The sequence below is a fragment of the Coenobita brevimanus genome, chromosome 75, assembly GCF_032717465.1.
Source record: "Coenobita brevimanus isolate Jiangsu-jjx chromosome 75, ASM3271746v2, whole genome shotgun sequence".
In the NCBI taxonomy this organism is placed as follows: Eukaryota; Metazoa; Arthropoda; class Malacostraca; order Decapoda; family Coenobitidae; genus Coenobita; species Coenobita brevimanus.
In genome coordinates this window covers 30129861-30201949 of record NC_137028.1, presented here as the reverse complement: position 1 = coordinate 30201949, position 72089 = coordinate 30129861, and positions in this window count along the sequence as shown.

The window sequence follows — 72089 nt, the reverse complement described above, 5'->3', positions numbered from 1 at the left end:
ATATGTTTATGATTCGTCTTTTTATCTTCTGTTTTCTCTACCCTCTTGTTCGTTTTTATTGTTATTTATCGCCTCCCTGTCAATCCCTAACGTCTGTCCCTACTTCTCGCTTTGCATATTCAGTCGAGCATGGGGGAGTCTACCATCCTTTCACTCGATGTAGTGCTACCTTCAGATGACTCTAAATTGAATGACAAGCGAAATGATACTATGCAACACAGAAAACTATTGAATGTGCTGGGTGGCATCCATATACCAAATGACGCCTGGTGGTCTGGCAGGTTACGGCGCTCCAACTGGATGACAACAGTAAGGGTTACATTAAAGGATAAGTTGGGTCTTGTTGCTCATATATTGCCAGTCGGTGAAAAGCAAGGTTGTCCATCCTCACCTTAAAATGTGGTTCCTAATGGGATAAGAAAGGATTACATGAGACAGAGACAGTCCGCCCTAAGTCTGCGTTTACTCCCTTACTTTGCATTTCTCTGCTTGTCTGTGTCTCTTTTTCTTTCTTTCTTTCTGTCTGTCTGTATCAATCAATCAGTCAGATAATCAGTCAGTCAAACTATCTATCTGTCCACACACACACACACACACACACACACACACTAAATTGCATGCGGCCCCAGGAGTTAGATAAAAATTGCTCAGCTGAGAGAGAGAGAGAGAGAGAGAGAGAGAGAGAGAGAGAGAGAGAGAGAGAGGCCTTTGATCAAAATCTCAATCTGTGGAGTCTGGGTTTAGGCCGATAAACCATTTACCAGAAAGAGGTAAAAGTAAAAAAAATAAAAGATGATAATAATGATGATGATGATCATCATAGTAATAATAATAATAATAATAATAATAACAATAACAGTAATAATAATAATAATAATAATAATAATAATAATAACAATAATAATAAAAATAATAATAATAATTAGTGGCCTCCCCATGGGGGGAATCACACCAGCCACGAACCGATACATATATAGCTTGGCTTGGAATTCACCAATTTCGAACTCGTAGGATATTTTCATCCCTGTTACAACACCTGCAAAATTTTGTGATAATATCTTGGGCGGTTGCGAAGTTATCGTGCTAACAGACACACAGGCCTTGACCTACTTTCACCAATTTCGAACTCGTAAAAGATTTTCGTCAAGACTACACACCTGTAAAATTTTGTGATGACATCTTGAGCGGTTGCGAACTTACCATGCTAACAGGTACACACCCACAGGCAGACAGACAAATTTAAAACAAAATCAGCTTCGCTATCGCGGCTGGCAATTATGTTCTCCAGTTGAAGGAAATAAGACTGTGAACGAAGCACAGAACCAATACTGTAGTCAACACAAAACAGCGCCCTAAAGAGAGAGAGCTGCAACAACTCTTCCAAGGAATCCGTCATGTTGTTTTCCTCAGGTAAGTCAGGAAAGAGCTTCAGGGCTCATTCATATTATTTCATATTCTGAAATGTTAGCACAAAATATTAAACGATGATCACTAACAATTACTGTGTTTAAAAAAGGTGAAGAGCATTCAAATAATGCATCCCAGGCTCGAACACACTTGTCGCAATCGTTTTTTCAGAAGGCACTGATACAAGGGATTTAACCGCTTCACTCCGATAACGTAGCTTTATTATTCCTGTTGCCTCCACAGGGTTTTGTTTATCTTAGGAGAGACTTTTACAACTGGAAGGGTAAGACACAACCTTCCTCTATGCCTTCAGTTCAAAACATCTTTCCTAAGCTGAATAAAATCGTCTGGAGGCATCAAGAATAGACCAGAACTAGAGCCCCCCCTAAGGGGGAATCACACCACCCGAGACCCGATATACAGTATATCTGGCGCGGCTGGGAATATGACCTTGACCTTGACCTACTTTCACCAATTTCGAACTCGTAGGAAATTTTCATCCTTACTACACACCTGTAAAATTTCCTGATATGTTTAGCGGTTGCGAAGTCAGACACACATACCTTGACCTACTTTCACCAATTTCGAACTCGTACAAGATTTTCATCAATACTACACATCTGTAAAGTTTTGTGATTATATCTTCAGCAGTTGCGAAGTTATCATGCTAACGGACACACAGAGAGACAAACAAACTGAAAACAATACTCCAAGGAGATTTTCATCCCTACTACACGCCTGTAAAATTTTGTGATGATATCTTGAGCAGATGCAAAGTTATCGTGGTAACAGACAGACAGACCTTGACCTACCATCACCAATTTCGAACTCGTGATCGTTTTTTTTTTTTTTCCCTACTACATACTTGTAAAATTTTGTGATGATAACTTGAGCGGCTGCAAAGTTATCGTGCTCAAACACACACACACACACACACACACACACAAACTGAAAACAATACCAGCATCGCTAACGCGGCTGGTAATAATATCTGTCTATTGCTAGATGCTTTAATCCCATAAGGGCTGGCCACAAACATTTCGCCTCCATGTCGCCCTGTCCCCTGCCAATTCGCTGCCCTCCCTCCATCTCACACACCCCTCTCTCACATACCTCTCAAGTCCATCCCTCCATCTCATTCTCGACCCCCTCCTCCTCCTCCCCCTCCCTCTCCTCCACCTCACTCACATACACTCTCCTCGTTAGTCTCTCGCTTTCCATCATCTCCACATGGCTAAGCCACCTCAGTGTATTTCTCCTAACGCTTTCTATCACATCCACATTCACACCACAACGCTCTTTCACTTCCTCATTTGTCAGTTTGCCTCTCCATGTAACTCCACATGCTCCTTTCAAAGAACTCATTTCCACTGTTCTCAATCTGGACTTGTGTCCTTCCAACACGGCCCAATCTTCGTTTCCATACGTTAGAGGTGGTAGTAGTACTAGTAACTATTGTGTCAGCTGAATGTGAACCCAATGAACTGTAGGCTTAAATTCCTCTTCCGCAATCCATCATGCTTATTTCGGAGGTTAAAGAAGTATCTAAGTGATTTGTATAAGCAGGAAGTTGAGCCCCCTGGTTATATCAGTACCACCTCGTGAAGGCGTCCCTCTCCTGCACCAACACACTCCATAAATCCCAACATGACAATGATTTTCCTCTTCTCCACTCCTCGTCCTCTTCCTCTCACCTTCCTCCTTTTATTCCTCTCTTCTCTTCCTTTTCCTCGCTCCCTTCTTCCTTCCCTCTTCTCGTCACCCTCCTTTCTCCTCCTCGTTCTTTCTTTACCTTTTCTCCCTTCCTTCCTCCTCCTCCTCCTTTCCTTACCTCTTCTCCATTTCTTTCCCTTCGTTTATCGTCCCTATTATCTTAGTACCTTCTACTTTTTCATTGTATTCTTCATTCTTCGTCTCTCTCTCTCTCTCTCTCTCTCTCTCTCTCTCTCTCTCTCTCTCTCTCTCTCTCTCCATTTTCTAAGTCACTCAATTTCCGGGAGAAGAAAAATGATGGATATAATTAGAGAGAGAGAGAGAGAGAGAGAGAGAGAGTTTGGCTGGCATACATATCGAGTGTTCGTTATAATTTACAACTGAACTCACCACCGCTACCACTACCACAATGCAGCACCACACTACACACTACCACACACCGCCTTATCATACAACGACACTATCACTCTCCGACACCTCCATACATCACCACAATGCCGCTTATAATTTCCACACGATCACAATAATAATAATAATAATAATAATAATAATAATAATAATAATAATAATGATAATAATCCATCCATCCATCATCCAATCCTACGTTGCCCCATGAGGAGCGTAGGAGCCCGGGGCTAGGCAGTTGGTCCTGACATTTAAGATGAGAGTGACCAACCTCACTCATCCCTAAGTGGCATTACGTGAGCAAAAAACCCCAACCATCCCTTGGATATAAACCTTCACCGGCTCAATCCGATTGGAGCACAATAATTACCCACTAAACCACCAGGCGCAAAAATATGGTTATATGGTTACCACCCAGCACAGTAAATAGTTTCCTGGTGTATAGGAAATCATTTGGCTTGTCACTCAGTGTAGAGTCATCCATAGGCAGAAGGAAGAGGAAAGAATGAAGGAATGAAAGGCAGGAGAGGAAGTGTAAAGTCACCCGTAGGCTCTGTTGAGCACCACCTCCTCTAAACCTCACCTTCTTTTTCTAACGGAGACTCAGCTGTCTGAGGCAACTGACAGCAAACCCTTTTCTGTATCCTCCTACTTTCTCTATACTCATTTCAAAGCCAAAGGTGGCTGTTGTGTATACATACGCAACGGCTTATCTTGCTCTCGTGTTCCTGAACTTGATTCTTCTGAATTCTCCACTCTCTGGCTTCGGCTTTCCTGTCATTCTCTGACTAAATATATCTGTGCTGTTTACTTATCCCCTAATTCTACTGACTATCAAAAATTCTTCGACTATCTTACTTCTACGATGGAACACATTCTGTCCATTTCTCCTTTCTCTGAAATCTCCATTCTTGGAGATTTCAATGTTCACCACCACCTTTGGCTCTCCTCTCCTTTCACGGATCCACCTGGTGAACAAGCCTACATCTTTTCTATCCTTAATGACCTAGAGCAGCTTGTACAGCACCCTACCCGTATCCCTGACCGCCTTGGAGAGAGCTCCAACATACTTGACCTCTTCCTCACAACTAATCCTTCTGCTTACTCTGTTAATCTTTTCTCTCCGTTGGGCTCCTCCGATCACAACCTTATTACCTTAACCTGTCCTATTGCTCCAGTACGGCCTGCGGACCCTCCAGGGAAACGTCGTCTCTGGCATTTTGGAGCTGCGGACTGGGAGGCCCTCAGGCAGTACTTCTTTGATTTTCCCTGGAATGATTATTGCTTCCATGGCCGTGAGCCATCTGAGTGTGCCTTGCGCATTACGGAGGTTATTCTCTCGGGCATGGAAGCATACATTCCTTTCTCACATCCTTTGACTAACGCAAGAAAGCCTTGGTTTAATCACGCTTGTTCTAATGCTGTCCGCAACAAGGAGAAGGCCTACAAAAGGTACCGGAGCCAACCCACCCCTGAATCACATAATCTTTACGTTTCTGCCCGGAATCGTGCTAAGTCTGTTCTTCGCTCTACTAAAAATAATTTCATCCATACTAAATGCTCTCAACTCTCCAACTCGAATTCTTCCCGCTCCTTCTGGCACCTTGCCAAAAATCTTTCTAACAACTTTACCTCATCATCCTTCCCTCCTCTTTTCTACTCTGATGGTTCTGTAGCTATTTCTTCTACTGATAAAGCAGATCTCTTCGCACAGACTTTCTCCTCCAATTCCACCTTAGACGATTCCGGTGCTGTTCCTCCATCACTTCCCCCTCTGACTTCCTCATGGCTGACATTAAAATTTCTTCAGTTGATGTATTTTCTGCCATTACTGGCCTCAGTACTAACAAGGCATATGGGCCTGATGGAGTCCCTCCTGTTGTTCTCAAAACTGTGCTTCTGTGCTTACACCCTGCCTAGGCAAACTATTTCGCCTTTGTCTGTCAACTTGTACCTTTCCTTCTTGCTGGAAGTTTGCTCTCATTCAGCCAGTCCCAAAGAAGGGTGACCACTCCCAACCCTCCAACTATCGTCCAATTGCTTTAACGTCCTGTATTTCAAAAGTTTTCGAGTCAATTCTTAATAAAAAAATTTTAAGGCATCTTTCCTATCAGAACCTTCTTTCCGATCGTCAGTATGGGTTCCGTCAGGGACGCTCCACTGGCGATCTTCTCACCTACCTTGCAGACTCCTGGTCATCCTCCTTTCGGGACTTTGGCGAAAGCTTTGCCATTGCACTTGACATCTCAAAGGCTTTCGATCGAGTCTGGCATAAATCTTTAATTTCCAAACTGCCCTCCTACGGTTTCTATCCTTCTATCTGTGCCTTCATCGCTAGCTTCCTTTCTGGTCGTTCTATAGCTGCTGTCGTAGACGGCCATCGTTCTTCTCCTAGATCTATCAACAGTGGTGTTCCTCAGGGCTCTGTCCTATCACCAACTCTCTTCCTTTTATTCATCAATGATCTTCTAAGCTGTACATCTAACCCTATCCACTCATACGCTGATGACTCCACCCTTCATCTTTCCATTCGGTTCCCGCAACGCCCATCTCAGCAGTTGCTTCAAGAAACAAGGGATGAGGCTATGGCACACCTAATGTCTGACTTGGCTCATATCTCTGACTGGGGTAAAAATAATATGGTTGTCTTTAATGCATCTAAGACTCAGTTCTTACACCTATCAACCCGACAAAATCTTCCACAGGTATACCCACTAATGTTTAATAATATTCAGATTAATCCTGCATCATCCTTGAACATGCTTGGGGTTTCATTTACTCGGGACTTGTCTTGGAAAGATCATATTACATCTCTCGTAAAATCTGCTTCCAAGAGATTGGGTGTGCTAAGCCGACTCCGCTCTTTCTTTACCCCTGCACAATTGTTGACTCTATACAGGGGTTTTATCCGCCCCTGTGTGGAGTACAACTCTCATGTGTGGGGAGGCTCCCCACATACAGCTCTTCTCAATAGGGTGGAGTCAAAGGCTTTTCGTCTCATTAACTCTCCTCCTCTTACTGACTCCCTTCAACCTCTGTCTCTTCGCCGCACTGTTGCATCTTTATCTCTTTTCTATCGCTACTTTAATGGTCACTGCTCCTCTGAACTGTCTGCTTGCATTCCTCCACCTCTACGACGGGCGCGTAGCACCCGTCTCGCAGCAAACTCTCATCCCTTTTCTGTCCAACTCTCTAATGCAAGAGTTAACCGTTACTCCCAGTCTTTCATTTATGCAACAGGTCAGCTCTGGAACTGTCTCCCTCTGTCTGTATTTCCTGCTGACTATGATCTCCAGTCTTTCAAACGTAGTGTGTCCAGGCATCTCAAAATGATCGGATCTTGAATTTGGCTCTCTATTGTATTTTGTTTTTCTCTTGGAGGGAACTGTTACTGCGGGCTCATGGCCTTTGGTTCCTTCTTCCTCGCATAAAAAAAAAAAAAAAAAAAAAAAAAAGACACCCGAGAGCAGCACTACATTGAGTGAGTGGATGGTGAGGATAATAATAATAATAATAACAATAATAATGATAATAATAATGATAATAATGATAATAACAATAATAATAATAATAATAATAATAAATAAATAAATAAATAAGAATAAAATAAGGATGAAAATAAAATAATAACAATAATAAGAAATAATAATAATACTATAATAACAAATAATTGTAAATAATACACGTTTATTAATAATCTTTCATACTGATTAAAACCCTAAGGTTAAAAATTATACAAAGTTATACTTACATGACTAAAACAAGCAATAAATAAAAATTTACAATATCATGAAGATCATGGCATTGGTGGAACTGTATTAGTAAAGCAAACACACTGGAGTGTTCAATATGGTGACGTAGTTTGCAAACAGTAAGGGACTAAGAGGTTTGCCTAAATGTGCGATTAATGGGGTTTGCATTTGGGGAATGATACTTTTCTTTTATATCTGTCAGTTCAACAAATAATTTCATTTAATATGTTTTGTGATCTCAATTTGTAATTGCCTAAGTTGGCATTAACTGGTGATAACATTGCTCTGTGACCCTCATCTTTATAAAACTCTTCACAATTAATCTGAAGTACGTTATCTCTCCCTCTAAGTCAGTGAGTCTTAAAATTTTTGGCCCCAGTACCCCCAGGTTCAGCCCCATGTCAACCTGATACCTAAGTCAACCTGATACCCCCTCTCTAATATTATTACAGTTTCGCTTTCAATTTCCTGTAACAGCCACTCCTTATGGGATTATGGCATCTGGCAATAGACAGACAGAAAAAGAGAAAAGTGAATGGCAATGAACAAACAGGTGAATTGTATGGGCTCTTTTTAAACAAAACATTCACACACAAATTATTATTAGTATATGAATGTATTACCATACTCAAAGTGTTCAATTTTATTTCAGGATGCCTTTCTGGATACCCCAAGACCCCATTTTGATACCCCCTAGGGGTATTAGGGCACCACTTTAAGAACATCTGCTCTAAGTGATTCTAAATTCGATGTTTTGTAATGCATCCTCATAATGAGTGTAGTTCTGGTTTAGAATTCTTCAACAGAAACTTTTCTGTATCCTCACTCTAATATTACTTTCATTCTTGGGTTATGGCCTTGCATTAACCAATACATGCATATTCAAAAATATGTCGAATGAATAAACAAGAGTACAGACTAATATACTGTATGGTAGCTCTGAAAGTCTTTAATATGATAACCGCAAACAAACGTTTCCTGGCAAGTAAGACATTATACTGTGTATCTGTTTTCTGCTCGAAGTCGTTAATCTTGTTAATTGTGATTCCTAATAACTTCATATCATTAACCACAGATACAAAATCATCAACAATTTTGAAATCATCTGCTGGAGTTTTTTTTTTCCCCTCTGAAGATATATATATATACATTAATACTGATTTAGTCTCGTCTATTAACATATTGTTGGTTAATGCCAAGTTAACACGTCTATTAACTAAGGCTTGGCAAATGGGTGGGTTCATATTATTTTTATATTTCACAATTAAAACATATACAGATATACACTAAAAGACTTGAGCTTTTCCTGCACTATTAGCACGACTGTTAAATATAACTGGTCCCAGAACGGTAGCCTAGGTTACTTCGCAGATGGTGCCACACTCCAGAGAGTCAACGCCACAGCAACGCACTGCTTGAGTACTCTGCTCCAGGAATGACACCAACCACGGTACCAATTCAGTTTTCATACCATTCTAATGCATACGATGGACTGCCACAGTATGCTCAACTCGTTTGAGTACCTTAAGAAAATTAATACCAAACAATTTTTCCACGACTGTCAGTATACTAAGTCACTACCATGCTATGGCAACACCAAAGTACCAATTAATATTCTTTGTATGACAATACCACACTACCACACAAGCACATACTGTACCACTCTATCACACCACCAATTCGCTCAGACTTTCTCCTCCAATTCCACCTTAGACGATTCCGGTGCTGTTCCTCCATCACTTTCACCCTCAGACTTCCTCATGGCTGACATTAAAATTTCTTCAGCTGATGTATTTTCTGCCATCACTGGCCTCAGTACTAATAAGGCATATGGGCCTGATGGAGTCCTTCCTGTTGTCCTCAAGAACTGTGCTTCAGTGCTTACACCCTGCCTAGGTAAATTCCTCCGCCTTTGTGTGTCAACTTGTACCTTTCCTTCTTGCTGGAAGTTTGCTCTCATTCAGCCAGTCCCAAAGAAGGGTGACCATTCCCAACCCTCTGACTATCGTCCAATTGCTTTAGGATCCTGTGTTTCAAAAGTTTTCGAGTCAATTCTTAATAGAAAAATTTTAAAGCATCTTTCCTATCACAACTTTTTTCTGATTGTCAGTATGGATTCCGTCAGGGATGCTCCACTGGCGATACTCTCACCTACCTTTCAGACTCCTGGTCATCCTCCTTTCGGGACCTTGGCGAAAGCTTTGCCATTGCATTTGACATCTCAAAGGCTTTCAATCGAGTCTGGCATAAATCTTTAATTTCCAAACTGCCCTCTTACGGTTTCTGTCCTTCTATCTGTACCTTCATCAATAGCTTCCTTTCTGGTCGTTCTATAGCTGCTGTTGTAGACGGCCATCGTTCTTCTCCTAGATCTATCAACAGTGGTGTTCCTCAGGGCTCTGTCCTGTCACCAGCTCTCTTCCTTTAGTTCATCGGTGACCTTCTAAGCTGTACATCTAACTCTATCCACTCGTACGCTGATGATTCCATCCTTCACCTCTCCATCCGGTTCCCACAACGTCCATCTCAGCAGTTGCTTCAGTAAACAAGGGATGAGGTTATGGCACACCTAATGTCTGACTTGGTTCGTATCTCTGACTGGGGTGAAAATAATCTTGTTTTTAGTGCATCAAAAACTCAGTTTTTACATCTATCATCTGACACAATCTTCCACAGGAATACACTCTACGGTTTAATAATATCCAGCTCAATCTTGCATCTTCCTTGAACATGCTTGGGATTTCATTCACTCGGGACTTATCTTGGAAAAATCATATTGCATCTCTTGTGAAATCTACTTCCAAGAGATTAGGTTTGCTAAGCCGACTTCATACCTTTTTTACCCCTGCACAGTTGTTGACTTTATACACAGGTTTAATCGCCCTGTTCGGAGTACAACTTTCATGTGCGGGGAGGCTTCCCACATACAACTTTTCTGAATAGGGTGGAGTCAAAGGCTTTTCGTCTCATCAACTTTCCTCCTCTTACTGGCTCCCTTCAACCTCTATCTCTTCGCTGCACTGTTGCACCTTAATCTCTTTTCTATCGCTACTTCAATGGTCACTGCTTCTCTGAACTGTCTGTTTGCATCCCTCCACCTCTACGACGGGTGCGTACCACTCGTCTAGCAACAAATTCTCAACCCATTTCTGTCCAACTCTCTAATGCATGAATTAACCGTTATTCCCAGTCCTTCATGTATGCAACATGTCAAGTCTGGAACTGTCCCCCTCTGTTTGTACTTCTTACTTCCTATGATCTCCAGTCTTTCAAACGCAGTGTCCAGGCATCTCGAAATGAACGGATATTGAATTCGGCTCTCTTTTGTATTGTTTTTGTTTTTTCTTGGAAGGAACGGTTTGCAGGCTCCTAGCCTCTGGTTCCTTCTTTCTTGCATAATAATAAAAAAAAAACACACACTGCTGTCAAACCTCAGTGGATCAAATCTTTGATTTATGTTTTCCCCACCACCACCACCACAAAAAAAAAAAAAAAAAAAAAAAAAAAAAAAGGGAAAAGTACAGAAATTCTGCCTGCAGATTCTCAGATCACGAATATGTATCGGCTGTCTTTGACGTAAGCAAGCCAAAAACATACCCAGAATAGAAAATCTTCCTTAGTTTGAGCAGCCATACTCCACACCTGTTCTGCGCAGAGCTAAAAGCACGGCACAATTTACAAAGTCTCCTTTACACTGGCAATACTGATTTTCAAGTAATCATACTTATGAATATGTTAATGTGGTGCCTCGATGTAAGTGCCTATAACCACAAAATGTATAAGATGTCCCCTCGCCCCTTAAATTACAGAGGAAATAGATAGATTGATAGATGCACACAATAACTCATGCTAATTACTAAAGGATGACTGAAGCAATGAAAACCTTAAAACACAAATTAACACACGACTGGTTAGAAAATAACTACACGATGCTACAACACAGTATTTATGTGAAAATTTTAATAACAGTAAAATGATAGCAATAGGACTTGGAAGAACGTCAAAAGTGCGACACCTTTTTGCAAAGTAGGTAAAAATACATATAATAAGACAAGAGAAAAATTCCTTTATGCCATATAAATAATTTGCTTCCAATAATATCTTACTAACAGAACTCACAAGTAACATCTGTAGTAACTGGCAAGTTCCCTGAGTTATGGAAACATGCAGTAGTCATACCCATACAGAGATCAGAACTACATGAAGCTCAAAACTACAGGGCTATCCCCTTTTTCCCGTACTAACAAAAGTATTAGAAAAAGTTGTATCACAGCAATTTATTGACTATATGGAAGCGATCGGGCTGCTTTCACATACCCAGTATAGGTTTAAAAAAAAAAATCCACTACGGCAGCACAAATACAAGTATGTGAGTGTAATTTTCAATAATACAAACAACAAAAAAGTGATGATATTATCCCTGTGGCCTATCCAAGGCATTTGACAGTATCTGTCATCAGATTCCGTTAAGAAAATTATTTATTATTTTAAGGTGAATAACTTCTGATTTAAAGAATATTTATTAGACATAACACAGTGTTTGCAATTTAATGACTCAGTTTCAGATAAAGTTTCTATATCATACGAAGTTCCCCTTTCCCTGGGATCAGTAATGGTAACTACTCATTTTATGATATTCGTAAATGAATTTCATAGGATCGCAAACGACTGTGTTATCTTTCAGTACTCCAGCTATGTTCGTTTTTGCATTTTGGTACCATGTCTGACAGTTTTAACACAGCAGGTCGGAGGCACATTGCATCAAGCTAAAAATTATTTTGACATCTGGTTTACTGATCGCTACAGCTAAGACAAACTGTGTTATAAGGGCCAGTTAGAACTTAACAAATATTCCTCATGATTTTGTTATAGATTTTGAACAAGATACTATAATCCCTGCAAAACAATCCAAAAATTTAGGTGTTTACATGGATGCCACTATGGCCTTTGATAGAGTAGTTTAAAAATGTACAGGTATATTAAAGTATATACATAATTTATACAAGCTAAAATGATGTTTCATTACAGTTCCATGAAACTATTGAAACAGTCGTTTGTAATAGGCAAAGTATTTTATTGTTCGTTAATCTTTGGCATTTGCAGTAAAACTCAGCTATCTAGAATGCAAAGCTGCAAAACTTCGCAGCCAAAGTTGCCGTCGGTCACGGTAAAAAATCTTGATCATGTTACCCCCCTTATAAGTTTGACTGGTTATCTGTCTCAAGTAGGATCATATATGAAATCAGTATATTAACTTACAGATTACTTAATTGATATGATTCCATCTTGGGTAGTCAGGTTTCAGAGAGCTGGTTAAGTACATTCAAGGGATACCAGACAGAACTCCAATTCCTATGTACCAAAGAAAAACTTAGCATAGGATGCAGGTCACTGGCTTACCAAGGACCAGTGCAATGGCATAAGCCACCTACTACGGTTAAGTACAGTTCTACATTAAATACCTGTAAAAGTAATGTGTCGAAATTCCTGAATAATCAACGCTAGACCCTGAATGTATATTCATTTCTTTTCATCTGTTTGGCTGTATACGACAAAGCATTTATATAACCTTGTAGTGTTGCAAATTTAATTTTATGTAGAAATACCCATGTATCTTCATGGAATAAAGGTTTAACGATAATAATAATATGAGTGGTGTACAGAAACTCAAGTCTGAGACAGAAGTTGACTCCTAAACTTCTGTCTCAGACTAATGTTTCTCAGCACCACTCATACAAATGTGTCACAATGTCTCAACAACAACAACAACAAAAATAATAATAATAATAATAATAATAATAATAAAAGATTAAAATAAAAAATAATCAAAACATATTATTATCATGAATGAATGAATGAATTATTATTATTATTATTATTATTATCATTATCATTGTCATTATCATAATCATTTTCATTATCACACACACTCTCTCTCTCTTTCACCCTACCATACACCAACCACATCACACTTAAATCACTACCACACTTTTTCTCGATCTCACCAAACTTCCTACCACATAGCTCAGCCAAATCCAGCCTACATGTTATACAACCAAACTCTCCATTACACTAACATGGTCATTATCATCTCACTGCCACACGGCAGTCCTACCTACCACTCTATCTCCCACGTAATCACAATTCCCACTACACTATCATACTTTAATAGGCTACCACGCATCCTACTTTTTACCGTACTATTTTTAACTTAGCATCGTTACTTACCACTCTGCGGTACCACACTCCCTACCACACAACCACAATCACCACCACACACGCAACTACACAAACCCCACTAATTCACTGTCCACACCCCAAACATACTAAATTATTACCACATAATGACACAACACCACAACACCTGCCACTACCACACCACCACCAATGAGCTACAAGTCACCATACTACAACAACGACTCATTACCACACATCATCACACCACACTACTATCACATCACCACACCACACCACACACCATCAATGAGCTGCACAAACACCACACTACAATAACGAGTCACCACCACACATCATCACACCACACTACTAACTACCACAGCACCACACCACTTCAGCCCCAAACTACACCACACTTCCATACACCACCACACCATACTACTATGCACCTCATCAACACACCACGTGACTACCATACCGCACCACACTTTCACCCACACCATCATACCACACTACTGACTACCACACAACCACATTATCTAAGTGACATAGTACACCACATTATTACACATTATCACACCACACTGCTAACTACCAAATCACCACAGCACCTCACTGCCATGCTATACCTCACTTCCACACACTACCACACCACACTTCTGATTACCACACAACCACACTATCACACCACCTCATTACCATTCTACACCACACTACCACACAGACCACCAAACCACACTTGACTTTCCCACCGCTATCACAGTACCATATCACACTACGGCCACACTACCACGCCACTCTTCACTACTACCTACCACACAGCTAAGCTATTACCACACTACCATCAACTATTTTGTTACAATAGCACATCTGTATCAAAATGTACCACATTCTTCACCACATTTTCTACCACAATATGCCAGCTCGGGACAACACACATTAAGAATACTATCATACATTATTATAAACATTCTCTACCACACTGCTCCCTTTAGGTGTATTCAACGCTTAAACTTAAAACTACACTACATTACACTACCCCAAACAATACTTCACTGTACTACGCTACACTGCGCTTCACCTTACCATAACTACATTACCAAGTACTTAACTTCTCCGGCACGCTACACAACACTGCAATACAATAACTACGCTACACAACACTGCACTAAGCAACACCACACTACTACACCACACTCTTTTTCATTGCACTTTGCTACACTGCATTACACCACACTTCACTACACAAAGCTGCAGTACACTACATTGGACCACACCACACTACACTACATTGCACCACATCACACTACACTACGCTACACTACACTACACTACAGTACTACACAACACAATACTTCACCGCATGTCATAGTACTAAACCACACTACAGTTCACTACACTACACTACACTACACCACTACACAACAGGAACCTCACTGCACTACACTATACTACGCTACATTACAATTCATTATAATACTCTCTCCTACCCCCTTTAAGCTGGTGCAGTCTTACTTCCTCCGACTTCACACACACACACACACACACACACACACACACACACACACACACACACACAGAACCACCACAACCATACCATACCACCACAGACTACACTACCAGACACCATTTTTCCCCACCGCACTATCACACCACACTACCTCACTTATGTACCACAGTATCACAATACATGGGACTTTTGAAGAAAATGCTCTCTAGACACTGCCACACTCCTGCATATAGAAGTACTATGTTTTGTGTGTGTGTGTGTGTGTGTGTGTGTGTGTGTGTGTGTGTGTGTGTGTGTGTGTGTGTGTGTGTGTGTGAGAGAGAGAGAGAGAGAGAGAGAGAGAGAGAGAGAGAGAGAGAGAGAGAGAGAGAGAGAGAGATTCTGGATACGACATGGAGACGGAGCGAGGGAAAAAAATAATGAAAAAGGGCATATGCGATAAGAAGAGGGTTAGTGTGGATAAGCCAGTGGTTAGGGAAATATGTGGGGTATAAGAGCGAATGGGAGAGGAAGAGGGATGGGAGAGAGGAAGTGGAGACAGGAAGAATGGATAGACGAGGAAATGAGGTGAGATGAGATTACATGATGTTACTTGAGATGGGATAGGAGGAGAGACGAGGGGAGAGGAGAGATGAGAAGAGAGAAAATTAGATGAGAAGAGAGGAGAGGAGAGGAGAGGGCAGAAGGTGAAATGCAATAAGACGATTTGAGATCATATGAGAAAGAGAGGAGAGGAGACGATAGGAGAATGATGGTTTGGAGAGATGAGACGAGAGTAGATGAGATGATATGAATGAAAATGAAATAAGGTTACACGGGGACAGCAACGGAGAGGAGAGGAGAGGAGAGGAAAACAGAGATCAGATGAAAGGATATAAAAGGAGAGGAGAGAAGAGGAGAGAGGACTGGGGGAAAGGAAAGGAGAAGAGAAGAGGGAAGATGGGACATAAGGGGTCGACCTGAGATGAGATGTGATGAGACAGGAGAAAAAAATACGAAATGAGATGAGATGAGATGAGATGAAAAGGGACGAGATGAAATGAGAGGAAATGAGATCCGATGAAATAATCGAAGAGAGGAGAGGAAATGGACTGACAAGAGAAGAAAGCAGTGTAAGTAGGAGAAAGAAGAGAAGAATAATGACGGAATAGGAAGAAAAAGAAGGGAAATTTAGATAAAGAAATATAGAGGAGAGGAAGAAATGGACGTGAAACGACAATAATTGATTAGGAAGATAACAGATGAAGAGGGACGGTGTTAAATAACTGGAGAGGAAAGGAAGAAATAAAAGGAAGGGAATGATGGAGTAGAAGGAAAGAACATGTAAGGATACATTAAAGAACTGAAGAAGAGGACTCAAGAGAGACGATAGGTGGGATGCGACACAGGGTAAGGGAGGAGATAGAGGGGAGAAAACGAGGAAAGGAAGAAGGGGAAGGAAAAAAATGGAGTGAAAATGAACAGCAAGCGTTTGATAATGAAAAAAAGAGTAGAAAAGATAGGGGAAGATGTAGGAAAGAGAGGAAGAGTGAGAAAAAAGAAAGGACGGGAAAGTAGAGAGACTGGGAAAAAGTAGAAATGACGCGGAAGTTGAAATAAAAGGAAGTTCTGTCTATCTATCTATTGCCAGACCCCTCAATCCCGTTCGGGGTGGCCACAAACAAATCGCCTCCACGTCGTCCTGTCCCCCGCCATTTCACTGCCCGCTCCCAACTCACACACCCCTCTCTCATATACCTCTCAACCCCATCCCTCCATCTCATCCTCGGCCTCCCCCTCTCTCTTCCCCCCTCCACCTCACTCACATACACTCTCTTCGTCAGTCTTTCACCCTCCATCCTCTCCACATGGCCAAACCACCTCAGTGTATTCCTCCTAACGCTTCCTATCACATCCACATCCACACTACTCGTACAACGCTCCTTTATATCCTCATTTGTCAGCCTGTCTCTCCATGTGACTCCACAGGCTCCTCTTAAATAACTCATTTCCACTGCTCTCACTCTTGACTTGTGTCCTTCCAGCAACGTCCAAGCTTCACTTCCATAGTTAGAGTTGGTATCACAATACTGTCATGTAGTAACTTTTTCACTTCCATGCTCACTTCCCTGCTTCTTATCACTGCTTTCAAGGAAGTTAAACACATGAAAAGAAATACGAAGAAGAAAAAGTAAAGATGTCAAGAAAACTGAAAACAAATTGTGAGAATGAAAGAATAGAGGAGGAGGAGGAGGAGGAGGAGGTAAAAATGATAAAAATATAATTATAAGGAGGAAAAGCAGGAGGAGGAAGCGGATAATACTCGTACACAAGGGACACGAGAGATGAAATGGCAAATGTATTTGGAAATTTTCATGAGCATATTGTTTTATCCATTTACTCTCTCATATATATATATATATATATATATATATATATATATATATATATATATATCATCATCATCAGCCGTTTGAGTATCCACTACAGGACCGGCCTATCCCGACCGAAGTCGGGACAATACAGCCAATGTATCTCTACCAAGTGGCTTAGGCTGTCTGGTAGAGATTGTATGTAGAGTGAGAAGAGCTTGTAAGTGTAATTGTAGTGTTGGAGTGGCTGTGAACCAAGTGTAATCGGCCCGCGCAAACCGACTGGGTGCAAGTATACTTTGTAGTAAGCGACACTGGTTCAACCACAGCACCCCTTGTGTCCGCCAATGCAGTACGTGGCCGGGTGAACACTCCCAAAGTTTATTACCCTGGTAGGGCGCGAACCCTGGTTCACCCGTGTACGAAACGCACACTCTACCACTGTACCACAGAGGCTCCATATATATATATATATATATATATATATATATATATATATATATATATATATATATATATATATATATACAGTATATGAATAAGGAGGCTGCCAGAGATCGAGCAGCGCTGAAAGTCGCTATTAGGTGACCTAGGCTGACGCATGCAAACATGTTGGAACCTTTATAAATGATACGATATGGCAATGTAGGCTATATCTACAGGAGAAAATGGAATCATGAAATATCCCAAACGCTTTCGTGTATTCACATCTCCATGAACATGTGAATACACGAAAGCGTTTAGGATATATTGTGTTTTCTTTTCCCCTGTGAATATCTGCATATCTAGAATAACGAGTAATTAAGTGATTTATTCCTCCCCATATACAGTATACATACATTCATTCACACACACACACACACACACACACACACACACACACACACACACACACACACACACACATGTATGTATAAAATCATCAGCCATTGCAAGTCAACTGCTGAACAAAGGCTTCCCCCAACATTTTCTACGAATTCCTTGACAGAGCCAATCTCTGGCATGTTTTACCTGCATACTTCTTTATCTCATTTCCACACCTTCTGTCTGGCCTTTTTCTGCTATCCTTACATTCTCTTGGAGTCCAGTCAGTCAGCCTCTTGCTGCACTGGTTATACCTTATTCTTTCTACATGTCCTGTCCACCTCCATTTCTGTTCTTTTATAACTGGTATAATGTATTTGACTTCAGTCTGCGTCTCACACAGGTTGATTTTTCCTGTCTCTTAAAGATATTCCCAACATTGACCTTTCCATTGCTCTTTGAGAACGGATTAGTTGATTTTCCATCGATTTTGTCAGTTTCCAGGTCTTACATCCGTACGTCATAGCTGCGATTTTACATTCGTTATATACATTTCGTTGTATAAACTCTGGCAAGCTACTCTTCATGATGTCTCTATTTTTACCGAATGCTTTCCATCCAATTGTAATACACCTTGTTATTTCGCTATCATGGTTTTTCGTTAGTTTTATTATTTTCCCCAAGTAACTGTACTCCTCGACTTCATGAATTTCTTCGCTTATTTTCATGAAGCTCTTTGGGGCATGATTACTATAGTTTTTCTCCGGTTCATCTTTAGCCCTACTCTGCGACTTTCTCTACCTAGGTCATTTAACATTTCTTGCAATGTCTCTGCTGTTTCTGAGACTAGGACATCATAACTGCCTGCCCACCACATGGTCATGAACACCACCACACAATATAGTCTTAAACAGCACCATTCCACGCAGCCATAAACACCATCACACCACATTCATGGGCACCACCATATCCCAGTCATAAAACCGATCACACCACATGGTTATAAACACCACCATTACGCACGGCCGTATATACCACCATACTTCCTGGTGATACCTACCACGACACCACATGAATATAAACACCACCACGCCACATAGTCATTAACACCATCAAACCACATGATCAAAAACACCACCATATCACATTGACATCATATCACCACACGGTCATAAACGTCGCATCACCACATGGTCATATATACCACGAAACACATGTTAATAATTATATATTCCAGTCATAAACATCACGCTTAAACAAATTATGATTATTCACAGTCCCCTTCCAACTGGCATTTTTTCCCTTTCTATTAATCAGATCAAATGGCAAATCATTTCACAGTTAAAAGTATAATTAACTGCATCATAAAAGGAGCTGGTATCCAGATGTAAAGATCACATGGTCGCAGTGGTAGCATATGCGACGGGGTGATATCTCAGCCAAGGCTGTGCACACGGGGAGGGGGGGGCCTTAACCCCCCATTTGGAGAGAATGAAAATTCGAATGAAAATAATACTAAAACGCAACTCATTAAATTAATTAAATCCTGTTAAGAATGTTACGAGATAGCAAAATAATATAAAAGTTAAATAGTTCTGCAAAATATAAGAAAGAACGAATCAAGATGCTTCACGAAGGTCCTAGATTATGACCTAGAATGTTTTATTATCAAAGAGAATAAATGGAAGGTCATGGAAGCCTACTGAATTTAAAGAAGTTTGTAGAACGTTGTGGAAGTTTCTAGAATGTTTCATAAGGATATATAAACGTACCTCTGTGCAGAGTGAGTTAGTTTAGGTCAGAAATCAACGAGTGAAAAAGTGTTTTCTCTTGTTCTTCCTGTTTTTTTTATTGAAAGATGTCAAATAAACGACGGAATTCTCTGTTTCAATTCCAGGGTTGTGTAGAGTTCAGTATGAAAATTACCATGAGTTTGTATCCTTTCACCACTTTAGTCAGTTACAGTACCTAAGTTTACCGTATTGGATTACTTGTTTAGAGGGTAATTAAGGCTCCCCAATCGTACTGAGCCTGTGCAGGTTTACATCCAAGGGGTGGTTGGGGTTTATTGCTCACGTAATGCCACTCAGGGATGAGTGAGGCTGGTCATTCTCATCTTAAATGTCATGATCAACTTTCCTAGCCCCGAGCTCCTACGCTTCTCATGGGGCAACAAAGGATTAGATAATAAATGAAAGAATGAATGAAATAAAGTGAATAAACTATGTTATGAGAAAATATTTTTTGTTCACCCCCTCCTTTTCAAAAATCCTGCGCACGGCCCTGATCCCAGCATATACTCAGTGAGTAGTAGTAGTAGTAGTAGTAGTAATAGTAGTAGTAGTAGTAGTAGCAGTAGTAATAGTAGAAGGAACAGTAATAGTGGTAGGAGTAGCAGTAGAATTAGTGGTGGTGATGGTCAACGGATGGAAGCTCATTCTGTAACATGTGCTTAGATATCAAAGCTATATATGGACTCCTCCTCCTCTATACACGTATTGAATCTACTGTATATTAAAAGAGCCGCGTTGTTTGTGTCTCTCTCAGTTACGCCCAAACCATGGGCCAGAGATCCCCAGACCATATCATTCTGAATCAGGGTGACCCAAGGATGGTTTTAGGGGGGTCAAAATTCAGATCTAGGTCATATGATGTCATCGGTAGAGTGTTCGCCTTTTTGGCCAGGGCAAAGCCGGGTACCCCTTCAGCCCAATTTTTGGAATGGAGACTCACATGACCTCCAGTTAGGACATAGGCTATGTGAGATGGACCTCCGAGGTCATCTGAGGTCACCGACTGGAAGTCATTTGAGGTCACCGGTAATAGAAAATAAGTGTGCACAAATACTGTGCGTTTTTTCTGCAAAGGCTGAAATATAAAGTTCCTGGACCTCTTTTAATCCCTCTTCGAAAGCATAAGAGGAACATGGTCTTTCTGGAAAAGAAAGACTGAACTAGAAAAAAACTAGGATTAAAGTGTTCGCTTTTTTGGCTCGGTAAACGCCGAGTACCCCTGCGAGTCCCTTAAAAGTTTTGGAGGGGAGTTGATCCCTCTAACAGTATGAGGGGAAAATTTTGCATAATGGAAGACTTATCAAGGAACCTGACCAACTGACCTGAGAAGTTTCTTTTAAACCCGTGTGATCATTCACCATATTTCCGATCGTTTTTATTTTAGGGACGGGGGTTTACACGCCTCCAAGAATCACTAGGGGGGGCCACGTTCCTCAAATATCTCATTACGGAGGACAGTCCATCGTATAAAAAGTTGTTGTTGTTCTTCATCCACAGCTTTGCCCATGTTTATAAGGGGTCGCTGTTTCTGACTAGTCGTCTCCATTCTCCTCTGTGTCCAAATGCATCCCCTGTTATATTCTTCTCCCTCATGTATCGGTCTATACAGTCCACTCACCGTCTCTTTGGTCGACCCCTTCTCCGCCTACCCATCACTCTTCTGTCCATATAGTCCTCATTCCTTTTCATTACGTGCCCTTACCATTATAGTGGCCCCTCAGGCACCTTTGAGATTTCCACAACCTTAATCGTCCACCTAATTCTCTCATTCCTGATTTTATCCATTCTCGTGACCCCGCTCATCGATTTCAGCATCCGCATCTCTGCCACCTCCTTCTCACCTGAGACTTCTTTATGGGCCAAGTTTCTGACTCATTTATCAGTGCAAGCCTTACCACCGTTATCTATCGTACAATATGTACTAAGATGTTAAAACTATATATGCCTCATTTCACGATATTTGAAGTTTTTTTGTTTAGTGAAAGGGGCTGATCCCCCCTAAAAATCATGGTTGGAAAACTGTATATAGTGGAAGATCTTCAGAGTACCCAGAGAAACTCACCTGGGAATTTCCACTCAAATCCATCAAATAGCCTAGGACGAGTTCGCACGCTCGCACGCACGCACGCAAGCACGCACGCACGCACGCACACACACACACACACACACACACACACACACACACACACACACACACACACACACACACACACACACACACACACACACACACACACACACACACACACACACACACACACACACACACACACACACACACACACACACACACACACACACACACACACACACACACACACACACACACACACACACACACACACACACACACACACACACACACACACACACACACACACACACACACACACACACACACACACACACACACACACACACACACACACACACACACACACACACACACACACACACACACACACACACACACACACACACACACACACACACACACACACACACACACACACACACACACACACACACACACACACACACACACACACACACACACACACACACACACACACACACACACACACACACACACACACACACACACACACACACACACACACACACACACACACACACACACGACGGTTGTGGCACTATGGAGCTGCTGATTGTGAGGCCCTCAGGCAGTACTTCTTTGATTTTCCCTGGAATGATTATTGCTACCATGGCCGGGAGCCATGTCAGTGTGCCTTGTGCATTACGGAGGTTATTCTCTCGGGCATGGAAGCATACATTCCATTCCTATATCCTTTGACTAATGCAAAAAAGCCTTGGTTTAATCACGTTTGTTCTAATGCTGTGCAGAACAAGATGGGCTATGAAAGGTACTGGAGCCATCCCACCCCCAAATCACATCTTTATGTTTCTGCCCGGAATCGTGCTAAGTCTGTTCTTCGCTCTGCTAAAAATAATATCATCCGGACTAAATGCTCTCAACTCTCCAACTCGAATTCTTCCCGCTCCTTCTGACACCTTGCCAAAAATCTTTCCAACAACTTTACCTCATCATCCTTCTCTCCTCTTTTCTACTCTGATGGCTTTGTAGCTATTTCTTCTACTGATAAAGCAGATCTCTTCGCTCAGACTTTCCCCTCCAGTTCCATCTTAGACGATTCTAGTGTTGTTCCTCCATCACGTCCCCCCTCTGACTTCCTCATGGCTGACAATTAAAATTTCTTCAGCTGGTGTATTTTCTGCCATCACTGGCCTAAGGCATATGGGCCTGATGGTGTCCCTCTTGCTGTCCTCAAGAACTGTGCTTCTGTGCTTACAACCTGCCTAGGTAAACGCTTTCGCCTTTGTCTTTCAACTTGTACCTTTCCCTCTTGTTGAAAGTTTGCTCTCATTCAAGCAGTTCCAAAGAAGGATGACCATTTCCAGCCCTCTAACTATCGCCCAGTTGCTTTAACATTCTGTGACTCAAAAGTTTTCGAGTCTGTTCATAAAAGAAAAATTTTATTGCATCTTTCCTATCACAACCTTCTTTCTGAGCGTCGGTATGGGTTCCGTCAGGGACGCTCCACTGACGATTTTCCCACCTACCTTTCAGAGTCCTGGTCGTCCTCCTTTCCGGACTTTGGCGAAAGCTTTGCCATTGCACTTAACATCTCGAAAGCTTTCGATCGAGTATGGCATAAATCTTTAATTTCCAATCTACCCTCTTACGGTTTCTATCCTTCTCTCTGTGCCTTCATCTATAGCTTCATTTCTGGTCGTTCTATAGCTGCTGTTGTAGACGGCCACCGTTCTTCTCCTACCCTGTCAATCTATCAACAGTGGTGTTCCTCAGGGCTCTGGCCTATCACCAACTCTCTTCCTGTTATTCATCAATGACCTTCTAAGCTGTACATCTAATCCTATCCACTCATACGCTGATGATTCCAACCTTCACCATTCGGTTTCAGCAACGGCTATCTCAGCAGTTACTTCAACACACCAGGGATGAGGCTACGTCACACCTAATGTCTGACTTGGCTCGTATCTCTGACTGGGTGAAAATAATCTTCTTGTTGTTAATGCATCTAAGACTCAGTTCTTACACCTATCAGCCCGACAAATTCCACAGGAGTACCCGCTAATGTTTAATAACATTTAGTTCAAACCTGCATCATCCTTAAACATACTTGGGGTTTCATTCTCTCGGGACTTATCTTGGAAAGATCATATTACATCTCTTGTAAAATCTGTTCCTAAGAAATGGGTGTGCTAAGCTGACTCCGTACCTTCTTTACCCCTCCACAGTTGTTGACTTTATACACGGGTTTTATTCCCCCCTGTGTAGAGTACAACTCTCACTTGTGGGGAGGCTCCCTACATACAGCTCTTCTCAATAGGATGGAGTCAAAGGCTTTTTGTCTCAATAATTCTCCTCCTCTCACTGGCTCCCTTCAACCTCTGTCTCTTTGCCGCACTGTTGCATCTTTATCTCTTTTCTATCGCTGCTTCAGTGGTCAGTGCTCCTCTTCACTGCTTGCATCACTCCACCACTATGATGAGCGCGTAGCACCCGTCTAGCAACAAACTCTCGTCCCTTTTCTGTCCAACTCTCTAATGAAAGAGTTAACCGTTACTCCCAGTCTTTTATTTACGCACTTTCTCCCTCTGTCTGTCTTTCCCACTTCCTATGATCTCCAGTCTTTCAAATGCAGCGTGTCCAGGCATCTCGAAATGAACGAATGTTGAATTTGGCTCTCCTTTTCTTTTTTTCTTTTTTTTCTGGAGGGAAGAATTTACGGGCTCCTGGCCTTTGGTTGCTTCTTCCATGCATAAATACATACACACACACACACACACACACACACACACACACACACACACACACACACACACACACACACACACACACACACACACACACACACACACACACACACACACACACACACACACACACAGGCAAACAAACTGACTCGCGCAATGGTACTGGGATTTGCCAAAGAGGATACTATCGTGTTTTGCAGGACTGACAATCAAGAACAGATAATACTGCAAACAATAAAAGACACACAATGTATATATCTGTGCCTATGTCTATATCTCTATCTATCTAATGCAGAATGATAAGAAGAGGTATACACAAATGGACATATGGGCATATACTGATATTAATACTGGCAAGTAAATTGCTATAAACAGAAGAAGACAGACTGACAGATAAGATAGGCAGGGAAAGAGGCATAGTATTACAGAATATATTTCTAAGATGAACATTTTTTTAAATGCACGAAAGAAGGAACCAAAGCCAGGAGCCCGCAATATATTCCCTCCAAGAAAAAACAAAAACAAGAAAACAGAGAGCCAAATTTGAGATCCGTTATTTCGAGATGCCTGGACACACTGCGTTTGATAGACCGGAGATCATAGGCAGCAGGAAGACAGTTCCAGAGTTGACCTGTTGCATACATGAAGGGCTGGGAGTAACGGTTAACTTTTGCATTAGAGAGCTGGACAGAAGAGAAATAAAAGTTTGTTGCTAGAAGGGTGCTATGTGCCCGCAGTTGTGGTGGAGGGATGTACACAGACAGTTCAAGGAGCAGTGACCATTGAAGTAGAAAAAAAAAAAGAGAGAGATTTAAGAAGCAACAGTACCGCGAAGAGACAGAGGCTGAAGGGGGCCAGGAGGAAGATGAGAGTTAATGAGACGAAAAGCCTTTGAATCCACCTTGTTTAGAAGAGCGGTATGTGGGGACCCTTCCCACACATGAGTTGTACTCTACATAGGGGCTACCAAACCTGTGTATTAAGTCAACAACTGTGCAGGGTTAAAGAAACACACACATACGAGTGAAATGCCTTCGAAACGAAGGAATATGAAAGTTGGGATTTATATTCCAAATGGAGAGAGAGAGAGAGAGAAAGAGAGAGAGAGAGAGAGAGAGAGAGAGAGAGAGAGAGAGAGAGAGAGAGAGAGAGAGAGAGAGAAAAAGGGAAGGAAAACATGAAAACAAAAAAGGGAGGGGGGGGGAGAAAAAAGTGAAAAATTGGGAGAGAGAGAGAGTGAAAGGGGAGAGACTGACGAGAGAGAAAGGCGGAGGTGCGAAAGGAGGAGCGTATAAACAGGACGGGATTAATGACAGGACAGAAATGTTGGACAGACAACAACGTGCAGAAAACCGGGAAAAACATGAGAGAGAGAGAGAGAGAGAGAGAGAGAGAGAGAGAGAGAGAGAGAGAGAGAGAGAGAGAGAGAGAGAGAGAGAGAGAGAGAGAGAGAGAGAGAGAGAAAGAGAGAGAGAGAGATGAAAGGCAAAGCAAAGCGATAAAAAAAAGTCCTCAAGGTACCCCAAAATCAGGCACAGGCAAAGGGAATTACCAGCCAAACGGGAGACAGGTAGAACTGGAGATACAGAGAAATTACAGGTAAAGGTAGACAGATAAACACAGAGAGATAGGCAGACAAACTGATAAAAGAAAAAAAAAAAAAGAATCTGAATACAAAAGAGCAAAAAGAAAATGTATGAACAAAGACACAGAGGCAGACAGAGAGACGAGCAAACATGTGGACACAGACAGATGAAAGACAGAGACTGACAGACACAGACGGAGAAACAGACACCAAAAGTTAGGAGGGCTGAGAAGAAAATTTAAACACAGACAGAATGCCATTCACCCAGACAGACAGACTGACCGACACAGACATCCAAGAGAGAGAAAAATGGCATGAGAAAAATATGGTTGGTGGTATTAATGAGATGGTGGCCAGAGTGGATAGGATGCTTGGCGAATCTGATGAAAGCTGAAATGTGAAGCGAGGAGGAGTGGAAGCAAGAGTGAGTGGTGGAGGGAGGGGTGGAAGATGGAAGAGGATTGATGTTGGAAATAGGTGCACTGAGAAGGAAGCATTGGGAAGGAAGGTAGAGACGTAGGAGTGAGAGGGAGGAGATGACAGAAGAGAGAAGAGAGGGAAAACTGAGAGAAACAGAACGAAAGGAAAGACAGCAACAAGAGGGAGGAGGCAGAATGAAACAGACGGGAAAAGAGATATGAGAATAATGAGTAAGGCATTATTAAGAGATAAGGAAGAGAATTATTGAGACACCTGGTTTGTCGGATTAAAGATGGATTGTTGAAACAGGGATGTGAGAGTAAGAGGGAGAGGGTTTGAAGGAAGGAGAGACAGAGAAAATACTGAATGGGTGGAAAGAGAAAGGAACGCGAAGAGAGGAAAACGGATAGGGAATGAAGGGGACAGGGTGGAAGAGGGAAGAGAAGGGGAAAACGATGGAACAGGGGATTCTGTGGGATTGAGAATAGAAGGGAGAACGAAAAATAGTGAGAGACGAGGAAGAAGAGGAGGAGGAAAAAACGGAAGGAGCAAGGGCGCGGGGAAGGCAAGATGAAGAGGGAGAGAAAAGGATGTCTGAGGGGATGGGAAGGGGATAATGATGGTGGAGTTGAGAAAAAGATAAAGAAAAATGGGAGGAGGGGATACTGGGATCGGAAGGAGGATGAGGAAGAGGAAGGTGGGAATAAAGTACAAAGGAACATGTAGTAACCCTATTTACTGGCCATCTGAAGGCAGTTCGTTAGACCGAAGGAGATGAGTGTGGTGACTGAGTGAATAGGGTACAAAGAGAGAGAGAGGGAGAGGGAGAGAGAGAGAGAGAGAATGCAGATGGATGTGTGGGTGTTGGTACGAGTGTAGGTTACGGTCAGAGTGTGGGTGTGGGTGGAGTTAGGAGTTAGTGAATGGGAGGATCTTGTGGAAGTGTGTATGTGTGTGTGTGTGTGTGTGTGTGTGTGTATTTCTGGGTGAGAAAGTGGATATGAATGCGTTAGTGAGTGTTTGTCTGTGTTCTTAGTGGGTGGGTGGGAGGGTACGAGTGTGTGTGTGTGTGTGTGTGTGTGTGTGTGTGTGTGTGTGTGTGTGTGTGTTTCAGGGTGGGAAAGCGGATTTGAGTGTGTGTGTGTGTGTGTGTGTGTGTGTGTGTGTGTGTGTGTGTGTGTGTGTGTGTGTGTGTGTGTGTGTGTGTGCGCGCGCGTGCGTGCACGAATAGGTAAGTGGGTGGATGGGTGAGTTGGTGAGTGTGGGTGTGGGTGTAGGAACCTCCCATGATATCAGTCTTGTTGTGTCAGGGGCTCGTGAATCCCATAAATCTGGTGGGCCGTTCCAGCGGGGAGCAATGAGCATTTTCACCGAGGGTCACCGAGAGACACTGGAAAAGCAAGGTTTTATTAGGTTAGGTGGCTCTCGGTGGCCCTCGGTGAAAAGACCAACCCCCGAGAACCACCGAAGTCCAATTCGTAGCGCACCAAGAGGCACTGGAGAAGCAAGGCCAGGTTACAGAGCTCTCGGTGGCCCTCGATGAAAAGACCGACCCGCGGGATGAGGTCCCCCCAGGTTCAGCAGGTGTAGTCATCGCTGAAGGGTCAGACTAAGTATTTCCAGGCATATTCCCAGGTCCACTGCCTTGTGGAGTACACCTGGATAGGTTAAAGTTGCGGGAGTAAACCATGAAAGAAAAATTCGAAAGTGGGGTCCCACGGAGGATGGTGCTTGATTGACAAAGCTCTCAGCAGAGTCCTGAAACTCTGATCAGTAGATGGTCATCGTAAATCTTCAAGACACCATCTCAGGCTGGGAACGGCCACGTCATATGGTGGTAAGGGCTGCGCACCCTCACCATCACACCAAATCTAGTCATTGCATAAGTCCACTTTTATACTCACCTCTCACTTCCTTTCACCAAAATCAAATGTCCTGTGGTGACAGGATAGGGTTACAGTGGCAGGTACGGCTGGAAGTCACTTGTCTGAGTCGTTCACATAGTCAGCACTGGACCAGTGGTCATTGACATGATGGCTTAGGAGAGGGTCATGCCTTTGGCAGCTTCCAGTGCGGCTAAGTAGCCAGAAATGGATGTCCTACTGATTACCACTGATAGGAAGGAGTCTAGAAAAGGTAATCTAATCATTTGCTGCTCCACATCACCTGGGCAGTTAACCACGTCATGTCAAGGCATCCCACATTGCGGTCAAAAAAGCCAAAACAATCCCTCTGATTCCTGCTGCCTGGATTATACGAACCTTGCTTGATACTGACCATGAAACACGACCACTCTGTAAGACTGCTGTTATTGCCCATGAACTGAAAAGATACAAAACTGACAGTGCTATCTTGTCTGAGAATCGCCTGTCAAGAAAGGGCAACCTAACAGAAGCAAAAGAAGGGTACATCTATTTCTGGAAGGGATACTTAGAAAATTTAAGAAGAAACCATGACGTTGACATCGCAGTTCGAAGCAACCTACAACAAAAGATCCAGAATCACCTGCGGATATATCAGAGAGGCTGGCGTCCTTGTACATACCACTCTCTCTAGGCCAATATGCAACACTCATCAGTGACCATGTCCCAACCCCAGACTCTGTGGACACCGACAAAGATTCCTTTTATGACCCTCTGGACGCTGCCATTCGCTCAGTACCACAAAGTGACAGATTCATCCTGCTTGGAGATTTTAATGCCAAGAGCAGGAAAAGATAATCACATCTGGCTAGGCATTACTGGTTGCAGTGATGTTAGTAACATGAATAACAATGACTTAGACTGTTTTCCTTATGCTCCGAACACAGTCTGGTCATCACCAACACCATTTTTCATGTAAAGAATAAGCACATGACCACATGGATGGACCCATGATCTAGACCTCGACACCTATTTGGTTATGTCATTGTAAGGCAGCCAGAATGAAGAAAAGTTCTTATAACCCGAGCTCTGAGAGGTTCTCAGTGCTCAACAGACCACAACCTTATAGTCACCAAATTGCAACTAATCATATGCCCACAACTGCACTGTAGACTATCCTCCAAGAAACGCAACTGTAGTATTTAATGAGTGTGGCAACTTGCAACAACGTTCTCAGCACTTTTACAGACAAGCTGTGGGAAATATTTTCCCCTAGAGCAGTTGCGCTCTCTATTTTTATCATAGTTATCCCTGGTTAAAGGCAGAGGACGTAGAGACTGTTGTTAATTATTCAAGCGGTTTTAATAACCCAGAAACGACGTTCTCTTTAATAATCTTGTTATTGATAAATTAAATGCTACTGCATTTAACCCCCGTGGACAACTATGCATTGTAAATACATGTAATTATGTGGTATTTTCCACTGACCTAAGCTGCGTCTGCGCGATAGGTGACGTGGCAAGCAGGGAAAGATTCCCCTGTTAGGGCAGATGTGGAATTAAGATATTTACATAGTTAAAGGGAATATTTGGTCTAACTTTAGTTTAAGTGGAACTAAGATTAATTTGTTAGATTTGCCCTGTACATATCATGATGTAATTTAACTGTATTTAGTACTGTAATTAAATAAGAGTTGGCAACCCACAATGCGATGAAAGTGTTGGGGCTTGCCGTGTTCACGCACTCTGCTCCTAGTTCTCGTGGAGTTAAGACTCTGCTCCTAGCTCTCGTGGAGTTAGCACGTTGTATATACACACCATAAGGACGCTTGCTTCCCCAAGCAACTATACCAGGCAGCCTCATCGTCATCGGTTGACGATCACTCCCTCTTCATATAGCTAAGTAACCTTTACGAATTGGCCAATTCAAGGGGGGATTAGCGAAGAGATAAGATAGAAGATAGTATTGTAGGTGAGTTAAATTTAATTTACGTTTCACCTAACTCTATGAGACTTGTTTGATTTACTTAGACAACTTTAGGGAAGAGTAACGACCTACGAGTTGTGTACCGAGAAAATTCTTGCATAGCGGTGTCCCGGCAGGGATACCGACTTGGATACATTAAACATTTTTCACATTTTGGTGCACAGAAAGAGGGCCTCGATTTGTTTAACAGAATTACTCAACATTTTTCACATTTTTGGTGCCCCGACCGAGTGAGGATAACCGATGTGTGCAGAGGCGCTGAATGTGTTTAAAGTTGCTTTTAATGGGCATAGCTACTATTACGTTCGGTTGCAATGAAGTTGTGGAGAATATTTTAGCAGTGGTAGGAGCCATAGAGGGCTCTTGTAAATCCTCAGTAGCCATAACCCTCCTCGAGCCAAGGAACCTGCCATATGGCTCTCTAGTTTGTTATGGAACATATAAATTAATTAGCAGAGCTGTAAACCGAAAGTTGCAACGGGCCAGGAAGGGAAGGGATTTCATACATTTTAATGCCAAGCCCTTCCAAGCAATGTTGAAATCTGATGGTATACATTGGAACCATCATGGTAGGGAAGCGGTTCTGCAGAAATTTATAAATTATGTAGAACATAAGAAAGGAGAGTTCTTTGCTGTACAAGCTATGGGTGGGCCTATGGAGTATTGAGGTAATTAATTCTGAGCTCGGGGAATATGGGTGTTTTGGCAATTGAGTGTGGGGATGAAATAAAACCCTAGAGGTTTAATAACCCTGGGGAATAGGTTGAAATTATAGACCTAATCCCTACACTCCTCAAAATTAAACTAAATAATTAGCTGAGCTGTAATGAATATACGAAATTGGGAGAGGGGATAATTTGCACAATGAGGACTTAATCCCTACTCTCTTCAAATAAAATAATCAAATCATTACTAAGTTGAGGTAAAATTGTGGTTGGAATTCATAATTAAATTATTAAATTACAACTCCGTCAACATGTCTGTTTCTTTATTGCAAAGATCTTCTAGTAGTAATGCAGGATGGGTAACTAGAGCCATAAATGATTGTAACCAGTCGTTGGACCAAATACCTCCGTCCAAGGAGAGAATAAATAGTCTCCTAAATATCCTGAAAGATCGATGGAGTAAGTATGAAGAGAGTTACTTAACTTTAGAAGCGGCTATAGTAAAGGCTGAGAATAAGGAACTCTTAGAGTCAGAAACTACGAAGTTTGAAGACAAATTAGAAGAATACTTAACTGTAGTAAAGACACTAGAGTCAGAATTAGCTGACACTGCCGCGGAAACACTAGTTGTGGCACAGCAGAGTAGAGCTGTGTTACGACAAATAACGCTGCCGGAATTTGATGGAGAGCAGAACTGGAAATCCTTCTGGGATCAGTTCAAATATTTGGTACACGGTAGAACAGATCTCCCTAAAGTCACCAAACTTACGTATTTGTTAGGACAGGTCAAGGGAACACCATATCAACTGATAAAAGAATTACCAGTAGAAGAAAATAACTATGAAGTGGCTTTGACCATCCTTAGACAAAATTACGAAGACAGGGAACAAATTATACATCATTTAGTAAAGGCTCTAATAGAATTACCCACGCCTAGGCACGATTTTGATTCCTTGCAAAAATTTAGAATTGCAATAAGTTGTAAATTAAGGGCCTTAGGTACTTACGAAGATATTAAAACATCAGATTGGGTGCTTTCAAGAATTGTGTCCTTAAAGCTACCACCGAAAACCAAGGATGCTTTGTATGGTAGGTACCAGAAGGATAATTTCTCCTGTGAAGAGATAGAGGAAGGCTTGATGCAACTCTGTAAACATTTGCAAGGAACATTAAACACTACTGAGGTCAAACGGAAGACTGAAGTAAAGAAAAAACCCACTAACCAACTGATTGGAAAAGTTAAGTCACAGAAGACTAGGTATGTGCATAAAGAAGAGATAGGTACTTTCCTTAGCTCCACAAAGGCCGAGGATAAAGTATTAAAGATAAGGAATAGACATGCTGAGGATATTAAGGAAATAAAACCTTCCATGGTAAAAGACAGGAAAGTTTGTGTCTTTTGTGGTGAGCAACATTCCAGTGTATTTTGTCAACACTACCATGATTATGCTTCTTGAGTAGGGAAGCTTCAGGAACTGGGGTGTTGTATAATCTGTATGAACTCCGAACATGCTGCCGCGGATTGTAAGACTAAATTAAATCTTTGCTTTAAATGCAAAAAGAATCATCATCATAGTGCTTTATGCCCTAGGATGAAAATTGAGGTTCCTAAACCTGCAAGCGTCAATATGACAATTGCAAAAGGGGATGCTCCATTAGTAATGCCAGCTGCAGTACCAATAGCCGACGTGAAGGTATTGTTTGAGAATAGAAACCAATTAGTATGTACCCTGTTTGATACGGGTGCTCAGAAAACCTTCATTTCTGCAGACATTGTGAAGAAATTAAAGTTACCAGTTATCGGCAAAGTAAATCTAGCCATTACAGGATTCTTGACAACTAGGAAGGCTCAGTCTTTTGATTTAGTTAGACCTGTAATACAATTAGGCAGATATAAATGCCGTATAACAGCAGCTGTGCTTGATACTATGGAGACAAGTATATACATAAAGGGATTGAAGGAAACCTCTGATCATCTATAAAGCTCAAGGATAAGGTTGGCTAAACGGAATGTGGAATCAGATACTGTGGGTCCCATAAAAATGATAATTGGTTCTGATTATTGTGGAAGATTCCTACATAGGACTTTCAAAAGGAATAAGGTACAGTTGTTCAAGAGTCCAGGAGGTAACCTTATTATGGGTCAGTTGCCTTTTCCAAAACAAGTTAAAGGAGAGGCCAAACTAGTAGACTCAGTCTTTGTTACCCCCACACAGTCATTGATGGTAGCTAGAATAGGTGCAGAATTAGAACCTAATCAGATAAATGACTTGTTGGATGAAAACATTGAACCTGTACACAAACTGTGGGACCTAGACAGTGTAGGAATACACTCTGAGGAACCAACCCCTGAAGATAAGATAACTTTGGATCTGTATAAACAGTCTGTGGAATTTAAGGATGCACAGTATTGGGTAGGATTACCATGGACACTTAACCATTCAGAGTTACCAACAAATTACCAAGCAGCTAAAGCTCAGTTAAATTCTCTTCTAAGAAAGTTGAGAGATAAACCAGAACATCTGACCCTATATGATAATATTATAAGGGATCAATTGAAGAATAAATTTATAGAAGAGGTAGAATACCCTGTTAACCACAAAGAAGGACACTACTTACCACATCATGCTGTAAGCAAGGATTCAGTAACCACTCCCATAAGGATAGTATTCAACTGTAGTAGTAAAGCGTCCAAGGGTTCAGCTAGCTTGAACGATTGCCTATACTCTGGACCTACACTAACAGAGAAGTTAGGGAATGTGTTACTAAGATTTAGAGAGAAACCTTACGCTTACACAGCAGACATTAATAAGGCTTTTCTCAGAATAGGACTGAGAGATGAGGATAGGAAATTTACAAAGTTCCTCTGGCCTCATGATCCTCAAAATGAGGATAGTCCATTGAAAACTTACTGTTTCCGATCGGTGCTCTTTGGCTCTTGTGCTAGTCCTTTCCTACTTTGCAACACTTTAAAGCATCATTTTGAAAATGCCAAATGTCCAGAAATAGGGCAGGCTTTTTATATGGATAATATGCAAGGTGTTGCTGATACAGAGTCGGAAGCTTTGAAGGCTTATGAAGTAGCCAATTCCGTATGTGGGAAGGCAAATTTGCCGTTACAGAGCTGGAATACAAACTCACCGCTTTTGAGGAATAAAATACAAGAGGACAATCCAGATTCTGACATTCCCAAAATTCAAAATGTGTTAGGTCTTAACTGGGATACAACAGCTGATGTAATAAGTTTGAAACCAATTAAGTTTTCTGATATCACTCTCACCAAGAGGTCCTTGTTAAGTCAGGTTTCCAAGCTATTTGACCCATTAGGATTGGTCAGTCCTATAGTTATTAGGAGCAAATGTTTAGTACAGGAGGCTTGGCGAGAAAAGTTAGACTGGGACACTGAATTAGGTTAGACATATGTGGAACAATGGGAACAGATTAGAAAGAAGTTTGAAACTACATCAAGCATATGTATTCCCAGGAAAATAAACAGTAATGAGAAGTCGCACTTACACATATTTTGTGATGCTTCTCAAAGGGCCCATGGAGCAGTAGCTTATTGCGCAACAGGAGAGGATAATAAGATTATAATGTCCAAAGCCAGAGTTGCGCCAATTAAAGAAAGAACCCTACCTCAAATGGAATTGGCTTCCATAGAAGTAGGAACTAAATTGGCCAGGTATATAACCATTACTCTTGATACTCAGTTTGAGGATATTTACATATGGACTGACAGTGAGATTTGTCTTTACTGGATAGGGAAGGAAGACGGCAAAATTCCTTTCGTCCGTAATAGAGTGAAGACTATTAAAGAGCTGTCTTCCAAAATTAAATTCATGCATGTGTCCTCCAAACAGAATCCAGCTGATCTGCTCTCGAGAGGTTCGACCGTAAGGAGACTGATCAAAGATAACTTGTGGTTTAAAGGTCCTAAATGGTTACTCACTAAGGATTGGCCTGAACAGAAACAGTACAGTATTGCTGAGATTAGTGTAGTGAACTTGGATCCTAAAGTACCTGAGCCAGAAGTAATTGACATCAGCCGATTTTCATCGATAAGACAACTTCTAAATACTACTAAATTGGTTGTTGAATTTTTGAATAAGAGGGTGGGGTTTCAGAAATTAGATCCCCTAGAATACTGGCTGAAAAGAGTACAAGGAAATTCTTACGGGGAAATATATAAACTTTTAGGCCATGACACTGGAAAAAGGAATAAGCTGATGAAGAATTTAGGCTTGTTCTTAGACGGAAAAGGTCTGATAAGATGTCGAGGCCGATTGGTAAAGGCTGACTTGCCCATCCAAACCAAACATCCCATTTTATTACCTAAGAGTGGATGCTTTGTACAACTTATTATAAAGGAAGCCCATGACTCCACTCTCCATGGAGGTGTACCGCAGACCTTAGCCCAAATTTGGGAAAGGTACTGGATTCCTGAGGGTAGACAGGTTATTAAAAAATATCTCAAAAACTGCATCATTTGTAGGAGGTATGAGCAGCGACCTTATATCTACCCAGGACCACCAGCCCTACAGAAGGATAGGGTGAACATAAGTCGGCCCTTCCATATAACAGGAGTGGACTACACAGGGGCTATAACTGTTACGGGTGAGGAAACTCCCCATAAGATTTACATTTGTTTATTTACTTGTGCCTACACAAGGGCAGTCCATCTAGAACTAGCGGAAGACCTAAGCTCAGAGATATTCCTCAATGTCTTTCGCAGATTTGCCGCTAGAAGGTCTTGTCCTGGCAAGCTAATAAGCGACAACGGAACTAATTTCGTTGGAGCAGCACCCTTACTGTTGAACATAATGAACGACCCGAAGGTTAAGTCGAAGCTGGGAATCCGAAATTGTATTTGGCAGTTCACAGCTCCAAGAGCTCCATGGCAAAATGGATTTACCGAAAGAATGATTGGTATTGTCAAGAACTGCCTGAGGAAAACATTACATAGAACTAAGATCACGAGAGAAGATTTAAGAACAGTAATAACTGAAATTGAAGCCAGGATTAATAATAGACCACTGACTTATCAAGATGACACTAGCGACTCGCTAGAGGCCTTAACACCAGCTCACATGTTATATGGCAGGAAGCTCCATCCGATGCCTTGTGTGGATATCCAGGAAGAAGTTGATGATCCTAACGTAGAAACTAATGATTTAGGACAACACCTTCTGGAGGGATATCAACGTCTGAAAAGGGTGCTGGATACATGGAATAGATATTGGAGCGAAGAATATCTTTTGAGCCTACGCGAGAGGTTTTATGGAGCTCAAGCTGCCAGCAACAAATCAGTTATTAACATAGGAGATGTGGTCTTCGTGAAGACTGAACAGCCAAGATCCCAGTGGCCATTAGCTAAAGTGATCTCCACACACCCAGATTCTGAAGGGGTGCTGAGACTCTTAAAAATAAAATGCAGGGGACATACCAGTATAAAAACTATTGATAAACTGGTACCCCTTGAGTTAGCAGCCACTCCGGATTCAGAGAATGGTTAAGATCAAACGGGTCAAGAGGCGCGACCTAGTACGAGTAGGGCCGCAGCACAGGGTTCTTGAGAACTATGGAGGGAACTCTTGGCTAAGGGTCATATTACATGATACAACGTATCATTTTCCGCCGGCCCCAAAACTGTGGGAAATATTTTCCCCCAGAGCAGTTGCGCTCTCTATTTTATCATAGTTATCCCTGGTTAAAGGCAGAGGATATTGAGACCGTTGTTAATTATTCAAGCGGTTTTAATAACCCAGAAACGACGTTCTCTTTAATAATTCTTGTTATTGATAAATTAAATGCTACTGCATTTAACCCCCGTGGACAACTATGCATTGTAAATACATGTAATTATGTGGTATTTTCCACTGACCTAAGCTGCGTCTGCGCGATAGGTGACGTGGCAAGCAGGGAAAGATTCCCCTGTTAGGGCAGATGTGGAATTAAGATATTTACATAGTTAAAGGGAATATTTGGTCTAACTTTAGTTTAAGTGGAACTAAGATTAATTTGTTAGATTTGCCCTGTACATATCATGATGTAATTTAACTGTATTTAGTACTGTAATTAAATAAGAGTTGGCAACCCACAATGCGATGAAAGTGTTGGGGCTTGCCGTGTTCACGCACTCTGCTCCTAGTTCTCGTGGAGTTAAGACTCTGCTCCTAGCTCTCGTGGAGTTAGCACGTTGTATATACACACCATAAGGACGCTTGCTTCCCCAAGCAACTATACCAGGCAGCCTCATCGTCATCGGTTGACGATCACTCCCTCTTCATATAGCTAAGTAACCTTTACGAATTGGCCAATTCAAGGGGGGATTAGCGAAGAGATAAGATAGAAGATAGTATTATAGGTGAGTTAAATTTAATTTACGTTTCACCTAACTCTATGAGACTTGTTTGATTTATTTAGACAACTTTAGGGAAGAGTAACGACCTACGAGTTGTGTACCGAGAAAATTCTTGCATAGCGGTGTCCCGGCAGGGATACCGACTTGGATACATTAAACATTTTTCACATTTTGGTGCCCAGAAAGAGGGCCTCGATTTGTTTAACAGAATTACTCAACATTTTTCACACAAGCTCTCTCACTGTCCGCCATTTGACTCAAACAACAACACAACAAACAGAGACACAAAATGGCTGAACATTTAGACACCGCTTCAAAGCACTGCAGAAAAAGCTCCAAGCTTCTCCACTCACCACCATAAAGACTGCTTTGATGAAAATGTTGGGGATATACATGACACTGTTGGAAAGAAGAATACAGAACATAGCAACTGGTTGGCTCATCCTAGACCCTTATCCCTAAAAACTAAATTCCAGAATCTCAAAAGTGAAGCCCAATGAAAATTGCATGACACTGAATTAGAGAACAAATGGTAGACTGAGCGAGCAAAAGAGCTGTAAAGACTGGCTAATACTAATGACCAACATGGATTCTACAAGTTCATAAAAATCATTTAGGGGCCAACTACATACAACATAGCCCCTATTCAGTCAGCCAAAGTAGAGCTCCTGAAAGACAAGCAAGCAGTCCCAGACATATGGGCACAACACTGTAATGGCTCACCAAATCTAAGAAACCCAGTGCAACATCCCTGATAACATCCCAAATTCACCACAAGCGACAGATCTCGATATTCCAGTTACACTTGCAGAAACCCTTTGACCATCTGATCTCCAAAAAATAACCGAAGCTCTGGTCCTGATGGCATACCATCTGAACTGATCAAATTGGGTGGCCAGTCACCTCACCTGTGTCTCCATTATCTCATATTGAATATCTGGAACCACGGACGAATTCCATCTGAATGGCTTACTTCTGATATTGTAACCCATCTATAAGAAGAAAGGGGACCAATCAAACAATGACAACTGCAGAGATGTCTCCCTCTTTGGTGAATGCTAGCAAAGCACTAGCCAAGATTATGTTGTCCAGTCTGACAATGCATCTGACTGAGTCATCACTTCCTGAAACACAATGTGAATTTCGGAAGGAATGAAGCGCGTTTGTGATGATCTTTGTTGCCCCTCAAATACAAGAGAAACTCCACGAGCGGATCTGTGACTTATATATTGAATTCATCAATTCTGAAAAGTGCATTTGACACTGTCAACAGAAAACTATTACAGAATGCTCTTTGAAAATTTGTAGTTCCAAACAAATTTCTTGCCATCCTAAACAGCCTGCATAACAACATGCATGTTCGTGTGTCCACAGGTGGCTAAGAATCCGAACCCTTCAATGTGAACGTGGAGATAAAGCAAGGCTATGTCCTGGCTCCTGTCATTTTCAACATCTTCCTCACTGCAGTCACCCTTTTAAGCCAGCAAATGAATCCTGATGATGGAATAAACTTCGAATTTCGTCTAAAGACAGTAGCTTATTTAAACTTAGGCAATTTCAAGCACAACGACTGAAACTGCTTATCTCCTACAGCAACAATACGCTAACTGTGCTGTCCTTGCACATACCCCATAAGCCCTACAGCAGAGTCTCACCATCGTCTCCAACATATACCATGCAAGAGGACTCCAAATAAATGTCAGTAAAAGAGAAGTGTCATCTCGGAAACACAACCCAGCAGAGTCTCTTGGGTTTCACATAAATGGTGGAAATGTAAATCAGGCAGAAAATTTTAACTACCTTGGAAGTGTGCTCACAGATAAATACAACATGGATTCAGAAGTCTTTGCCCGACTTAACCATGCCTTAGTCTCTTGTGGACATTCCAGATCTGCAGTCTTTGAAAACAGCAACTTGAGAATCGAGACGAAGGTATTGGTATTTGCCGCTGTATTCCTCTCCACCCTGTTATACAGTGCTAGTCCTAAACTACCTACCAGCATCACATCAAACAGCTAGAGTCACTTGACATCCGGTGCTTACTGTGCATCCTAGGATTCACAATATAGGCTAGAGTCCCTGACATACATTCCCCAGTGGGCGCAGTCAACCAGCATAGAAACATGCTGGCAAAGAAGCAACTGAAACGGGTTGGACACATGTTCTGCATGCCTGGGCACCGTTATCCCTATCAGCTTCTGTATAGCCAACTCCCTGTAGCACGTCACAACCCAGGGGGACAGGAGAAGAGATAAAAAGATCATATAAGGAAAACTCTGAAGAAATGCAACATCATACCAAAAGATCTTGAATCAATGCCTTGGACAGTGAACAATGGCGAGCGCTCTGCAGCGAGGGATCCATTCATCTTGAAGAAGCTTAGTGCCAGGCCAGAGAAGAACGTAGACAACGGAAGCACAAGCAAAACATAGTTCTCCCTGCAAACCCAGACTTGACATGCCGATTGTGTGGCTAAGTTTGCTAATCGAGGACTGGTCTGCCCAGTCACACATGTTGGCACCAAAGACATTGAGAAACACACCATCCTTTTGGGTATAGTAGGCTTTGTCTTCTGTAGCAGAAGGACAGCTTTAGTATGTATAAGAGTGTAGGAAGGGATGAGTTATAATGGTGCAAAATTGTATTAACTGAAGGATTTGGGTATGGAGTAGTCGCCTGAGGACGCCTGCAGTGTCTCTTTCACGCTGGTAAATACAAGACGATTATACTCGCCACTGACAATCCTTCCGAGGGGGGAGGGTACATAATGGGTAGGATGGAAAGTGGTGGTGGGGAGGGACGGTACGAACTTAGTGTGGAATGAGGGTGGGACAGGATGGGGCAGGCTCGGCGTGAGGATGGGATAGTGTGGTTTACGAAGCACGAGGAAGAGGTGACGTGAGGAGGGTTGAGGACGGTCTAGGTTAAACAGGAGGGATGTATGTTGGAGGTGGCTTTAGACAGGGATGGGATGGCTAGGAACAGGGATGAAATGAAGAGGAACGTTTTCAGTTTGAGGTGCGATGAGTGGAAAGTTGAAGGAGATAAAGAATAAGAGGGAAATAGGAAATAAAAACATTAAAGAAAATGCCAAGAACGACCAAAAAAGGGAAAGGAAACGGTTGGGATGGAATAAGTCACACGAATTTGCACGTAAAACAAAAAAAAAGAAAAAGATAAACAAGAAAGCAGAAAATGAGAATGGCAAAAAATTAACTTTACATTAAGATGGGAGAAAAGATAATGGTTTAAAGAATGATCAAACCAATAATGCAAGATAGACGACAAACAGAGAGAGGCGTGGAAAAAAAGAGTGAGGGCCAGCAAGGGTAAATTGTCACGATGGTAAGAGGTGGAATGACGTAAGGAGAAAGGAGAGGAAGGATGGAGGGAAAGGAGAGAGAGGATGGAGGGGAGGGTGAGGAAGGGTAAGGTGGTAGGGACGGGGCTGGAGAGCAAAGAGGGTGGGGGGTGAGGGGAGATGAGATGGAGGAAATTCATGCTTTATGCCCGTGTCTACTTTGGGAAGATGGTGGCGGAGGAGCGAAAGAGGAGATGGAAGACGGAGTGAGAATGAAGGAAGAACATAGCGAGAGAGAACGAAAGGCCTCGAAGAATAACATGATGAGGAGGGAATAATGATCAGATGATGATGATGATGGTGATGAGAGAGAGAGAGAGAGAGAGAGAGAGAGAGAGAGAGAGAGAGAGAGAGAGAGAGCATAGAGAATGATGGAGAAAGTTGGGAAGAGGGGTGTCATGGGAAACGAAGAGATATAAGATAAATATCTGGCTTGGAATGAAAGAAGAATAATGAAAAGACAGTTGAATAAAGAGAGGAAGTGAGAGAGTGGAGGAAGCGGAAAGGGATGGAGGAAAAGGAAGGGAATGAAGATACATGAGACTTTCAAAGAACGAGGAAGAAAAGGATATGAAAATGAGAGAGAGAGAGAGAGAGAGAGAGAGAGAGAGAGAGAGAGAGAGAGAGAGAGAGAGAGAGAGAGGGAGGGAGGAAGAGGCTATGTCCGTCGGGAAATGCGAATGAAATGAAAAGGAAATGCAGAAGTAGCGAGAGAGAGAGAGAGAGAGAGAGAGAGGTGGGGACAAATAATTCACAACGCACAGTACAAAGACATTCGTATTAATATTCAAGCAAACCCGCTCCGATGAGGCATTTTCTTTTATTGGTGATGAAACAATGAAAAGTGGTTGGTAGGGTCCGTAGAGTTCTGTGTGTGTGTGTGTGTGTGTGTGTGTGTGTGTGTGTGTGTGTGTGTGTGTGTGTGTGTGTGTGTGTGTGTGTGTGTGTGTTTATGTGGGTGGGTGGGTGTGTGCTTGGAGTGGGGCAGATCTATTGTTAATATTTGATCACACTGTATGTAGTACAGATGAAAATAGGGAACAATGTGTCTCTATTGGCCACACACACACACACACACACACACACACACACACACACACACACACACACACACACACACACACAGGCGCGAACCCCCGACCCACCCTGAAATACATACACTCGTACCTCCCGACCCACCCTGAAACACACACACACACACACACACACACACACACACACACACACACACACACACACACACACACACGTACATGGACGGGGACGAACTAAAACCATCTGGTATTGCGAGCATGGTGTAACGTGAGGAACCACAAAATATACTGAACTGTGAGGGAAAAAAGAAGGTGAAAAAATAATTGGTAACAAACGATGTAAAAATGGGATAAACGAGTAGTTAAAACGAGCGACCTAGAGGAGAACCAAGGAAACGGGATGAAAATAAAAAAAAGAGAAGAATGAGAATTAACCTCAGTTTACTGGCGATCCTTAATACACAATAAATCATCAAGTTTGTCTGAGTGATATACGTAAAACAATTGATATCAACTGAAAATTTATGGAGAAGAGAGCAATGAAAGACGGACAGAATGCAAGATCTTAAAGACACGTGAAAGATAAATTACAATGGAGAGGAGGATTAAAAGAGAATAATGAAGCAGAAGGGCAAAAAGATGGCAAAAATGATTATACTGAGGGAGAAAATGGTAAAATAAATATTATAGAAAATATAATGAAAAAGGATAATAAAAAGAGGATTAGAAAGGAAACATACTGAACAGATGAACGAGGGAGTTACATCATTTTAGGAGCATAGTATGAGAAAATACACATTTACTGGAAAATATATACAGCATAATGATATAAGAGGATATAAGATGGATTGGGGAGAGGAACAAATGGAGAAAGGATAACACAAAGTCAGGGATAAAATATACAACAAAAGATTAATGTATAATACACTGAGAGAAAATAATGATAAGAGAATAAAAAGGGTAATGAGAAGAAAAAGTATATGTAGTGTACAAATATATATATATATAAAATAATGCAAGTATATACGAATAACTAGAAATGCGGAATAAAATAAAAACAGATTACAGCATAAGGGTGGAAGAAGGGGTATTATCTAGGCAGAGATAAAGAATAAAAAATGAGAGAGAATGAAAGGGAAATAATAAGAGCTTAGAGGATTAAAATGAGGACTAAGGGAAAAGACTAGAAGGGAATGAAACACGGGCAATACTGAGGCTGAAAAAAAAAAGAAGAAACCTATTACGTATGAGTGAAAAATTCATAATGGAATTGGGTAAACTGGGGAAAGAGAAAAGACAAGGGTAAAAGTAAACGAGGATAAAAGAGTAAACGTAGAGGAAGAATGGGTAATCTTATTATGTTAGAGATCCTTAAAAAAAAAAAGGAGAAAAAAAAAAACTTCCCTGGGTGATGCTATCGATTCTGTGTGGGGAGTAGGGAGGGGTGGGCTTGGGGAGGGAGAGCGAAAAGAAAGGGAGAAAAGGTGTAGAAGAAAATGAAGAGGAGGGAAGGAGGAGGAGAAAACGAAGGGGAGGGAAGGAAAAAAAAGATAGGGAGGGAAGAAAGAGAAAATGATGGGAAGGGGAGGAGGAGAAAATGATGGGCAGGGGAGGAGAAAATGATGGGCAGGGGAGGAGGAGAAAATGATGGGAAGGGAAGGAGGAGAAAATGATGGGCAGGGGAGGAGGAGAGGAAATGAAGAGGAGGGCAAGGAGAGGAAGAAAATGAAGAGGAGGGAAGGAGGAGAAGAATATGAGGGGAAGGTAAGGAGGATAGGAAAATGAAGGGATGGGGAGGGAAGGAGGAGAAAAAGTGGAGAAGTAAGAAGTAGAAAATGAAAGGAAGGGAGAGATGGGGAGAGCTGGGTAGTAAGAAGGGAGATATGAGTGGATTGGTCAGATGCGAAACGTAGAATGTGTGTGAGGAAGGCAAGGGGGATAGGTAGCAGGTATGTGGGGAAGGTGGCAGGTAGGTGGGGATGAAAGTGGAGCAGGGGGTGAGAGGTGGGATGGGTGGAGAGAATTGGAATAAATAAGAACTGGGGTGGAGTAACTGGGATCTGGGGTGGAGTAACATGGGGCTGAGCAAGAGGTTAGTGGGGATGAAGTAAAAGAAGTGGAGGAAGTTGGAGTCGGGCAAGTGGTACGTGGGGTGGAGTGAGTTGGGGTGAATAAGTGGGAAGTGAAGTGTAGTAAGCGGGATGGAGGGAAGGTGGGGTTGGGGGACGCTGGTAGTGTGAGTGACGAGGGGGGTAGGAAAAGCCTGGAATGTGGGAGTGGGAAAGGGCGACGGGGAGGGGAGGGGAGAGAAAAGTGGGGAATATTGGGAAGGTCAGAAGGGAGGAAAATGGAACGGGGAATGGAAGAAAGGTAAGGGGGAGGGAGTTTGTGTAAGTGGAAAGAGAGAGCTGGTGAAAGAGTAAGATGAGGAAGGTTAGAAGAGGAGGAAAAAATCGGGTTCTGGAAAATTGGTGAATAATTAACGAGAAAAAAAGTGAAAGAAGGAAGGAAGAAAAGAAATAAAAAAAATGGATGCAAGGATGAAAACAGGGATGAAAGGAAGTTCAGTGATGGAAAGACAGCATGTTATAAAAAAAGGGAAAAGAAAGACAAGAAACGATGCAAAACTGATTAAGCTAAATGAAGACAAACTGGTTCCAAGATATAAAGTAGGTATGGAGAGAATTAAATATAAGGAGAGTAAAGATCTTCACTCCTTCAGCTTTGGGGCATCTTTTTAATCACATTCTGGACATTCTGAAAAGGTGATCCATTTTTTTTTTTTTTTCTTACCAAAGGTGCTACACAAATTTAATAAACCTCTTCAGTACGACATGCCTCTCTTGAACTGAATGAAGTCGTTTGGGAGCACAAAAAATACACCAAAAGAACCTCATCAAGATCCAAGGGTTTAACAAGAGCCGAAGCGAGAAAAGACAGACTTCGACTGACGAACGAAGAAACTGCAGACTTGGGCTGAGAAAACTAGCACCGGGGGGAGAAACCAGATACATAATTTATTTGGTAGAGAACACACCCCAGTTACGTAGAGCAATTCATAATGTAGGTTGTACTGAAAGTGGGTTTTGATACAAATCCTGCACATTGCTCATCAATATTCTCTTCCATGTTATTGATGCAAGCAACTTTGATAATTAAACTATATAAATACTACAAGCTAAACAAATCGAACAATGTGATCCTAGCACTAGGCATCAAATTCCATATGGCACCAAAACAAAGATACATGACTAGCAGTGGAACAGAAAAGGGAAACGCGAAAGAAAGAATGACAAGAAATGTAAAAACACAGTGAAACAGGACAAAACAATATTTAGATAAGATAAAGATTTAAACAAAAAAATAAAAACTAAGGAAAAAGTATAAAACTTAATGTCACACAAAAGACCAATACGAGTTAAAAACAACATCAGACGTCCATAGACAAGGCCTGAGATTCACTTCAAACATCAGCTAAATCATACAAGACATCGTTATAGTGCAACAAGCAAAACTAATCGCTAAGGAAGAGGTGTTATAAAGACCTCTGTGCAAATTAATATTCGACACGAAGGTGGAAAGAAGCCCTTTGAGAAATTCGGCTGCACTCCAAACAATACATAGGTTGATTCGAAGTACCTAGTAATTTCTTATCAAAGGATCGCCAGACATTTTTTTCTTTATTGTACTTTGATTAAACTTAATAACGCCAGTTTTAGGTGAAAAACAACTCGGCAAGCTATTTTAAGTATGCAACTGTTATTAGAGAGAGGCAGGCATAGGTTCAGACAAAAAGCATGAGATTTTATGTGCACACACACACACACACACACACACACACACACACACACACACACACACACACACACACACACACACACACACACACACACACACACACACACACACACACACACACACACACACACTAATCACCTTCTGCTGCAGGTGAGGGTAGTAAAGAAGGAATGAGTTTTTGAAAGGAAGAGAAAACAAGAAAATAAAGTGGGAGTGGTTGTGGTGATGGACAGGTGTGCGGGCGCGCGCACACCTGTCCATCACCACACACCTGTGTGTGTGTGTGTGTGTGTGTGTGTGTGTGTGTGGTGACAACATTGGCAATGCATATAATATAATAATGAAAAACTGGGTTCTTTTAAGCAGTGGTATTGCCGGAGAAATCTTCATACATATTTTCATCTTGCTGCTTCGGCCTTAGACTCACTTTTGTTTTTTCTTTCTTTTATCATTCCTTCTTTATTGTTTCCATCTTACTGTTTCGTTTGGTTTGTCTCCTGTTTCTCATTGTATCTCTTAGTATTCCTCTGACTTATCCCCTTTATTTCCATATTTTAATCTCATCTTTTCTCAATGACAATTTTGTAGTCAACTTCTCTCTCTCTCTCTCTCTCTCTCTCTCTCTCTCTCTCTCTCTCTCTCTCTCTTTCCAGTTAATGCACTTAATTTTTTCCTTTCATCGCTTCAGTGTTTTTACTCAGATTTTTCGTTTATCTTCTCAGACACTTCCTCTTTCTTTCTTCTTTTTCTCTTTTTTCTTTTGTTTCTTTTTTTGGTCTCTCCTTCCTCACTTTTGTCTTACCTGTCCCCTTCCTGACTCGCTCACTCGCCCTCTCTCATTCAGTATTCATCCTTCTTCGTCCCTCTTGCTTTCTCCACCTTCCTTTCATCTCCTCTGTCACTTTCTTATTATGTCTTTCTCACTATTTATTTTACAGTTGCTTTTATTATTTATCTTTTACTTTTATTTTAAACGTCCTAGTTCTTTTCATCTTTATCACAGTAGCTTTCTCATTATTTTCTCCCACTCTCTCTCTCTCTCTCTCTCTCTCTCTCTCTCTGGGAACTAAGTTTTCTTTCACTATATTCTGACTGACAATGATTCTTTTTCTTTGGGTCAGTTATTTCTTTTCATTATATATATATATATATATATATATATATATATATATATATATATATATATATATATATATATATATATATATATATATACAAATAAAGCCCAAGAAAGAAGGAGGACAAATATTCTCACACACTAGGTCACACAACCATCGCTCTTCAATCCGGGTCCCTATTTTTCTCATCACAGATTGTGGATTGTGCATGGAGTAGGCAAGACAGGTTATTCCTGCAGGTAGAGGAAGAGGAGGAGGAGGAGGAGGAGTTTCTAAGAGAAAGCGCTGACACAGAGACCGTGAGCATTGCAGAACACTTAACGGCTAACTATGATATTATTCATTGTTGTGGTAGGTGGGGGCGCTCACCATCCACCCACTCGATGTAGTGATGCTCTCGGGTGTCTGCCCTTTCCTCTCCTCCATCCTTCTTTCCTTCCATCCTCTTCTGACTTTCTTTCCTTCAGTCTTTCCTCGTCCTTCTGCCTACGGGTGACTTTACACTCCCTCGTCCGTCTTTCTTTCCTTCATTCTTTCCTCTTCCTCCTGCCTGCGGGTGACTCTACACTGGGTGACAAGCCAAATGGTTTCCTGTACACTACGAAACCATTTACTATGCTGGGTGGTAACCACATAACCAAATTTTGGCACCTGGTGGTTTAGTGGGTAATTATTATGCTCCTGTCGGATTAAGCCTGTGAAGGTTTATATCCATGAGGTGGTTGGGGTGTATGGCTCATGTAATGCCACTCAGGGATGAGTGAGGCTGGTCACTCTCATCTTAAATGTTAGGACCAACTGCCTAGCCCCGGGCTCCTACGCTCCTCATGAGGCAACGTAGGATTGGATGATGGATGGATGGATGTTACCAATCAGGTTTCATGATACCTCCTGCTATGGAGTGGGTTAGGCAGTAACTCTGTAGCTGTTAGTTAATGGAAAGGAACAGACTGGCCAAAGAAAACTGCCCAGTGGTCTCATGGTCTGCCCACACAGGTCTAGTGCGATACCAACAATATCACCTATACCACCAATGAAAAAAAATATATATGAATTTATGACATTTTTCCACTTACCAGGTTCAGAGATTTTAAGTTTAGTCGTTAATATCATGATATCCTACATATTACTTATTGTCTTAGGATAGAGAATGTAGCCCAATTAATAGAAAATATATAAAACTCGTAGAATCGCAAAAAATAAGATTCAGGTAAACCAGCCTTTCTCATTACCGTAATTCGACACACACACACACACACACACACACACACACACACACACACACACACACACACACACACACACACACACACACACACACACACACACACACACACACACACACACACACACACACACACACACACACACACACACACACACACACACACACACACACACACACACACACACACACACACACACACACACACACACACACACACACACACACACACACACACACACACACACACACACACACACACACACACACACACACACACACACACACACACACACACACACACACACACACACACACACACACACACACACACACACACACAAAACAGCAATTTGGTGCCACAGCACCTGTACTGAGCTAATTTGCACAGCGAGATAAAGTGCCTTGTGTATTGGCAGCAGCCTACATGGTGTGTGTGTGTGTGTGTTTGAGAGAGAGAGAGAGAGAGAGAGAGAGAGAGAGAGAGAGTCACTATCGGCTGGAGGTTGAATGTAAGTGAATGAGGGCTTTGATTTACTTCCACTTCACTGCTTTAAGGTGGTCACACAGCACCTGTCTGTCTATACACACCAAATTACTCTTTATAACAACAGTATATCTCATAAGTTTATCAGTCACTTGAATCTGCCATGTACAGTCGCAAGAAGGAGTACTGTATCTTTACATTCCCCCTCTTTACGAAGCAGCTGATCCTCCCTTTTCTAATATTCTATAGGGGCGTCTTATGTATGTCTATGTCTACTATTGTTAACAACCCCTCCATTCCGATGATATTTTTTATCTTAGACGATTTTATTTACGTTAGGATAGAGCTTCCGAGAAGGAGTTGTTACATCGCCTTCAACAACGGTCTCTATCACTGGAAACTCATACCGAAATAAATAGTTTGGAAGTCGAAAAAAAAATAAATAAATAAATGGATGTCCACTGAGGAAAATGGATACTCAACACTTTTTGCCGTACGAAAAGAAATGTGAACAGCAACAACGGTTACGCGAAGACTTTGGAGTAACTGGGTAAACATCCTTCTATGGAGTGACTGCACGACTATACTGATTTTACTCCTTAATTTGGCCCAGATTTTCGTCCTTGTGCCACTTATTTTCACTTAGAAAAAGACAACACTACGGCTCTACATCGTTTGCCAAACATTTTTTCGCGACTAGCTCTGAATTCTCGTTTTAATTTATTGTTATGATTTAGAATTCGGGTTGGAGAGAAACCAATTTTAGGTCAAGTTAGCGTAAAAACAGTATAGCCAACTCTGAAATAACCTTCTTCAATCTACCCCTTTCCCTACCTTCGGTCTCCAATCTTTCAACGCCTTCACCCCAGAGATCTCTTCTCAGCTGAAGAGAACTGTCTGGCATTAGCGAAATTATGACACAAGTACTTTCTCATTCTAAAGGAGCTACTGGAGTTTGCTAGCAGCGTTGATGGCGTAGCTGCTTTGAACGAATTGATTTCTATCGATGCCGATTATGTATGTATGCACGTATGATAAAACACGTGTGTATATGAAAACACATCACAAGAATGCATAACCCTATTTAGATGAAAAGTGGCACATACATAGTGTGGGGGTCAATATAAAAAGAGCTAACAGATTTTAATGCAGATCAATCAAATGTCAGGGTCGCATGTTATGGTCAAAGTTCAAGGTGGGGAACATATCTAATGAATGTCTTATCCGATCTGGACCAAATATGTCACATGCAATGTCTGTACTTGGGACGAAGTGAATCTATTTTACTACTCAAGGGTCACGGTGAAATCTCGGCCGCAACGTTACTGTGCTCTCCGATCATCATCTCCAGTTTCTAAGTGGAAACTGCTTGTAAAGCAGAGTGACCAGACATCTCCAAATGAAAAGATTTTGAGTCTGGCTCTCTTGTGTTTGATTTGATTTGCAAGATATTCAACCTACGGTTCCATCTGCTTGCCAGCAAAAAGAATGAATAAGTGAACATGAATGACTATGTGAGTACATAATGTAACAATAACTGACTCTGCTTACTTTACATAAATGTGTATGAACCTGAATGTGTGTTAGCGTTCCCGTTTCTGTGAGTGAAAGCGGAAATTTGTGTGTGTATAAATGCATGTGCAGTTTGAAGCAATTTCATTTCTTGCCGCTCTCACAGTAATAGGCTGCCACATAGCTTGTGAACACACACACACACACACACACACACACACACACACACACACACACACACACACACACACACACACACACACACACAAAGTAATTTGCCAGAACGCTGTCAGCTTGCACACCAAACATGCTTCTCTTTCTTTCTGTTTGGATTGGCTTTGTTGTTTCCCTTTCCTGTTCTCTTTTGCTTGATGTAAGGTAGGTAGACAGGCGGGCAAGAAGGGAGGAGGGAGGGAGAGAGGAGGGAGGGGGAGAGGAGGGAGGCGGGGAGGAAGGTAGGCAGGTTAGTACGCAGGTGAGTATGCATTAACGAAAGCAGGCAAACAGGCAAGCAGAGAGGGAGGAGGAGGTAAGAAAGGTAGACAGGTCAGTATGCAAGCAGGCAGACAGAAAGACAGACAGGCAGACAGGAAAGGAGGCAAACAAACAAGAAGGTAGGTAGGAAGGAAGGAAGGAAGGCAGGTTAGCAAGTAAGCAGGGAGGCAGGAAGATATTTGAGGAACAGACTGATTTTTTCTTTACAGGCTTGCTGTTACTCTCTCCAGTCGAAACCTGAAAAAAGTATCCACTGACCTTCCGTTTCTCAGCTGCCGTTTGCAATGTTGTACGCAATAAAGACTTTATTCCATCCAGAAAACAGCACTGCTCATTACGGTTTATACCAGTCTCTTCATTTCGCGTCTGTATAAGTGACTGGAGAAAACTATAGGGCTAAATAGTGGAGCTTGATTATGGATAGACGGACAGGTTGATAAACAGGCAGAATGTGAGGATAATAAAAGGTACAGAAGTGGATGTGTTAGACTCCTATACTCACTACACATTACAGATAAAACTGCCATCACTCGATATTCTGTGCTGAGATGAAACAAGATAAACAAAAGGATATGGTGCTAGTAGCAAAGACGTGCAATTTAAAAATGGCTGTAAAGTCGTGATACTGTCATATTCTACCACTGATCTAAGGGATAAAGGCTGCAAAAGGCCAAAAATCTACCCCTACATACGGTGAGTGAACTACGTAGCAGATAATCCCAGTTATTACCGGCTCTTAACAAACGGCTTCAGCACGATTCATGGAACTGAGTGATAGGACTGTTGCTGTCTCCTTTCATGTTTAAGTCTCTCTAATCCTTTGTAATACCCTCCTCTTCTGTCCCCCTCTCATCTCCCGCTCACCTCTCTCCCCTTTCCCTCATACCTCCTTTCTACTTTTGTTCATTTTCGTCCCGTCTTTTCCTCTCGTCCTCTCTCTTCTCGTCTCTTCCCCTCTCCCTCTCCATCTCCCCTTTATTTTCTTCTGTGCCGCTGTACACCCTCCCCTTCAACCCTCTATCTCTGTCTGTCCGTCACTCTCTCTCTCTCTCTCTCTCTCTCTCTCTCTCACTCACACACACACACACACACACACACACACACACACATGATTGACATCAAGGTCTCCAGCACACTGACACCCTTTTAAAAACGATATCTCTGTTCTCTTCAGACAGTTGAGGCTATTTTAAGAGTGGATTTTCGACTGTTGAGAGTATACACACACTCTCTCTCTCTCTCTCTCTATATATATATATATATATATATATATATATATATATATATATATATATATATATATATATATATATATGGCATATAATTGACCATTTTAATTCTCCAACCCCTTCCAAGGCTGAGTAAAATCGTCTAACATTTCCAAGACAAGGCTAAGGAAAAGGGCCATCGAAGTGAAAATCTCAATGTCTAATTATCCTTAAAATTTAAAAGGCACCCTTAGAAAGCAGGGCATGATAAAGTAAGAGTAAAACCAACTTGGTAAATACGGCAAACTGTATATACATGATTTTTTTTTTTTTTTGGTCCGACTCTGGGCATAGGCTTCACAGCCTGCTCCCAAGGCCCAGTAGTCCTCCTACATACAATACACCTCTACATGTCACCACTTCGGCACTAACACCCACCATCCATATTGAATACATGCTAGGGCTGTCTCATACAGGACTGGTGTATTGGTATTAGCGGGGGTATTTTTACGACATGTCGGCGGGTCTTCCGGTAAACACAGAAAATGCGGTAGAATGTTGTTAAAGCTGTTTGTCTATGTATCTATCTGTCTATACGTATCTATCTCTCTGGTTGTCTGTCTCTATCTGTATTTATTTATCTATCAATCAGTCAATCTATCTGTCTATCTATCTACCTGTTTGTGTGTAGCTATGCCTATCTACCTGTTTGTGTGTAGCCATGTCTGCTTTCCTATTCGTCAATTTCTCTGTCTACTGTTTTGGTGCCGCCTCCTGAGGGGTGGCTTCGACAAAACAACCTCCAAATGTTTCCGCCGCTACTAAGCAACGACTGCCTCCCTTACAAATTTCCACGCCTTATCGTTCCCCTCGATCTCATTTCCCCTCGCTTCCATCTCTCAACTACCTCACGTTTGCTCTTCTAGTCCGTCGCTCACTTTTCATCCCTCCTCCTCCTCCTCCTCCTCCTCCTCCTCCTCCTCCTCCTCCCAGCCACCCCAGTAATAACTCTTCTAGTCAGTGTCACTCTTCGTCTCATTTTTCGAAACACACCACTGTCGTACATCTTTAGTCAGCCTATATCCCTCCACCTCGTTCCTGGTCTGTCCTTGCTCTTAGTCCATTTTGTACGGCGAATAAATCAAGGAGTACCTGTACATAATATAGGTAGCTCTCATGGTCGGGACATCCCTGGTATTGTATTCCAGCTTACACCAGGGCTCGTATTATCGGCGGGTTAAGGAAGCTCCCTAACACCTTTTCTTTTGCGACTTATTTTGGATGCGGGTGGCTAATACAGTTTCGTACGTTATTTATACTGAGGAAAGTGACATTAGAATGATATAAGCAACATAGTAAAGGACGACTAGGTGTAATAAGCAAAATAAATCGCTTAGGAAGAGATCTTAGGGAGCTTCTTTAATCACGAGTATTTAATTTGTCACCAGTAGGAGTCATAGTAACGAGTGTTATTACCATCAGCCCCTTTCATAAATGGGACAACTCCAGTAGCCTACTCCAGCAAACGCCAGATGATTCTGTTCAGCTGAGAGTGAAAAAATTTGCCAAGTGAGCCTGACAGTGTTAATAGGGAAAACAGAGCATTAGGGGATGAGGTAAGTGTCCGCTTTCCTTTGGCTGTGGGGGACAATGTAATTAACAGTCAGGCCAGATCACAGAAGGAAGGAAGGAATTTATTCGACAGGACGAGGCAGACTGAACAACAGTACAGCCGAGTCCTTTGTCCTTGGAACGGCCAGACGATTTTAACTCAGAGGTCAGAACACAATGGAAGCAGGAAATCATTTTCCTGGGAGACTGTCCTGAAATATGGGTGATTATATTTATTCTTCTAACCGTCAGACAAAATTTACTTAGGTTGGGGATCAGAACACAGCAGAAAGTAAGAAAGTCACCTCACACCGAAATGGATTTAAGTAAAGTACGACCGATGTGTGTGAATACTGATGGTGAAGAGTGAAATCTGAAGCAGCTGCTGTTTGCAGATGATACTGCACTTGTGGCTGATTCAGAGGAGAGATTGAGACAGTTGGTAGAGGAGTTTGGAAGGGTGTATGAAAGGAGGAAATTGAAAGTTAATGAGAATAGGAGTAAAGTGATGAAGTGTACGAGGTTGGTAGATGCTAGGGTGATGAATATAGTTTTGAATGGTGAATTGCTTGAGGAGGTACAGTGTTTTAAATATTTAGGGTCACATGTTGTGGATGGAAGAATGGATGGAGAAGTGAAGTTTAGAATGAATGAAGTAGGAAAGGTGCTGGGAGGAATGAAAAAAGTGTTCAGATGTCGTTCGCTTAGAATGGATGTAAAGAGAAGGCTGTATGAGGGCGTTGTGGTACAGACTGCGTTATATGGGGCTGAAACATGGAATATGAGTCTAGCAGAGAGGAGAAGTTTGAATGTAATGGAGATGAGGTGTCTGAGGAGTAGGTGTGGAGTGACGCGTATGGATCGAGTGCGAAATGATGAAGTGCTAAGGAGAACTGGAGATGTTCGGGAGATGGCTGATAGAGTCGAGCAGAGGGTGTTGCGATGGTCTGGGCATATGGAGAGAATGCATAATGAGCGATTGGTGAAAAAGATAGCTAGATCTGATGTGAGAGGTGTAAGGCTGAGATGGAGACCACGAATAGGATGGATGGACAATGTGAAGAGAGCGCTGGATGCGATAGGGATGTCTGTTGAGCAAGGAAGAGTGGCTGTGCGTGACAGAAATAAATGGCGAGAAATTGTGAATGAGTAAATGATGACGCAGCCCTGAGGGGATATTCTCCCGCATTTGGTCTGATCAGCTAGTCAGGTCAGGTGCGGGTAAAGGGATGGGGCTATTATGATGTGGCAGGGGTACACCAGCTCTACTGTCGGGCCCTGCTGCGGATGTCACTGATTGCACTACGCAGTTGACCCTTGTGCGGTGTGGTGCGGTGAGGATCTGTCCCTTCTCCCCTTTGGGACTAAGATGCGAATGACTGTTTGAATGGATGAGTAAATGGGTAGTGTGTCGTCCTGTCTCGGCTACCTCCCTTTCCTTGGGGGAAGCAACCTAGTATATATATAGATAGACGACAGATGTCCTTTATTCTTGCTACCCTCTTGCAATTTTAGCTACCGTGCCCGCGGCTACGGAAACGTGGCTAATGATGAAGAGATTAAGTCATGTCATATTATAGCAGGAAGTTGGACTTGTCGATACACACTGAGTGAAGTTTAAGCCTTTTAATCAGATGTAGTATTTTCCGTTAAATTCTTGCTGTCTCCTGACATTTTTATTCAGTTTGAGAGAAGCTTTTCGAACTGGAGAGGTTAGATACAGCCTTCGTTTACCACTTCACAACAACAGGTTACTCCAAAGCAGAAGAGAGTGGTGTGGAGAAAGCAGGAATAAATAAATAAACACGTCGCCAGATTAAAGGGATTAAAATAGAGGTTCACGTACCAGGCATGTAAAGTAACACCACCGTTCTACGTTGAGTGGTCCGAATATTGTGTCTCCCTGAACATTTCCCTGAGGCAGTATTTATAAACTCTCGTAAGTTTAAGGAGGACTTGTGTACACGTTGCCTTCACTCATACAGCCACGAAACACCTCTCATTTAAATTGCAATGAATATTAAATGGGAAAAAAACGAAAAACACACCTTTCCGTGGTGAAAGTTAATTGCTTGGAAGACTTGTTTATCGTAATTCAGGATTCTATATCAACACAACCCCTGGCCTTATCTAGCGTTGTAGGAACGACTCGGCCTTCTAGTGTGAGAAAAAAATGGGAGAAATGGAGTTCCCCCGAGCTAAGCACTGTATTGTACTATATAGCCCCGCTAGGGTTACAGGAGGGAGCTACCCCTCCCGGCAGGGCAGCCCGGGCGAGGCTCGAACTTGCAATCCCCCGATCACAAGTCCAGCGCGCTACCACTGTGCTACCGCGCCCCCCTGTTCTAGTGTGAGAGGGAAGGATAAATTGGCTGGTTTATGACGTTATTAATAAGCCATACAGTCAACGAACGTAAAAGAGTAACACTATAAATTAAAAAGGCAATAGGAAATAGAAAATTATGAGTTGTAGGTTACAAGCTGGTAATGTTAGCTGGGCCGCCACCTTAACACGAGAATCTACCAAGTGAGCCAATGTATGAACTAACCTTTATTAGTTTTTTTTTTTTTCTTTTCAGCTCCAAGCAACTTACGATGGCGTCTTTTTTCTGAGCTGAAGTGTTTGGTTTCAACACTGATATACTTACAGTTTCGTACAGATGCTTTGTTAAATTCACAAACATTGCAACTTCAACACCTTGAATTTGTTTGAGGAGTTTTCGTTTTTTATTACTACCCCCCTGGGGGTAATTTTTTTTATTTTTTCAAGAATACTCCCCCAGTATCCCTGCTTGTCGTAAAAGGCGACTAAAAGGGTTGGCGGAGGGTTAGTGCCCCGCCCCGGAAAACAACTAACAAAAAAAAAAAAATAAATAAGCCTCGGACAAGGACTGACCAAACGATGACGACCCAGGACCGGACAAAGGACTTGATAATGGCTACGTGGAACGTAAGGGGAGCAAATGATGAGGTGAAAGAGAGAGAGATTGTCCAGGTGCTTGAGGGTGCGAAAGTGGATGTATGTGGAATAACTGAAACAAAATGGAGAGGAGGAAAGTGTGAGAGAATAGGAGTATGGATGGGGTATATGTGCAGGAGTAGGTGAGAATGAGAGGGCAAAGGAAGGAGTATGTATAGTTGTGAGTAAAAGATGGAAGAAGAGCATAAGTCAGTATGGATCAGTTGGGTTAAGGATTGTGTGGGTAAAGTTGAAAGTTGGAATACAAATGTGGGCGACTGTGTGTGTGTATGCGCCAACGCAAGATCGTGCTAGAAGAGTGAGAGAAGAGTTCTGGACAAATGTAGAAGTGTCCATGGAAAAGTTTGGAAGGAATGAGAGTGTTTTTGATCGGTGATATGAATGGTAAAGTTGGGAATGTGAAGGTGGATGGAATAGTTGGTGAGTGGGGTGTGCCTGCTGAGATAGATAAGAATGGGAGTGCGTTAGTGGACATTTGTGCTGGGAGGGGGTTGGTGATAGCCAGTACCTTCTTCAGGCATAAAATGATCCACAGGTATACATGGCGAGTGATGAGAAGGGTGGGTGGTGAACTGAATGAAAGGAAGGCAATGATTGATTATGTGTGTGTGGATGAAAGGATGCGAAGATGTGTAATGGGTGCAAGAGCTCATAGAGGTTGGGGGAGTGGACTTTCTGACCACTACTTGGTGGTGGCCAGAATTAAAATTCAAGTAAGAGGGAGGAATAGAAGAAGGGAAAGACGAGAGGAAGAAGTAGTTGCAAGGAGAGTGGAAAGGTTACAAGAGGATGAGAAAAAGGCAGAGTATAAGAGAGAAGTGGAGGAACGATTGGGCAAATATGAATTGGAGCAGATGGGAGACGTGGAAGGTGTCTGTAGGATATTTACAGAAGAAATATGTGCAGCATGTGATGTGGTGTGTGGAAGGAAGAGAAGACTGAGGGGGGTGCAAGGAACAGCGTGGTGGACTGAAGAGGTGAAACAGGCTGTGGCACAAAAGAAGAAAGCATACAATGAATGGATGAGAAATAGGGCCGTGGAAGAAGCTGAGAGGCGGAAGAGAGAGTTATATGTAGAAAGAACGAGAGAGGTGAAAAGATTAGTAAGAGAGAGTAAAAAGAGAGTGGATGAGGAATTTGGAAGGAATTGAGTGTAAAGTGGAGGGACTGTAAGAAAATGTTCTGGAAAGAGGTGAAAAGAGTAAGACAGGGTGGAAGTGAAGTTAGCAGGGGAATGAAAGATAAAAATGGTAGATTACTAGTGGAGAAAGGAGAAAAAGTGAGCAGATGGAGAGAACACTTTAAGGAATTGTTGAACATAGAGGATGTAAGTAATGCGAGTATAAGTGGCTGGGGAATGGCTGGGAGAAGGAGGGAGGTGAGAAGACAGGAAGAAATCAGTAGGATAGAAGTTGTGGAAGCAATGAAGAAAGTTAAATCGGGGAAAGCCCCAGGAATTGATGGAGCGTGTGGTGAAATGCTGAAGCATGGGGGAGAGATAGTAGTAGAATGGATGTGGAAGATGTGCAGATTGGCCTGGGAGGAAGGTAGAGTCCCAGAGGATTGGAAGTCAGGTATAATTATTCCCTTGTACAAAGGGAAAGGGGAAAAAGAAGTGTGTGGTAATCATAGGAGCATCTGTCTTCTTAGTATAATAGGAAAAGTGTATGGTAGGATACTTATTGACAGAGTTAGAGAAAGAACAGGGAAATTAGTTGGAGAAGAACAGGGAGGCTTTAGGAAGGGAAGAGGTTGTGTAGATCAGATATTCATTCTTAGATCTTTAGTGGAAAAGTTTCTAGAGAAGGGAAAGAAGTTGTATGCGGCTTTCATGGATTTGGAGAAAGCATATGACAGGGTCGATAGACAAGGATTGTGGAAAGTGTTAAGAATATATGGAGTAGATGGGAAGTTGTTGAATGCTGTGAAGAGTATGGACGATGGTGCAAAGGCTGCAGTGCGTGTGGATGGTGAACTAAGTGAATTTTTCTCTTTGAAGGTTGGGTTGAAACAGGGATGTGTCATGTCTCCATGGTTGTTCAATCCGTACATGGATGGGGTAATAAAAGAGGTACAGGGTAGGGTAGTGGATGTTGGAGTGGCCCTGGTGAGAGAGGATAGTGTTTGGAAACTCCCTGTACTGTTGTTTGCAGATGATACTGTGTTGTTGAGTGAAGACGAAGGGGAGCTGCAAGGCTTGGTGGATGAGTTTGGGAGAGTGTGTAAGAAACGGAATCTAAAGGTGAATGTAGGGAAGAGTAAAGTGATGGTCTTTGAGAGAGGTGAAGTCAGTGAATTTACAGCGCGGTTGGATGGTGAGGAATGGGAAAATGTGAGTACGTTTAAGTACTTGGGTTGTGTGATGAATAAGGATGGAGGTTTGGAGGGTGAAGTGCTTGAAAGGGTACAGCAGGGAAGAAAGGTTGCTTGTTCTTTGAAAGCAGTGATAAGAAACAGGGAAGTGAGCATGGAAGTGAAAAAGTTACTACATGACAGTATTGTGATACCAACTCTAACGTATGGAAGTGAAGCTTGGACGTTGTTGGAAGGACACAAGACAAGAGTGAGAGCAGTGGAAATGAGTTATTTAAGAGGAGCCTGTGGAGTCACATGGAGAGACAGGCTGACGAATGAGGATATAAAGGAGCTTTGTGGTGTGGATGTGGATGTGATAGGAAGCGTTATGAGGAACACACTGAGGTGGTTAGGCCATGTGGAGAGGATGGAGGGTGAAAGACTGACGAAGAAAGTGTATGTGAGTGAGGTGGAGGGGGGAAGAGGGAGGGGGAGGCCGAGGATGAGATGGAGGGATGGGGTGGAGAGGTATATGAGAGAGAGGGGTGTGAGTTGGGAGCAGGGCAGTGAAATGGCGGGGGACAGGGCGACGTGGAGGCGATTTGTTTGTGGCCACCCCAAACGGGATTGAGGCGTCTGGCAATAGATAGATAGATAGATAGATTACTACCAGAAAATTTCACCAGGCTTAGGAATGACTCTTCGACTTGGATGGGTTAGATACAGCCTTCATACACTTCTCCCTTAAGCTGCATAAATCATCTGGAGGTGTCTTGGTTAAAGAGAGAAAAAAATACAAAGCCGGATTGACAGGATTAGGGCAGGACAAGTGATCTACCAACAGCGTAAAAATCTTTCTTCAAAACACATGCCTCACTCTGGGTAGCTGATGAGACTATACCGCTCGTTTGAAAAACAGATTTTTACTCAGCTGTCAAAGCAGCTGCCTCATTCTCGCGAGTCAGTTAATTTACCATGTCACTGTACAACTACGCTCAGGAATATTGCTTTAATTTTTTAGCCAGAGAATTAATAAACCCTCACACATATTCTGGAAAGTTTGGGGGTTCAGAAGGCCGCATCACTGTGTTCCTAAACCATTTTTGGCTATAAAATTATTTATCATACGGATATGCAACAGAACATTCTCTGTGGTAGTACATTCTCGCTGTTGCCGATGAAACTAGGTGACGATAGAATTCACGAGAAATCAGCCTCACACGTTCACTTTTTTTCTCTCTCTCTCTCATATACAGAGCTGTACGTCAAAGCAGGCTTGAAACTTCAGTCAGGCCCAGATCAACACGCTGCGGTATACCAATATCGCATTGCATTTTGATTGTGAAATTTCACTGACAATCTCTCCTCCACGTACCATTTCATGAAAAAATGATCTAGTATATTACACTTCACACCCTCCTCGATGCTGGCTAATATCAGGTGTACGGGGGAGGTGGTGGAGAAGTAGATAGAGGGGTGGGTGTGAGACTGTGTGGTCGTGACTGTTGCAGAGGACAAATTATGGTACACTATTTGATATCACCAAGTTCACTGTTCTCCCATACAACCCCAGTGACAAAACATAGCAACATCCTCACTAATACCACAACACGAGATCAGTGTGAGTTAACCCTAGTGTATTACTGGGGAGATGGGAATTAGTGTCCAAGTGTAAGGTGTGAGGACTGCCGAGTACTTGCCCTCAGTTGTTGTGTCGTAGGTGGACCATTGGACATTGGAAACAGCTTTCGTCGATCAACACCCATTTTTTTTTTTAATGCCTTGCCAATTTAACCATCTCATTACAGAAACAGCTTTACTATTCAATTCCAGTTCACGCCAGATTTTTATATTACTTTGAGTCATAAATACCTGAGAAAATAAAACACCTTGATCGTTTCTTTCCTTCAGTATGCATGCCTTGCTCTCTCTCTCTCTCTCTCTCTCTCTCTCTCTCTCTCTCTCTCTCTCTCTCTCCTACTTGCTCATTCCGTCACTCTTCCGCCATCGCCTTCTTTCATTTTCTCGCTCTATCATCCTTTCACGCTTTCTCACTCAGTCTTTTGCTCTTTCTCTCTCTCTCTTCAGTGTGACTGATAGCTTCATGGAGTAAGGCCAAACGTGGTAAATAGAGTAACTACCAAACACTTTAATAACCACATTACCGTACACCACCACACCACCAGACACACACACACACACACACACACACACACACACACACACACACACACACACACACACACACACACACACACACACACACACACACACACACACACACACACACACACACACACACACACACACACACACACACACACACACACACACACACACACACACACACACACACACACACACACACACACACACACACACACACACACACACACACACACACACACACACACACACACACACACACACACACACACACACACACACACACACACACACACACACACACACACACACACACACACACACACACACACACACACACACACACACACACACACACACACACACACACACACACACACACACACACACACACACACACACACACACACACACACACACACACACACACACACACACACACACACACACACACACACACACACACACACACACACACACACACACACACACACACACACACACACACACACACACACACACACACACACACACACACACACACACACACACACACACACACACACACACACACACACACACACACACACACACACACACACACACACACACACACACACACACACACACACACACACACACACACACATACACGCTACTTCCCACTCAATTATACTACCACACACCTTATCTACCACACACTGTCATGGTCACACTACCATACACTAACACAAACTACCACATACAAGACCCCACTACCACACACCATTATAATACCACACCACCTTACACTGCAATAACCACACCACCTTACAGTAACACACACTACCAGACACTATCACATACATCATCCCGTTACCACACTCCATTATTCTTCCATACTATTACACACGACGATGACCACACCACCATACACTACCACAAACTACCACACTACCAAACAAACTACCCTGCTACCACACTCCCAACTCACTACCACTCATCAGCGTTCTAACATACACGATCACATAATAACAACGCTACCACACACACACTACCACACACCATTACGCTAACACACCAACATTTAGAACACTACCACATACCACATTATCTCCTAAATTACCACATAGTACCATCCATTCATCCATCATACGATCCGGCGTTGCCTCATCAAGATCATAGTGACCCTGGACTAGGCTCTTTAGTCCAGATATTTAATCCTTTCAGTCTGATGACGTACTTTTCCTTTCAACCAGCAGTTATCTCGTTACCAAGAAGGAGAATGTTCTGGGAAGGAGAGGCCCCTAACAGAGCAATTAGGTAGTTAATGAAGGCTGAACCGAAATTACTTCGAAAAATCTGTACAAACAAGAATAAAATTATATAGTGACAGAAAAAGTGAACTGAGAAATACATCGTCAGATTCAACAGATTCTGGTGAGTGATCAGTTCCTCATCCCTGAGTAGCATATGGCACGTACTCTCCCCTGGTAAGGAGGCTCTCTAGCACCTCTTCCTTGGCGATTAATTTTTGGACATGGCTGGTTAAAATGTTTTTCAACTTTCTTAATGCATATTATGGCATTGTTTGAAGGATTTATATAACACAGTATAGGATTGTTAGGTGTAATAAGCAAAATAAATCGATTAGGAAAATGTGTTAGGGAGCTTCCCTGACGAAAATACTGGACTATGTGAGCAATAAATTCAACCATCCTCGGATTTAAACCCTCAGGCGCATCATTCACCATCTCAGTCATCAGTGTCATAACCACCATCACCACAGTCATTGCCATCACAGTCATCATCATCACAGTCTTCACCCCAAAATCATTATCACTATCATCATCTTAAACATCACAGTGTCAAAATAAGCAACAACATATTAAACATCACCATAATAACCATCACCGTTACAATCACCAAAGTCCCTACCATTTGTCACATCACAATCAACACCATCAGTCATAAATCAATCTATCTATCTATAGTCAGACGCCTTAATCCCGTAAAGGATGACCACAAACAAACTGACGCCATTCCACAATGTCCCCAGCCATTTCGATGCCCTCCCCCCAGCCTACACACCCCTCTCTCATATACCTGGCCACTCCATCGCTCCATCTCATTCTCGGTTTCCCTCTCCCTCTCCTCCCCCCTCCTTCACCTCACTCATATACCCTGTCTTCATCATTATAAAGAACTCCAACAACAGTCATCATTGTAAACATTATCATCACTACCATCAAAACCATAATCATCAGCATAATAATCACTATACTCTGTTTTTTTTATTGAGGCGAAGATGCACTTGACAGTTTGGTGATGATCGGCTGAATGCAACATGTCTGAATAACATTTACTATCTCCTATTTCCCTCTCAGGTATATGTTGTCAATTAATAATGCTAACGAGTAAAGAGATTTTGAAGTGATGTTGCATTCAGCCAGTCATCATCAACCTGTCAAGTGCATCTTTGCCTCAATAAAAATAAAACAGAGTATAGAACTATCATAACTCTCTCTCTCTCTCTCTCTCTCTCTCTCTCTCTCTCTCTCTCTCTCTCTTTTCCAACCCGAGAGAGCAAATTAATTGAGTCAGTAAATTGGTCAGGGCCAGTCAGCCATTCTTGTTTTATCCCAGCTCTCTCTCTCTCTCTCTCTCTCTCTCTCTCTCTCTCTCTCTCTCTCTCTCTCTCTCTCTCTCTCTCTCTCTCTCCCTCTCTCTCTCTCTCTCTCTCTCTCTCTCTCTTCCTCCCTTATTTTTACCCAGTCCCTCCCTCGCTACCCGCAGTTCCCTCTTTCTTCTTGATCGCCCTTTTCCTTCATTCCTCTCCCTTCCACCCACCCTTCCCTTCCCCTTTGTTTCTTTCTTCTTCTTTTCCTCTTTCGCTCTCCTCCCTACCTGCTACATCGCCTCTCTTCCCATCCCTTCCTCCTCTCTTCTTTCATCCCAAAGGAACTGTACTGTACAAGGCAATTATCCTGATTTTGTCTTGGGTCTCCCTCTTCCTGTATTCCATCCTCTCTCTCTCTCTCTCTCTCTCTCTCTCTCTCTCTCTCTCTCTCTCTCTCTCTCTCTCTTTCTCTCTCTCTTCCTTATCCTCGCCATGGCTCACTCTCTCTCATTCCCTTTCTCTCTTCTACCTTCTCCTCTCTACTCCCACATTCTTCCTCTTACTCCCCCCCTACCTTTATTTGCTTCTGAAAATCTCTCTCTCTCTCTCTCTCTCTCTCTCTCTCTTTCCTGTGCCAGTTTCTCTTCGCCTCCTCGTCTCACTTCCCCCCCCTCACATTCTCAATTACTCTCTTCTGCTCTTACTTCCTCGCTCTCACTCCAAAAATGGATCCAGAAGTTGATTAGTTTAGGCACCTTTGCGCTCTCTCTCTCTCTCTCTCTCTCTCTGTACTTGAACATTCATCAAATTTCTCCAGTTACTAAATCTCCATGTATCGTTCATTGGATTTTCAGTGTATGGGATGTCGTGAAGTTGACAATACACCTTCCATTCAGACTTAAACCTAACTTACCATCATACTAAAGCTTGGTTAAAAATAATATACGAAATAATAAGGAAATCACACAACGTATTAAATATTACTGACGAATTTAATGCTGAACAGGCAGCTATCAACCCTGCTGGACATGTAGCTTTTCCTCTTTAATTACCGCTAACATTAGATGCTTCTGTTCAACTCACGGATATTTTCTCTATGCATCGATTAATCCCTTGATTCACGTAAGGCATCCTATTGATTTATATTTGCCACCCCCAGACGATTTTATCCAGATGAGAAATTTTTGGACCACGAATGGCAAGTTGAAGCTTCCAAAATCCCCATCACTGCAAGTCATTTCCCATTAGCTTATAAAGTAGTTAAGTTGCGGCGAGGTTAAATTAATAAAAAGCGTTCTGTACATTATGTACCTTCTTAAAAAAAATAAAAACTCTAGAAATAAACAGTCACTGAGAAAATTAAATATAAATTGAAATATATAAATAAAATGAACCAAAAATTTGAATGCACACGACCGAGCCCTTCCGGAACTCACATATATTTAAACTTTTTTTTTTTTTTTTTTTTTTTTTTGCCAAGGGCCTCCTGGGTCTTACCTTTTAGTGAATTGGAGTGAGGGGTGGAGGGGGGACCCAGAGCCAGAAGTCACAAGTTTTGGCGAAATGGGGAAAAAATATCTGCATCGAAGTTTTTAAAAATATTACTTTAGCTCAAGGGCGTCATTATCATTTTGTCCTTACGAAGTTCGTATAATATTTTTTAGCATTGGGTATACTGTTCGACGTGAAGGGGTGACATACAACAAACACCACTTCACCAGCAAAGGGTCTCCTCTAAGATACGTAAAATTATCTGACAGTAACACAAATAACTGCACAGGGACGTCATCACAGTCAAGGTACTAAATGAAAAAGCCGATGCGAACATTATTTTTTTTTTTCCAATTTTCCAGATTCCGCACCGTGTCTCATGTCTGACCTGCAACAAATGTTCGTGAATTATGAAGGCGAAGTGTTCATGAGTTATTTCAATTCCAAGCCCAGTAATTCTACAAGAGATCGAGCCAGACCCTTAATTTTCTTAGTAGAGGCCGTATGACAGGTCTGTTCTACTTCCGGAACTTTACAGGGGGAGGCCGAGGATGAGATGGAGAGATCGGGTGGAGAGGTATATGAGAGAGGGGGGTGTGAGTTGGGAGCAGAGGAGTGAAATGGCGGGGGACAGGGCGACTTGGAGGCGATTTGTTTGTGGCCACCCCAAACGGGATTGAGGAGTCTGGCAATAGATAGATAGATAGATAGACATTCATTGGGATATTAGTTACTTGACAGTCATTTCCGGTTGTACTGGGTATTCTTAAGTAGTTGTGTAGAGTAGTGCAGTGTAGTAGAAGTAGTAGTAGTAGTAGTAGTAGAAGTAGTAGTAGTAGTAGTAGTAGTAGTAGAAGTAGTAGTAGTAGTAGTAGAAGTAGTAGTAGTAGTAGTAGTAGTAGTAGTAGTAGTAGTAGTAGAAGTAGTAGTAGTAGTAGTAGTAGTAGTAGTAGTAGTAGAAGTAGTAGTAGTAGTAGTAGAAGTAGTAGTAGTAGTAGTAGTAGTAGTAGAAGTAGTAGTAGTAGTAGTAGTAGTAGTAGTAGTAGTAGAAGTAGAAGTAGTAGTAGTAGTAGTAGTAGTAGTAGTAGTAATGGTAGTAGCAGTAGTAATAGCAGCAGTAGTAGTAGTAACAGTTGTTGTTTTTGTTTTGTTGTCGCTGTTTTTGCTGTTATGTTTGTTTTGTTGCCCCACGCTCATATGAACCTGAAGCTGTGAAAGTAAAACACACTCATCCCACAGGAACTTATATGACAAACAGCTGGGAATGTGTCTTGTGGAAATCAACAGGTGTGTGAGTTGGAGGGACACGGGCGGGAAGGTGAAGTGATGGACGTGTAGAGTGAGTCATCCCTTAACTCCTTCAGTCCAATAACGCACTTAAGGACCTCTTTCAGTGTTGACGAAGGCTATATCCTACTCCTCTATTTCTCTTCTACCTCAAAATCAGTTTAGTCACCAGGCGTTTCCAGTAAGTAGGTACACAACACCGGACTGACAAGGTATAAAATTTAATGAGCCAGCAAATTCACTTCACATGACCTCCAATAGATCCATAACTTTTACGCCGTTACATTTTAAAAGGGTGAGTGAAGCGTTTGAAAATATTCAGCATAAGGTAAAAACTATTGTAACATTTTGTAACTTTTTTTAATAGTGAGAAGCAATATTTAGGCCTGACTTGGACCTTCTACAAGAGAGAGAGAGAGAGAGAGAGAGAGAGAGAGAGACACGGACAGGATGAAAAACAGAGGAAGGAAGGTAGTCTGGAAGGAGGAATGAAGAGAGGGATGAAGGATGGAAAGGAGAGGAAGATGGAAGGAAAAAGATAAGGGAGAGGGGAAAGTAGGATGGAGGGAGGGAAGGAACACTTGATACATCTGCTCCTTTACTAAATAAAGAAGGAGGAGGAGGAGGAGGAGGTGAGGACTTTAACAAGAAAGTGGGGGGAGAGAGAGAGAGAGAGAGAGAGAGAGACAGAGAGAGAGAGAAGGGGGGGGGAAGAAAACAGAAGAGGGAATGGGAGAGAGAACAAAAGCAAATGTATAGCATAGAAGACTAGAAAGCACTCAGAGAGCTCATACCTCCACAAAGGCCATTGCCATTAAAGAGGATCCGGATCAGGATCCGTGGAGATACTGTGTGGAATACATAGGATCCGGATCCGCCACCTACTTTATCACTTGTTCCTCGACCGATGGTCCACTCTCACTTTTTTTTTTTTTTTTTTTTTTTTGTAATTCAGTGAAAACTTTTGGAGATATTGTGCGGGATACACAGGATCCGGATCCGGATCCAGATCAGCCCCAGATTTTAATCAATTCTTTCTTGGCCCATGGCCCACACCTGCACAAAATTTCATTGAAATTCTCTGAGAACTTTTGGAGACATTATGTGGGATACTCCGGATCCGGATCCTAACCATGATTTTATCAAAATTTTCTCGGCCTAAGGCCCACCCTTCCACAAAATTTCACTGAAATTCTAAACTTTTGAAGATATCGAGTGGACAAACAAACAAACATAGGTGAATACATAACCTCCTCCATCTTCGTTGGCGGAGGTAATGAGTGACTAAAAAAGAGAAAGACTGGAGGAGGATCTGAGAGCCGAGAGCAAAGAAGAAGAGTAAGGAAGCAGACATAGGAGAGGGAGAAAAATAGAAATAAAAATGTGTGGCAGGAGGGAAAAAAGAGTTTACCAGAAGAAGTACAAAAGAAAAAGAGATGTGAGAGAGAAAAAGGAAGGGGAAGTACAATGAAAACAGAAAAGATTAAGTAAGGAGAGGACTGGAGGGAACGAATGAAAGATGAAGAGAGAGAGAGAGAGAGAGGGGGGAGGGTTGAGAAAACTGACAGAAATTGAGGAAAGATACACAGACAGGAAAGATAATTAAAAAAATAACTAGAAATGTACTGAGAGAGAGAGAGAGAGAGAGAGAGAGAGAGAGCAGGCAAAGTCAAGGATTAATTTTTGAAGTATACTCAAAGGTGATGGTTGGAGTGAGGGAGAAGAGAGAGGAGGGGAAGAAAAGGGAGGAGAGGAAGGGAGGAGGAGGAGGAGGAGGAGGAGGGGATGGCGAAGAGAGGAAATAGGGGGTAGGGGAGGGGGGAGGGTGTGAGGATGGGGAGGGGGAGGGCATGGGGAGGAGGGAAGGGAGGGAGAGAAGGGGAGAGAGGGGGAGGGAAAGTGAAAGAGACTGTGGAGGATGGGAGAGGAACGGAGGCGGGGGAGGAGGGAAGAAGAGAGATAAGGAAAGAGGGAATGAGAAAAGAAGACTGGGAGAGGGAGACGAGGGGAGAGGGGATATAAAAGGGGAGAGGGGAAGGGACGAAAAAGGGCGAGAAGACGAAAAGGGAGGGGGGGAGGAGTGGAGGGAGAGAGAAGATGTGAGAGAAAGGGAGAATGAATGGAGATGGAAATGAAAGTGAGAAACGGAGGAGGAGGGGGAGGAGGTAGAGGAGGAGGAGGTAAAGGAGGAGGAGGTAAAGGAGGAGGAGGAGGAGGAGGAGGAAATGGAAGGGGAGGAGGAAGAAGATGATTAAGAAAGAGAAAAATGAAGGAACTGAATGAGAGGCGATACGGGAGAGGGAGGAAAATGACAAGTATGGAGGAGAGAGAGAGAAAGAGAGAAAAGGGGGGAAACGTTGAAAGTGAGAGAAAGTGGGTGTGAGAGAGGGTAGAATAGAATAAGAGGGAAAGGAAAAAAGATGGGTGAGGGGAAGAAGGGGAGAGATGAAAGGAGGAAGTGAGTGAGAGAGAGAGAGAGAGAGAGAGAGAGAGAGAGAGAGAGAAAGAGAAATGGAGAGCATTGGAAAACCGTGATGAAACTGAGAAAACACAGTACAAGGGCAAGAGAAAAAAAATAATGCTTGTACATAGATACATGCTGTACTCACATTGAAAGATACGTAGATAAATATAAAGACACACAGTTAAATAGATATATACATACAGAGAGAATAAGTACAAATATAACAAGAGGTGCCAGTCACAACAAACCTTGTCCGACAGCAGGTATTTTAGTCGTATTAAATACTGGCGGGTTTCTGCCATTTATCATCAGTGAACAATAAAAGTCTACGGGAATGGCACCAATGTTTTCAAGTTATGCCCTCGGAAACTCCGTCATCTTGCGTTTAACCTTTCAAGATCACTTAAGGTCAAAGATCATGCTGCCAAATGAAAGCCCATATGAGACTTCCTTTATCTTGGTAATAGTAAATATCTCTATCTTCAAAGAGGTCCGAGTTATAGCCCCCTGAATATCCGTGACCTTGAGTTTGACCTTTCTAGGACAATTACGGTCAAAGGTCAAGGTACCAATTAAAAACCTATATGGAATCTCCTATATGCCGATAATAGTAAATATCTCTCTATCTTCAACCAGTGTCGAGTTATAGCCCCCTTGAATATCCGTGACATTGAGGTTGACCTTTCATGATCATTCAAAGTCAAAGGTATTGGTGCCAAGTGAAAGCCCATGTTACGAATTCCTGTATGTTCCTAATGGTAAATATCTCTATCTTCAACCTTTTTCTAGTTATAGCCTTCTGAAAATCCGTGACCTTGATTTTGACCTTTCAAGGTCAATCGATTACCTCCAAAATTTAATCACTTTCTTTTGGGGCCAGTGCCCACATATCCTGAAAGTTTCATTTTATTTCATTCAGCCGTTTTCCCGTAATGTTGCTAACAAACAAACAAACAGAAACTCGACCAAAAACAATACCTCGCGGACTCTGTCCGGGCTGGGTAATTAATATTTGTATACTGATACATACATATATCGACAGAGACAAACATATAGACATGCATATATTGATAACAGGTAGACATACAGTATACGCTTGAATAATAGATAGGTAGGTAGACACATTGATAGATATATAGACTGACACATACATAGACAGATTTAGACATAGTCAGAGGTAAAAATACAGATAGACTGAGAAAGGCAGTGATATATATTCAGTATACAGAAATATTATAATATATATATATATATATATATATATATATATATATATATATATATATATATATATATATATATATATATATATATATATATATATATATAATATCCCCTGTGGCGGGGGGGAAACAATCTGGCCGCACTGTGGGGTGGTACTACTACGCTGCGGCCAGGTTGTGTTAAGAAGAAATCTGCCACCGTATTCCCTGCGTGTCGTAAAAGGCGACTAAAAGGGGGGGGGTGAGGGGACTAGGGACCCCCCTCTGTTTTTTTAGTTCCAAAAAAGAGACAGGTCATAGAAAGGGAAGGGGGATGGAGTTATTCCCGTACCCTGAAGATTGGGTCTATGAATGTGCGTGGATGAAGTACGACTGAGTCTAAACGGGAGAAGACTGGGAGAATTTTTGTGAGAAGAAAGCTGGATGTGTTAGCATTGAGTGAAACAAAGATGAAAGGAAAAGGTGAGTCTAAGTTTGGAAGTGTGAATGGAATATTAAGAGAGGGAGTCTTTCTGGAATGATGTTGATGAGTGTCTGCAGAGTTTTGGAGCGAATGTGAATGTGGTAATGATGGGAGATCTGAATGCTAGAGTGGGAAATGTAGCAGTTGAATGTGTAATTGGTATGCATGGTGTGCCTGGAAGAAATGAAAATGGGGAACGAATGATAGAGATGTGCGTTGCGCGAGAGATGGTGATTGGAAATACATTGTTTGATAAGATATTTATAAGTATACATGGGTGTGACAGGAGGATGAAAAGGTTGTTGATAAAGTATTGATGGACTATGTGGTTGTGTCCAGCAATGTAAGAGGAAGATTGTTGGATATGAGAGTTTTGAGAGGGGAGGGTGGAGGTATGTTTGACTATTACCTGGTGGAGGGAAAGTTGAGAGTAGGTAAGAGATGGGTGAGAGCTAGGAGAGTTAGGTGTGGCAGGGAGGTTTTGAAAGTAAGTGAATTGGATAAAAGAGAAAATATGATAGAGCATCAGAAGAAACTGAAAGATGAGTGGAACGCAGTGAAAGATCAGGAGAATGGCAGTGTGGAGAAGAAATGGCAGTTGTTTAAGAGTGCTGTGGTCGGGTGTGCGGACGAGGTGTGTGGTGTGAGAAGAGTGGGTGGTGGTGTAAGAAACGGAAGTGAATGGCGGTGTGAGGTAGTTAGTATGGCTGTGGCTGAGAAGAGACATGCTTATGAAGTGTGGCTGCAGAGGAAGGATGAGGTGTCATTTGAGAGGTATAAGGAAAGGAGGAATAGGGCGAAAAGGTCTGTGCGTTATGCTAAAGTGGCAGCAGATGAGAGGTAGGGTAGGCGGTTGACTGAGAATTTTCAACAGAATAAGAAAATGGTTTGGGAGGAGGTGAAAAGGGTGCAAAAGGGAGAGTCTGGGAAGGAAGAGCGAGTAAAAGTAGAGGATGGAAGGATGTTAATTGAGATGGATGCAGTAAGGAAGAGATGGGCAGTGTATTTTGAATGATTGTTAAATGTAGAGAAGGAAAGGGTGGCTGAGATTGTGGCAAGGGTGCAAAAATAAATGTTTGGGAGAATTGAATGATTCTTTGATCACGATGGAGGAAGTGCAGGAGGCAGTAAAGGAGATGAAAACAGGGAAAACTGCAGGTATGGATGGGTGTGCTGTGGAATGCCTGAAGGGTGGTGGAGCGACTATTACGGACTGGTAAAATTGTTGAATGTGTATTTTGTGAAAGGTATGGTGCCAACTGACTGGGCAAGTGCTTGTGTGGTCCCGTTGTATAAAGGTAAGGGTGATAAGTATGAATAGTAGCTTTAGGATTATAAGCCTGTTGAATTTTGTAGGTAAGGTGTATGGTAGAGTTAATTTAGAGAGTTAGAGAGGGTACAGAGGGAGTGACTGGTGACGAGCAGTGTGGCTTTAGGAGAGGGAGGGGATGCGTGGATCAGGTGTTTGCTGTGAGACAGGTGAGTGAAAAGTTTTTTGCGAAAGGTAAGGATGTGTTCTAGGCATTCATGGATTTAGAGAAAGCATATGATAGAAATGCTAGGGAGGCTTTGTGGATTGTTTTAAGATTGTATGGACTTGATGGCAGGTTGCTAAAAGGAGTGAAAAGTTTTTATGTAAATAGTACAGCATGTGTGAGAG